This window comes from Vicugna pacos, chromosome 20, assembly GCF_048564905.1.
Source record: "Vicugna pacos chromosome 20, VicPac4, whole genome shotgun sequence".
Taxonomy (NCBI): domain Eukaryota; kingdom Metazoa; phylum Chordata; class Mammalia; order Artiodactyla; family Camelidae; genus Vicugna; species Vicugna pacos.
Window position 1 is genome coordinate 15,809,717 of NC_133006.1, and position 54,999 is coordinate 15,864,715.

The 54,999-nt window shown below is 53.2% G+C and overlaps 2 protein-coding genes and 1 long non-coding RNA gene across 4 annotated transcripts; 2 read left to right on the forward strand and 1 right to left on the reverse strand.

Moving 5' to 3' along the window:
* Nucleotides 1-2,933: 2,933 nt before the first annotated feature.
* On the reverse strand, nt 2,934-9,000 carry CIMIP3 (ciliary microtubule inner protein 3). Of its 2 annotated transcripts, none has more exons than XM_072945001.1 (2): nt 8,896-9,000; nt 2,934-3,451 (listed from the first exon to the last, which is right to left on the reverse strand). In XM_072945001.1, the coding sequence occupies exons 1-2, from the start codon at nt 8,902-8,904 to the stop codon at nt 3,122-3,124; spliced, it is 339 nt and encodes a 112-aa protein (XP_072801102.1). In that variant the 5' UTR covers nt 8,905-9,000; the 3' UTR covers nt 2,934-3,121. The 2 variants fall into 2 exon arrangements, with proteins under 2 accessions (XP_072801102.1, XP_072801103.1); XM_072945002.1 differs by lacking the exon at nt 8,896-9,000 and adding an exon at nt 4,223-4,348.
* A 121-nt stretch (nt 9,001-9,121) lies between these two features.
* On the forward strand, nt 9,122-12,657 carry LOC140687694 (uncharacterized). Its single transcript, XR_012062143.1, has 3 exons — nt 9,122-9,201; nt 10,610-10,717; nt 12,312-12,657. It is a non-coding gene; the product is annotated as an uncharacterized lncRNA (long non-coding RNA).
* A 6,666-nt stretch (nt 12,658-19,323) lies between these two features.
* Nucleotides 19,324-50,779, forward strand: C20H6orf132 (chromosome 20 C6orf132 homolog). Its single transcript, XM_072945000.1, has 5 exons — nt 19,324-19,659; nt 30,154-30,260; nt 43,369-43,438; nt 45,379-48,466; nt 49,107-50,779. Exons 1-5 carry the CDS (start codon nt 19,515-19,517, stop codon nt 49,222-49,224), a joined length of 3,528 nt encoding a protein of 1,175 aa, XP_072801101.1. The 5' UTR covers nt 19,324-19,514; the 3' UTR covers nt 49,225-50,779.
* Nucleotides 50,780-54,999: the final 4,220 nt, after the last annotated feature.

Consider the following 54,999-nt stretch of genomic DNA (forward strand, 5'->3'; position numbering starts at 1 on the left):
GAGAGAGGCTGGGTGTTTGTCCCCCTCCCTCCTGGCTGGGTCAACGATGGGCCCTGGGCCCTGGTTGCCTTCTTCGACCCTCAGCTGCAGCTCCTGCCAGAGCCCTCTCTAGGCTCCTGTGACAAAGCCCCTGCCTTCTACCCTCTGGGCACACCCTCAAGCCCCTTAAATACGCCCACTTCTCAGTGAACAGTCCTCTCATTAAACTCTCCTCAATTACCTTTTATTTTTAACTTTTTAAAACATTTATTTATTTATTTATTTGGGGAGAATGGTAATTAGGTTTAGTTATTTATTTATTTTTTTGGAGGAGGTTCTGGGGATTGAACCCAGGACCTTGTGCATGCTATGCATGCATTCTGCTACTTGAGCTATACCCTCCCGCCACTGCAATTACCTTTCTGAGAGTAACTGCCCCTGAGACTGACAGGGCCTTGAGCACAATAAAATATTACTGACTGAATGAATGTGTGCACGATTAAAGAAAGGATTAAAAAACCTAAAGTAGGATGGAGTTATCATCAAACATCCACGGTGTTCAAGGCCCCACGTTAAGCTTGGTGAATAGGCTCGCAACAGCCCTGGGGAGCGGACGTCATTATTTCCATGGGCAGAAAAATCACATTCTGAGGTTCACAAGAATTTTAAGGGATGGTGCCAACGTTTCTCCACCGCATCACCTTGCTTTTAGCCTGAGTCTTGACATCTCTGGGGAAAGCCTCGACGGAGCCAGAGGACCCTCTAAGCCCCTCAATCCAGTGCCTTCCCCTGTGGCCCTTCTGCCTGAACAGTCCCACTGACAGGGGGCTGGCTCCCATCGGTCGTGGGGCCCTAGCTCCGTCTCCAGCGCAGGTGGAAACGGAATCCCATGGCTTCCCAGTCCCAGAGCCCAGCCTCTCCATCTCTAGTGACCTCTGGCAGTCCTTCCATCCTTCCCCTAGAGACATGGATCCCAAGTCAGAGGGAACTGGGGACCATAACAAGGCGTCCAGGAAGAGGCGAATACACAGGAGGGCTACAGAGGGGTGGAGTGGGCAGCCCATGCAGTGGACACGTGAGAGAGGTCTGTGGGCTCCCCCACCACCACCGCTGCTCTGTCTGTAGGAGCCCATCCTGGGATAGATGCCAGGCCAGGCAGAGAGGATCCACTGGGCTGAATGATGCCTGGAAGAGGGAGCAGGTGGGGTGGGGCGCAGAGGTGGAAGCCATGCCCGGAAAGTCTCCTGGGACTCCCTGACCCAGACCCACGCAGCACCTGGGCCAGCTTCTCTAAAGGGTTTCTGGAAGCTTCCATGGAGGCTGCTCTACCAAGGTGAACCTCAAGGGGGAGGCCTTCTCCAGGAGAGAGGAGGAGGCGTCAGTCAGGGGAGTAAAGATGCTGCCGCACCCGACCCCAAGAGGCTGTCAGGTCTGGGAGGGCAGAGATGGTTCCTGTTCATCTTTGCAGCCCAGGGACCCAGCCCGCACTAGGTGTTCAACCAGTGTCTGCTGGATGGCTGGTTGGAGGTAGAACTTTGGGTCGTATGTAGACTGAAACCTGGCATTTATTGCTGCCTCTTTTCAAAAGCCCGCTAAAATGGCAATAAACTTTAAAGCTGCAAATCCACAGAGACCAAGAGAGAGAAGACAGCAGGTGAGAGGTTCTAATAAAATTCTGGACACAGAAAGCGGATGGATGAGTGATGTCTTATCAGAGAGCGGAAAGTTGAAACCTAAGTGCTTTCAAAGAGAGGGAGGATGTGAAGGTTGGGACACACACAAGGCCTATTCCTGCCACAGGACTCCGGAGGCTCAGGAGGTGGGTGCAGAGGGTGCCCTGAGAGCTGGGGTGCAGGACAGGGTGGGCAGAACAGACGCCTCCAGGTGTCTATCCCCTTCTGACCCTGGTGGAAGGTTGTTCTGGAGATTTGAACTGGAGAAGTCCTAGCCTCTAGGTATATCTCAGGAAGAGAGAAGGGCTTCTCTGGAAACTGGGAAGTTGGGGGAAAGTCTGAATATGAAGAGACCCTCCACTCTCCACCCCCCACCAACCCAGCTCCTTCGCACACTGGCTACGTAAACGCCAACATCCAGGCAGGACAGAACTTGTCCAGATGCTAAATGGCCTGCTTCCAGCCAAGGATCACCAGGCATATACTGCTCCTCCTAGAATGAGATGTGATTCCTAGAAATGAAACCAGGTGGATCCACCCAGTGGTGTGCTGGTAAATATTTAACCACTGGCTCTCTGGGGAAAAAAAAAAGAAAGCCTAATTTGTAGGCGTTTGCCAGTTTCCGTGGTGTAAATACTCTCACCGTGGCCAATTTCAAGCTACCAGGGTGAAGTCACTGATTGTGGAGTTAGGAGATGCTCACAGTCAGCTCTCACAGGCCAGACTGAGCTGGTGCCAGCCCACCATTGGATCCACCCCTGGGTGGCCATGACCAGGGACTCACTCAGACCGCTGCTATGAGTCAGGTGCCCTCTGCCTTCATCCCCCTTCTCTGTCAACCAGGGTCCAGGAGCCTAACTAACCTTAGCGTCAGCTCTGCTAGGCCAGAGGAGAGACTTAAGGTGAGAAATCCATCCCTCGCCAACAAACCACAAATCAGAAGAGGCAGTTTTACGCAAAACTAGGGCTGGAGAGGAAGCCCCCTGGAGACCAGGTCTGCTCCCTGAAATACTCTGCCAGTCTCTAGTGTCTGCTCCAACCCTACGTCATGGTCAGTTGTTGCTGGAGGGGTTGCCAAACCTGGACCGCTGGTGGTGTGGCCAGGATGGGTTTTGCTTGGGACTCAGGCTCTGGGGGCGCAGGGAGTTGGGGTTACTTTGGGGGGAAGGGGATGAGAATCAACTCCTTCCAAGTCTTCAGGCTCCTGGACATAACCTTGCTGTCCAACACCCCTGTGGCCTCAGTTTACCCCTCCACAGCCACCCATTCAGATGCTAGAGAAAGGAAGGACAAACTTTTAATTGTTGCTGAGAAGCAAGACCTCCTTTTGCCATTGCTGACGGTGGCCAGGGCATAGCCACCGGAGCCTGAGCACTTTCTGCTCCTCTGAGAGTGAGCAGCCCCTCCCCTTGGGGCCTGAGATCATCAGGGTGAGGGTGCAGGACAGAGGGCTTCCGACTGGCACAGGCCTATGAACGCCACAAGACCAGGTTGGCAGGAGGCACGTCGAGGCGCTTGCGGGTATGGTCAGTGTCCCGGCGGTACAGGTAGCCACAGGTGGGCTTCTGCAAGGTGTAGAAGGGGTTCAGGGAGTTGGAGTACTGGGAGGTGTAGAAATTGAACCTGAGCTTGTCCGGGTTCTGCCCCCTCGGGTCCACCACCACCGGCACATAGGCTGCTGCCAGAGTCTGCTCACGGTCCTGCTTCCATGACAGGGACAGGAGATGGTGTGGAGCTTTCACCTTTTGGCCTGATGGTGTCTTTGGCCCATGGCTGGGTCCTGACTGTTTCTGTGAGTCCTGGGATGAAAGAAAGATAGGGGAGAGCTACTGGGGCATCGAATACTGGGACTTTGACTGTGGGAACTGGGGAAGGAGGGAGGGGAAGGGGGCACTGGTCAGAATCCCGCAGAGCTACCTGGAGCCCAGCTCTGCTGGCCGTGGAGCCAGACACCTCCAGGCAGGGGAAGGCCTTCAAGGTCCACTGACTTGACATCTACTTCCGCAGACCTCGGTTTGCTTCTTGGAGACACCTGCCAGCCCAGAGGCTGGGACCTGGGGGTCATCTCAACACCCCCACTGCCCCTTCCCCCTACATCTGGTCCATCCATCAATGTCCTCCTCATCATCCGCTCCACCACTCCATCAGGCCCCCATCCTCTCTCCCCTACAGGTACTCCAGCTTTCTACCAAATCTTCCTGCCTAATCTCTTGCCTTTTCAGCCTGTGGCTCATACTCACACAGAATTAATCTTTCTATATTAAGGGCCAGATCATATGGCTGTCCTCAAAGCATCTTTTGCTCTCTGCTGCCCAGAAAATAAAGGCCATGGACCCCAACCTGGAAGGCAAACCTTTAAGGACAGGGTTTCCCCGTCCCTGTGTTCTAGCCATACGGTCTGCCTGTTACCTCCTGGTCACACCTGGTCTTTCCAGGCTTCCACTGCCTTTGTTTAGGCTGCTCCCCCAGCCCAGCCTGCCTTCCCTCCCTCCCTCCCTCCCTCCCATCAGGAAAACTGTCTTTCCCGTTCAGCCTTGAGCTCCTTAAGAGCAGTACTCTCCCACCCTTACCCTTGACATAACAGCCTCCAAACTCCTATTTCTTCTTTTACTCCAGACCAAAGCATTGAGTGAGTGAGTACTCAATAAATATTGGTTCAACAGAGCTGGATTCTACTAAGAGGTCGCTCGCCTTCCAACCAGCCAGCCCATTCTATTTTGGAACCTATGTCATTGTTCCAGAGTGTCTGCCACCCATCAGTGCCTGCCCTCCGTAAACACTCTTGGTTGATGGGTGTGGAGGTCCAGCCTCCTAGGGGTCCCCCATGCCCCTTTATCACATTGTACTGATGTTCATTTGCTCCTCTGTCACCATCCTCCTCCACCAACCTGTGACCAAATAGTCTTCCTCACCTGTGAACCCCCACGCTGCATCCCAGCTACTGGCTGTCCTTTCACTAGGGGGTCTTCATAGCCGTGATAGTACAACCCAAAGGGTGAGATGCCTGAGTGTCAGGTGGCTCTGTCCCACTCCCCCAGGCTATGACTGTCAGGGGGGCCCATTTTGTCTCTGCTGAGCCTCGCAGTCCCTGGGAAACTGGGAGGGAACCCCTTGCAGCAGAGTTACTGAGAGTTGAACCCCTGCCATCTTAAAAAAGAAATCCCCTGTTCTCAAGTCATAATGCTAGGCTCCTGTGCGTTTAATTTACAAACTCTTTGCCCATCTCAGACCTGCCTGGGGCTTTCCTCCAGGGCAGCCTCTGCTCCCATAGGCTCCTACCAACATACTTGTGCCCTCAGACCTGCACTTCAAAATTCTTCCTAGTCAGCAGCTCTCTTGACACCTCCTCCAGGAAGCCTCTGGTGCTGCAGCCTCTGCCCCCATCTCACCCTCCTCCGTGCCTTCAGTCACTCCTCCTGGGATGTGGTCCTTCCCTGGGCTCAGACTAGGGTAAGGCCAGGGTGTGCATTTTAAGGAGGTGCTCACACTCAGACTCGTGCAAGGGCACCTTGAGTGCTTCCTCAGAAGTATTTTGTGCCCTCAGTGCTGTGCTGGCCTCATCTTAATCCCAAATCATGGTCCTTCTGGGCTCTTGCTAATGTCCCAACAGCCCAAACGACTCCCAGAGGTCAGGACCACATCCTATTCACCTCTGTGTCCCTGGGGCTTAACCCAGTGTTGGCACACAGCCAAGCTGGAGACAGGGGTGAACGAGCGTTCAGCAGCCCTTCCAGACTCTTCCAGGCTCAGCCTTGGGTTGCAGATTACAAGCAGAGGGGCAAACACTGGAAACGAGGTCATGACAGAGAGTCAACGATCATTTTTCACCATGATTTCTGAGCACATCGCCAAACTCTAAGCGGATTATGTGCTGATCCTCACGTTAACCTTTTAAGGAAGGTGTTATTAGCCCCATTTATAATTGAGAAAACTGACGTAAGGAGGTTATTCCCACGTTTAGGCTGAGAGGGAGTCAGGCTGTGATTTGAACCCAGACCTGTGCTGGGTTCCACACCCTGTTTTCTGTGATATGTCCTGTGTCCACAGCACTGTGGAGACAGGGTCCGCCATTCATTTCTGTCACCTTGCTAAGCCCTTGCCAGGTGTGCTGGGCAGCAGGTGAGCAGCCAAGGCGGCCCCTCCCCAGGCCCCAGGCTCGCTGGTGAGAGAGGCAGCTCCACGTCCCAGTGTGACAGGGACGCTGTGGGGTTCTGAATGCTGGATTTGGGTTCTGGGTCTTTGGCCCCTGCACAGACGGGATGACACACTGGGAAGTGTGAGGTTTATTCTATGAATTACCTCTGAGCACAGCAGAGGATGTGACATTAGTGGCTCCATTCATTCATGCAAAGCTACTCCTGAGCGCCTCTTGTACACCAGGCTCTGGGTGTGCACATAACAAAGACACTGTGCTTCTGAACAAAGATACGAAGCCCGGCGGAGCAGGGCTCCTCGGCCTCGGCCCCTTTGACATCTTGGGCTGGATAATTCTTTGTTGTGGGGCTGTCCTGTGCATCGAAGGATGTTTAGCATCAGCCTTGACCTCTGCCCACTAGATACCAGGAGCACCCTGTCCCTCGCCCCCTGCAGCTGTGACAGCCGAGAACTTTTCTCGGCATTGCCTATGCTTTCCAAGGGCGGTGAGAATCACAGCTACAGAGTCCGTGACAATTTCTTTATTTTCAGTGTTGAGGCTGAAGCCTGGCCCTGAAGAATTTTCCTTTCCTGGGCCACAGAGCTGGCTCAGGTGTTTTTGTGTTAAGCATGATTCTGAGGATGTGGGGTTCTTGTCCTCCTGACACTGCTGGAGGGCTCAGTCTGTAGCCACAGAGATGAGGGAATTGCCGAGGCCCCACTCCCCACCCACCCCTGCTCCCCAGCCATCTTGGCCACCTGGACCCTGCACCTCAGGCTCAGGGGCTGGTGTGAGGGGGGACCGAGGCATGTGCTTTCAGGAGAGTTGGGGGCTCTGACCAGAGACCCCACTGAGGGAAGGGCAACACTCTTTGCATCTACCATGTGCCAGGCACCGGCCACTCAGCTTTGCAAAAGCCCCGAAGAGGCATTTTGAGATGTTACTCCCATCTTTTAAATGGGGAAGCTGAGACTCAGGGAATCTAAGTTCACACAGTTAGTGAGTGGCGTGCAGGAACCTTGCAGAAGCCGCATGACCAGTGACCAGTTAGTGCAGGGCTCCCCTCCCTGTCTGCCCCGGCCTAGGCCCTGGGTCCCCCGTCAGCCGTGCCCCAGCTGCTGCTGCTGCTACACTCAGGACCCTGGGTGGGGGACCCACGACCCCCAGCACATCCAGGGATGAGGCCTTCACAGTAACTGGGGCAGAGGGACAGCATGGGGAAGAGGAGAGGGAGGAGGAGCAGGAGGAGGAAGCGCAGGCAGCCCCAGCCTTGCCCTGCCCCTTCCAGGGGCCCAGCCAGGTTCCGGGTGACTAACCTCAAAGGGCTGAGAACACCCCATCCCCTCCTTGGCCCCAGCACCGGAGGGAGGGTGGGGCCCGATTGCATACTTTCCAAGTTAACATCTGGTTTCATTTAACCATCTCCTCCCCTCTCCAGTCTTCCCCCGTCAAATGCACAGCCTGCGTACGTGTGTGTGAGTTTTAGAGAACTGGCTCACAACCAGGGGCATGCCACCCCACACCAGGGGACATTTGGCAATGCCTGGAGGTAGTTTTGGTGGTCACAACTTGGCGGGGGATACTCCTGGTGCCTAGTGGGTAGACGCTAGAGATCGTGTTAAACATCCCGCACTGCACAGGACAGATCTCACGGCAAAGAATGATCAGCTCACAATGGCAAAAGTGCCGAGGTTGAGAAAACTAGTTCAGAGGTTTAAGGAAGACCCCTGTTTCCCCTATCAGCTTCCTGCGGCCCTAAGCTTCCCATTCCATGGAGGGCAATGATGCTTAAAGGGCAAGGAGAGGGTCCCACCAGCCCCTTCCCTCCCTTCTGAATCCAGCTATCCTATTTTCACTTGGGTTTTGAGTGAGACAAAACAAGGAACCGGACCCCCTCCCTCAGTGAGCCCCTCTTGCAGGCAGTGCCCTAAGGCCTTTTAGATATACATTGTACATGTCTGTCCTTTACATTGGGGTGTAGAATGGAGAAGCGGGTGACTGGAGGGCAGGACTTTCTGAGTAGGGCAAGAAGACCTCATATGTGACATTTCTTTCCCCGAAGGGGAAGACACTCTGTCCTCCCCAACACTTCAGGCCCCCTGCCTGTCTGCTGGCCGAGCCCCATGCCTGACAGTTCCACCATTAGCACCTCGTTTTTTCACAGAAGGCCCTGTGCCCTGTCAAAATGCAAAATGCACTGGGTGAGGCAGCTGGTTACGCCTCCTGGGGCACCTGGTACTGGAAACGTGCCCGGGCTTTGGAGTTTCAAGGTCTGAGCTCAGGGCCTGACTCTGCCCTTACAGGTCAGGCATCCCCGGGCAAGTCGCGGAGCCTCTCTGAGCTTCAGTTGCCTCATTTGCAAAATGGGGGCTAACAAGTCTGCCTACTGCAGCAGCTCATGGTGGGGGTGTGATGAGTCGTGGGAAATTTAACAGCCAAGAGTCATTATTATCAGTCTCGTCCAGCAGTTCCACCAAAGTTTCAAACATGCTGAACCTTTATGAGCGCATGTTCGCCTCCAATGGGGCAGGGGGTCTGCAGGGAGTCAGTGAGGCAGCCACCAGCGGGCCTTGGCTTCCTCTGGGGTCCATGTAGCAGGGGGCTGGAATTTAAGTTCCAGTTCTACCACCCACTGGGTAGCTGATCTTCCAGTAATTTATAATTCGCTGTCCCTGTTTTCCCATCTATGAAGTGGGAACAGCAAGAGAATCTCTTGGGTTACCATGATTGAAGGAGATACTCCCCATAAGGTGCCTGACCCTTCAGCACCGCATCAACGTTAGCTGTCATTATTACTTGTCACAAGTTTGCCTTGGAGATGGGCTTGTGCAAACTAACAGTCCAGGAAGTGTCTTGGGGAAGTGGAGAGACGGGAACCAGAGGAGATAGATGGTGGCCCACCTCCTGCCCTTCTCCCCCAGGAGACAATGATGGCTCCACAGTAGGAACAAGAGCTGGGCAGTGTCACTGGTGCCTAAGCCTTTTGTAAGAGAACCCCAGTTTCCAGCCACACAGGAGGGCGGGGCTGGGGCCTTCATTCTCCTTCCTGCCAATCAAACTTCTTGTGACCTTGGGTTGCCCTGATCCAACATTGTGATGTCATCTCACCTGGGACATCCTTGACCAGGCCTTCCTTGGTGGTGAGATGGAACTTCTGGTGGCCAGGGGCTCCAGAGGTTTTCAGGGACTCTTGGGAGGGTACTGGGATGCTGAGGAGGGAGAACGTGTATAGGGCCGGGGGCATTGTGACACCTCTTTGACAACACAATTCCTTCTATCTTCCTAAGGAGATACAGGGACAGGGCTGAAGGCTGAAGTTTCAAGGTCTGGAAGGGTCTTTAAACCTTTTTAATGACTCACTCGGCAATTCCCTCTTCCCACGATTCCCAGGACCTCTGAGCTGCAGGTAGTGGGGTGAGTGGAGATAGGAGGAAGTCATACTAGTTATACAGGTACTTCTGGAAATCCTAGTGTGACCCCAGGCCCCCAATATGTCACCAGAAATGGTGCAGAAGAAATGTACCCAGCCAACTCTCCCTTCTCTTCCTTCCTCTCTTTCTTTCTATCTACCTTCCAAATTACAGAGATAATGGATGGATGCATGGGTGGACGGATAGATGGACACAGAAACCCATGAATGGGCACACAGATGGATAGACGCATGGCTGGGTGGATAGGCAGAGAGGTAGGGGAGCGGATGGGCAGATGGATGGGTGTGGGTAGGGGGATAGATGGTAGATGGGCAGACCCTCCTCATTTGACCCTGGTCACCCTAGTCTCATCTCTTCCTATCGTTTCCCTCACTTTGCAGCAGCTACTTTCTTAAACATATCCTGCTGCCTTTCCTCTGAGCCTTTGTATTTGCTATTCTCTTTCCTGGACCACTTGAAACAGAATGTTAGAAGATGAAGGGATGGATGGATAGATGAGTAGACAGGTGGCAGGGTGGGGTGGCCATGAGTGAGTGGATGGGCAGATGGTCCATGAGTGGGTATATGGCAGGTTGTTGTGGTATAGAGGATGACATTGCAGGCCCAGGAACCATACATTTTGAGCCTGAATCCTGGCTCTACCATTTTACTAGCTGTGTGACCTTGGGCGAGTAATTGACCTCTCTGTACTTCTGTTTGCTCCTCTGTAAAATGGGTGGACTAAAGGTGTCTAACTCATAGAGTTGGGCAAAGCACTTAGGACAGTGCCTGGCACAGGGTGAGCACTCAAAAAATATTAGCTATTATCATGCTTAGGTGGGTGATTGGACAGATGGTAAGGCAGCTGAATTGGCACCCTGTCCCCTTCCCCTGACCACACACACCTCCTTAGGGTCCCATCTTCCTGATGATGCCAACTTGGTGGGCACCTTCCAGGAATGTGTCAGAAATGCCACAGGCAGGAATGCCCTGGGCTGTTCCCTGGGATTGGTGGGGGAGGAGCGGTGAGGGAGGTGGAGCCAGCTGGTGACTTCCTGCCCTCGGCCACACTGGACCGGGCTGGGCCCAGGACTAGGTTCCTTCCTGGCACCGTGTCGGCGCTGACTGTTGGTTATTAGGTAGACTTTGGGGCCCATAGGCAGGTTGGCAGTTGGGGTGTTAATGACTTGGACGCTGTGCTCAGATCTCACACCCTGATGGTAATACCCCTAATTTCTGAGGAGGCTGGGAGGAATCAGGAGGGGAGGTAGGCCGGGAGGAGGGTGGAGGAGGGGCAGCAGCTGACCTGCAAGGCTCTGGGGCTGGTGATATCTTGCCTGAGAGAGGCAGGGAAAGAGGGAGCGGGAGCTGAGAGCAGAGCCGGCCAGCTGGGTGGTGGGAGCTGAGTTAAGCTCCAGACAACAGTGAATCAGTCCTGCCTCCTGGAAGCCCACCCTTTCTCTGACTCTGTCACACACCTAGCAAGACCTTGTGTTATTCCTCATCAAAATTCCTAGAAGGTAAGGACTGCGATCTGTACCCCACAGTGCTCAGTGGGTGTCTGGGAAGGATGGGCAGAGCTGGTGAGACTCAGAGCTGACTTTGGGAGCTCAGGCAGACCCAGTGTCCACTCCACCGAGGCCAGACACACAGCCTCTGCCCCACCTTCTCTGCCGTTGACCTGCAGGCACGTGGCTTTCGGGGTCCTGTTCCCGCCTTGCTCTAAGTAGACCCGGTTATTTGAACGTTCTCTCCACTCCTCATTACCTGCTGTATGATTTGGACAAATTACTTAACCTCTCTGACCTTTACTTGAGTCTTTGTTGGACTTCAGTTACAGGGAGCTGAGTTATTCCTACAGCTCACTTCATGGTGCATTATCCTCACTGGTCCATAAAGGCCTCCTCTCTGGTTGTAGTAATTTTCCCACTTTATCTCCAATCTCCAACCACATTCTCCACCCACCCCAGCCAGAGGCAACCATTCTAATGTGCTTAATGAGTATCTTGTTCACATGTGTTCCCGCAAAATAAATATTGTTTTGTGTGCAGGTAGTGTTCATGTGCATGAGTGGTTTTGTGTATTTTAGATCTCATCCTGTTGTTTACTTTGATCGCTACCTGCTGTTTTTAAGATCCATCCATATTATTCTACGAGCATCTAGTTCTCGGTTCCAGTTGCTCTGCATCCCCTCCCCACCCAGGTGTCTCTAACTCTCCATCCCCACAAACAACACTGCAGTAACATCACATCCAGGTCCCCTTATGCACCTGGGTGATGGTTTCTTTGGGGCCTATTCCTAAGAGAGAACTGACTGGTCCTGGGGTATGAGTAGATGTCGTTTGAAGTCTTCTTTTCTCCGTCCATAAAATGGGTGGCTTGCCCCATTTCTTGCAAGGCTGACTTGATGATAGTGGGTTAAGGCATGTAATCCACTCAGCCCAGGCCTGACACAGGAATGATGCTCAGTGAATGGAAGAGGCAGCTGCTGTTTCTTCCAGGTCTCAGGGAGAGAGAGACAGACAGAGACAAAGACAAGCTGGACTCAGGAGAGGTCGCATGAAAACACACCCAGGGCTCAAAGTCCCAGTTCAAGTGTTGGTCTCCAGACCCCGTGAGAAGTGTATGGGGCTGTGCTGATTCCCAGAGGGTAGGGATTGCTCTTGAAGGTTAGAACCTCTCACGTCAGAGCACAGGACTGTGCAGAGGATATGGCTGTGCCCAGGATATGCTTCCTGCCTCCCAGGGCTCGCCTCCCTTCCCTCCGAGCCTCCCCACGCAGGAGGCACCAGACAGCCTCATTTGATGTTCTGTCTCTGCTCTGCCAGCCAACATGCATTTTAACCAGAGGAGAAACTGAAATGGAGCAGGACCCTACAGGGCCGTCCCAGGACAGACCCCCTACCCTATCCCATCATGTCCTCTTGTGTGTAGAAAAACTATAGTCAAAGAATAGATTTAATCAGGGAAACAAGAAAATACAGAAACAAAGAGAAATAGTCAAGCAAAACAAACTAATAATAGTTCAGTCATTAAACAAAGTCAAGGACCTTTAGTTCCTCCTCAAGGGCTATAGATAATATTCTGAGCCATGTCCTTTGAGCTGTCTTGTAGGCACTGAAACCCCCACCAGGTGGAAGAAGTTAACTGTACGATGACCAGACTGTAGCCATGACATATGCTGCCACAATTCCGAGAACTGGCTTCACAGAAATGGAAATAAGCCAACCCTGGAACTGAAGGTTAACTGTACTTAATCAAGATGACGCTGATCAGACCCCTGCATGGCTTATCTGCAAGATGACTGTCAGAGAGCTGACTGTGCTGTTCCGCATGCAGCCCCCTTCCTTTGCTTGTACACCCCTGAAACTCCCCTTTAAAAGCTATCACCCACTGACTGTCGGGGGTGGGGGGTTTAGCCTTTGAACAAGAGTCCGCCCCCCACCCCATGTCCCCATGCCTCCGGAATAAAGCAAACTTTCCTTTCTACAAACATGTGCCTCTCTTTGTATTGGCTTTCGAGTGGTGAGCAGCTGGACCTGCGTTTCGGTAACAAAACCACACCTGAGTAGTGGATCCCACTATCCCATTTTACAGATGGAGAGAGTGAGTCTCAGGAAGACTCCATGGTCTCAAAGGAGGTTTGTGGCAGAAAGAGCACCAGACTCCACATCTCCAGGTTGGTCCCCACCCTCCACTGTGTTTTAAAAAAAGAAAATTGCATTCCATGCTAAATTATGTTCTTTGTTATTTGTAGAGTTTTAAGTTAAAACAAATAATCTACCAACAGAGCACATTACTGAAGAGTAAGGAACTGCACAAGTAGTCCCAGCACCCCCCTGAACCATCTCCGCCGTCCTGTTCCCTGCTAACCCCTGGCTGTTCACAAATACGCTTCATCTTCCTCTAGTCACAAACTATATGAAATTTTGTTTTTTGCCTTTGTACTTAACAATCTTCTTCTTCTTTTTTTTTAATACACACACGTGATTTCAGATTGTCAGATGTGTCTTACAATGGGATAGTTTTGCCTGGCCGTCAAGGTAAACTTGTAGACACCTGCCCTACTCGGTCTCCTGGGCACCGGTGGAATTTTCCGTCTTGAGGTTCTTTGTGGAATCAGTATGGCTCTCTTGTAGCCTCTCAGGGCTTCTGTTCCGTCTTTGCTGTTCTCTGTTTAGCATCTCCATGCCCACAGTCAGGGTAGGGAACAGGGGCGGGAGCACGCAGCTACTAAGTACCCGCATGAGTCAGACTCTCTGCCCGGTACCTTAACCCTCTATCTCGTCGCATCTCATCACAACCTGACATTAATAGCCCCTGTTTTACAGATGAACCAACTGAGGCTCAGAGAAGTGGAAACTCAGCCAAGGTCACACCCTTGCTAAACAGCAGAGTCGGAATTCAAACCTATTCCCCAGCAAGGATCTCTCCCACTCTGCCCACCAACAGAGCCCATGGTTACAAAGGGAAATGAGTCTCTCCCCAGCATCCCTGAACATACCACTCCCCACCCTAGGCTGGACCCTGGATCCTAACACTCTCAGGTTCCAGGCAATGACTTTGAGGCCTATCTCAGGATGTAGGAGTCCAACCTAGCCAGACTTCCTTTTAGCCTGACTGCACCTCCTGGCACCTGCCCAGCCCAGGAAAGCCGAGAGTCGGGGCACTGAAGCCCATGCTCCCTGCAGAATGAAGGAAAGAGTTTTAGGAGCTGGCTTGGTAGAAGGGTCTCTGGCCTGGAACAAGAGGCTGGCCCAGGGGCCCTGCAGCCCAGTAGCATGTGGGAGTTGGTGTGGCAGGAGTTCTGACTTCTGTCCCGTCCCCACTGGAGCGCTAGGTGCAGAGACCTAGGGTTGGGGGAGGTGACTCTCAGGGTCTCTCAGCCTGCCCTTGCCACACTCAGAGTGCACTCCCCCAGCCAGGAGTGTTTGGCTTTGTCGGAGGAAAGACCACAACTTTGCCAAAGGCCTGGCTGGGTCTCTGGGGAGAAGGCAACTGCCAGGCCCCAATCCCCCCCTTATTCCAGGATTGCCCAGTAAAGTCTTGGAAGTTACTAAGTAATTGTGGAGCTGAGGTTTAATTACAGGATTGAGCCTTCGGCTGTTTCGAGGGGAGCCTGTGATTTGGCTGCTTCTTTTACTGGGGGAGCAGGTGCTGTTATTAGATGGAGTGGGGCTCAGCAACAACAGTCTAGGGGCGCGGAGCTGGACAGTGAGGCAGGCCCCGAGCCTGCCCCAGGGAACCGCCAGACTCCCCACCGCACCGGCACTGGGATGGAACCTGGGTGAATGGGTGGCGCAGGAGCAGGGAGAGTCCTGACGTCCAGACTCTGCAGCCTCCAGACCTGGTGTTCATGGGCCACTCTGGTTCCCCCTTTCCCTCCATCCTCAACCAAAATTAACCCAAAATGCAAGGGGACCAGAAGGGGGAGAAATGAACAAACCGTGACGGAGTGGCCCCTGTGCGGGCACTTCACACCCATTATCTTATTTAATCTTCCTAACAACCCTCCCCACTGGTGCTGTTTTTATTCCTATGTTACAGATGAGGGAACCAGGCTCAGAGTTTTTTTGTTTGTTTGTTTTGTTTGTTTTTTGTAAACTTTCCTATATGCAAGCTGTTTGCCAAGCCCTTCCTTTCTTCCTAAGAAATATTCCACGGCAGGTGGGTATAGCTCAGTGGCAGAGCACATGCTTAGTATGAGCGAGGTCCCTGGTTCAATCCCCAGTACCCTCGTAAAAAAGAGAGAGAGAGAAAAGAAATGTCCCACAAACTAACAACTTTATTCTTTTACTACCTGGAGCACACATGTCCCCATCTTCCTTGCCTGCTTGTATCCATTAACCAACGGATTAACCAATTAACCAATCAATGAAGCAGCTGCCCGTAGCCCCTCAGCCTCCACGTTCTCCTTCCCCTAGCCCTTCATCCAGCTGTTAGATGATCCTTAAAATACAGCTGTTACCACCAGTCACCTTGCCTGCTCTGTCGCTAGTACCTGTTCCCCCTGGTAACCACTGATTCTAGGCCTGAGCTTCTCAAATCCTACCATGTTCCTGAATCACCCGGGGGTCTTATTACAATGCAGATCCTCTCTGGGTACCAGTAATGCAACAGCTCACTGGCTCTTCTAATGGCCTTAAATTAACAGCCTGTTTTACAAATGAACAAACTGAGACCCAGAGACATTGCCCAACATCCCGGATGGAGCCAGAGAGCCTCTATTTCTAGGAAGATCCCAGGTGATGCAGACACTGCCGGTTTGTGGCAGACCATACTGCTAGACTAAACTCTCCTGCCCAGTTATTTTTTCTTTAATTTTTAAACAGCAAATACATTTACCTGGTTGGAAAATTAGAAAGTGTGAAAAGGCAATTGGTGAAAATTCCCCCTTCCATTCCTCTCCCCACGATTGCCAAGCTCCCCGCACCTTCACCTCCAGTAACAACTTTGACTAGTTTCTTACCTGTTGTTCCAAAGTTTCTCTGTGCCAAAACAAGCAAATAAGATCATACTTATCCTGCCCCAAATGGTAGCATACACATGCACTGTTTTGTCAACAGTTTATCAGTTTATCTTGTAGATAATTGGATACAGTTGGCTGACTCATTCATTTTTAGAGTTGCATTTTTATTCTATTGTGTGAATGTGCCATAATTTATTTTACCAGTCACCTTGGGCTGGACAATCTGGGTTGTTTCCGATCTTACCAGATGACCTTTTTAAGCCCGTCCTACTCTGGCCAACCTTGCTGTGACCTCCCTCCCATCCTCCAATCCCCAGTTCCACCATCCCAAGTCTCTGCAGAGGTCTTCATTCCTCTGGCATGCCCTCCCCAGATCCTCCACCCCACCGATTGCTCCTCCTCTGAATTTCTGTCCCTTTGTTAGTCTCCTCCTCAGCAATTACCTCTCTTCTTGTGCTTTCCCCTGACTCCCCAAATAGATTAAAGCAACCTGAACTCAGGAACCAAGTCTTTGATTTCTCTGGATCCTTCCCAGCCGAGAGCTGGGCACAGAGCACTTCTCAAGAGTATTAGTTATTTGGTGGACGTTGTATATGAATGGAGCTGCTGGATGGTGGCTCTGCTGGGAACGGTTCAAGGTGTAACAGCCCAGGAGCTACCCAAGGTGGGAGGGACCTCAAGCCTCAGAGGTCTCCAAGAAAGAAGCCCCTATCTCATACCTGAGTGTCTAGACCCCTGGGATGGGTTGTGATGATGTCCAGGGCATGCTGGGTCATCTGGGGTCCCCTGGTGCCCTTCCTATGGGGATGGTGGGAGGAGCCAGGATGTGGAGATGGGGGTGGGTGGAGGGATGGATGTTATGTGAGCCCTAGAATGGGCTCTTTCCCTTCTCTGTTAACATCTTTGTCATCCTCCTGGGAGCTGCCATACACAGGCCAACTCAAGTCTCAGTTCTTCCAAGAAGCCCTTCCTCCAGCCCATGCAGACATTCCCTCCTCCGAATTCCTGCTGTGTGTATTAGTGACAGCAATCACTGTTCTGTACTTAGTCACAGTGGTCTGTCACCTTGAATTATGTAAACCTATCTCCCTGATGAGACCCTAAGATCCTCCATGGTAGAAATAAGAATTCTATAATTTTCTTCTATCCCCAGCTACCCCAAACCCTCAACATATCAGGCAACTGGGAGAGCTTCCACAAATACTCCTTGAATGAACAGGAATTGGTTCCTGGAGGACCATGGGAGCGGGTGGGGTAGGACACGGTGGACCACAGGCGTGTCATCAACCAAAAACATTTGGGGAGCACGAGTGTTTTTAAAGATACTCTGTCCCTCAATCCCTCCCCTCCTGGTGGAAAAACAATGACCTCACAGCCACAAGCCCTGAAGGCCTTTCTCATCCTGTCCCTTGACACTGGAGCAAGAAAAGGGGACTTTTTAAAACTGTCACTGTCATGAAAAACAAAAGCAGGGGACTGCACCAAACTAAGAGATTAAAGAGCCATGAAAAGCAAATGCAATGTGTGAATCTTGATTAAATTGGATTGGGGAAAAAAAACTAAAATGATATTTTTGAGGATAACTGATAAATTTTTAATATGGAGTATATTTTAGATGTTTATAGTGCATTGATATTAAATTTCTTGAGTGTGCTGTTTTGTGGTATTTAGGAGAATGTCCCTATTCTAAGGCAATGATACTGAGGCAGTGGTGGGGGTGGGGAGATGTGCCATGATATCTACACCTTTCAACCGTCAGCAAAATGAAAACAAAAAGTGTGTGTGTGCGCGCATGCGCGCGTGCGTGTGAATACAGATGGTCATTTTACTAGTCTTTCAAATTTTTCAAAATGAAAAGCTGAAGGGGAAGTGCCTGTGGTACAAAGAGTGGTGCCAATCTGAATATCTGGGACAGAGGAGGGAAAATGCAGCGGGAGGTTCTGATTGGGTGGCTCAGGGTAGACACTCCAACCACCTGTGACATGATCACCCCCCACCCAGCCTTCCATTCTTGCTGCCCAGTAAGCATCTAAATCTAACCCCATGGCCTGACTCCCCTCCACTCTGCACATCTTTCACACAATCTCCTTGGTCCACATCTGACGGGGCCTCGCCCAGTGGGCAGCCACCCCCGGCTTAGCTAGAACAGTACTTGAAGCAGCTTCAAGGTCCACAGCTCGTCTCCCTGGAGAGTGAACTAAACCCTCCATGGGCTCGACCTACCTTGAGTTTTTAAAAACTATATTCACTTAGAGGATGTGCAGAAAAGGGAACCCTTGTACACTGTTGGTGGGAATGTAAATTGGTGCAGCCACTATGGACAACAGTATGGAGGCTCCTCAAAAAACTAAAAATAGAACCACCACATGATCCAATGAATCCACTCCTAGGTATATATCCGAAGAAAATGAAAACACTAATTCAAAAAGAAGCATGCACCCCAATGTTCATAGCAGCACTATTTACGATAGCCAAGATATGGAGGCAACCCCAAAAAAGAATGAAATTCAGCCTTTGCAGCAACATGGATGGACCTAGAGGGTATCATGCTTAGCGAAATAAGACAAAGACAAATACCGTATGTTATCACTTAAATGTGGACTCCAAAAAATAAAATGAATGAATATAATAAAACAGAAACAGACTCACAAATACATAGAACAAACTAGTGGCTACCAGGAAGAGGGAAGGGGGAGGGAGGGATAAAATGGGGGCAGGGGATTAAGAGGCACAAACTACTATGTATAAAATAAATAAGCTACAAGGATATATCGTAGAGCACAGGGAATATAGCCAATATTTTATAATAACTTTATTTTTCTTCCTTTTTTATTGATATATAGTTGGTTTACAATGTTGTGCTAATTTCTGGTGTGCAGCGTGGTGGCTTAGTTATACATATATACAGATACATATTTTTCATAGGCATTACAAGATACTGAGTATAGTTCCCTGTGCTATACAGTAGGACTTTGCTGTTAATTTTATAATAGCTTTAAATGGAATACAATCTATAAAAATAGTGAATCACTATGCTGCACACCTGAAACTAATATGTCGTAGATCAACTATATTTCAGTTTTAAAATATTCACTTAACTCCACAAGAAAAAAAGAAAAAGAAAAAGAAGAATTTGATGTGGAAAAAAAAAGCCAAGATTCAGTCATCCAACCTTCTCTTTGGAGCTCTGTCAATGAGGGTATTTTCCACCCTAGTCGGGATACTGGCTTACTGCTTTTCCTCGTTTACCTTTTTTTCGTATGGGCATTTCCTGACCCACTTTTTCGAGGGCCCCTAGAACCCTGCAGTGTGCGAGCTTTGGCCAGCCACTTCTCCAGTGCTGGGCGCCGGAGCCGTTTCCGAAGTTCCGGACTGACCAGGTCGCGCACCTCCTTAGAAGCAGGGAAGTCGCCCGCCTCCTCCCTTCCCCCGGGAAAAGAGGGATGGAGGAGGAGGCCCAGGAGGCGACCTGGGGGAGGGGGGTGGATCGTCTTCCCGGCTAGGCGTGGGCTGGGCGAGGTCCCCAGCCCACTGGGCCCCGCCAACAATGGCCAGTTGTGGAAGGAAGCTGCAGGAATGCGGCCGGGGGAGTCGGGCGACGGGGCGGCGGCGGCGGCGGCCGCGGGGCGGGGCCGGGTCGCAGCAGCAGCCTCTTACCTGCCCAGGTAGCTCGCATTTCCAGGCGAGCGGCGGCTCCCGCAGCACCTGTCGCCCAGTACGCGGGCGGGGAGGACGGCGCGGGGCATGGCCTGGTAGGCTCTCCCGGAGAGACAGTACGGAGTCCCGTCCCGGGCAGTGCAGGCGAGGGAAGGACGGTCCTCCCCGGCGCCCGCGTGGCCGGCGGCAGCATGAAAAAGAACCCGACGGTGCAGGGCACCTTCAGCAAACTCTTTGGCAAGAAGCACGCCAACCCGTCCGCCACCTCCCTCTACGCCGCCAATCCCCCCTGGATTTTCACCCAGGAGGCCCCGGAGGTGGGGACCCGGAACTTGGGTGAGTGCGCCCCGGAGCGGGAGGGCGCAGGGCCGCCGGTGGTACCCCCGTCCCCGGGCCGCCCGCCGCGCGGCCTCCCTCCCGGGGCTCCAGGCTTTCGGCGGCCGGGAGAGCGGGCGACGCGCCAGCGCGGGGAGGAGGGAACGCGTTGGAACCTGTGCGCTGGCCGGGCTGGAGCCTCTGGCGAGGGAGGTGTCTCTGGGAAAGGGAAGGAGGGGACCCTCTCAACAGCGAGGTCAGAGATCTTTGTGGCTCCCGCATCTGACCCTAGTCCCTCTTCCGAGGTGTTTATCTGCCCTCCTCGGTGGAGGTTATGTTTGTGTTGTTCTCTCCAGAAAGGCTTCCCGGGGTTTGCGGTGCCCTCCCTCAGCCTTCCCCGGGCAGTACCGTGGAATCAGAAGTGTTCCCTCGATCTCAGGGCTTGGGGGCGGTCTCTGCAACCCCCACTCTTTCTGCTTCCTCTGGCCCCCCCACCCCCAGTTCCCAGCCCTGGCCTCTCCCGGCCCAGGGTCACAGGCAGAGAGGGAGCTGCTATCTGGGTGCCCACACACTTGGCTCTACCCAGGAAAAATCCACAGGAGCCGCTGCTAACAGGATACCAGCCTGCGCCAGACACCAAGTCATTTACTGGGGTCACAAGCTCTTGCCAGGTCAGCTTGGGGCCTGGGTTGCCTATGAGCTCAGAGGGAGGAGCTCCAGACCCGACATGGGAGGTGAGGGAAGCCCCTCCTGCCAGCCGCCTGACCCCAGAGTCAGGGTCGTGTACCAGCAGGCATCTGAAAACACTGTGCCCGCCCAGCCTTTGGGCTCTGCCTGTGGGTCACCTTATCACTGTGGCTTTCTGCAGTTTGTCCCCTCTATAAACAGAGCGGGGGGTGGGGGGGAACCAGCTGGGGCTGGGGACAGGAATTCACTTCTTGTGTATGATCTGAGTCTCTGGGCCCAAAGAGGGTCATCTATCACGAGTCAGGACACAAGGCACCCAGACAGGTGAGGGCAAACAAGACGTTGCCTCTCCCTTGCCTGAAGATCTCAGACCAGCCCTTGAGCAGAGCTGACCGTATGCTGTTTAGCCCTTTCTGAGCCTTTGCTATAAAAGAGTAAGCACATAAGGAACAGACAGATGACCTCTGATTGGAACTTGCATGTGAGCTGAGAGGGAAGGGCATTCAGCATTTTCAGAGCAAACAGCAGGAGCAAAGGCTAGGAGGGCCAGGGTGCTTTGGAGGCAGGGTTTAGGGAAACTAACAGATACATGCATGTTGCCAAGTAGAACTCTCTGAGGCCTGATCTTCTTGCCTGGGTCCCAAACATTTATTGGTCTCTTCTTAGGTGCAAGTTACCGTTCTAAAGTCCTTGTGTTGTTAACTTATTAAATTCCTCATCCAGCCTACAATGCAGGTGGCATTATTCCTGTTTGACAAATGAGGAGACTGAAGCACAGGGAGGTTAAGTAACGTGCTCAAGATCACAGAGCTTTAAATGGGCAAGCCAGGATTTTCTTAAGTGTACACGTCACTGAATTTTTTGTCGACCTACTGAGTTGTGCCACCATCACCACAGTTCAGTTTTAGAAATTTCCATTACCCCCAAATTTCCCTCATGAGGCAGAGAGGGCTCCAGAGACCACACTCTTAGCAGACTTGCTGAGTTGACACTGTGCAAGGTAATTCAAGGCTGTATTTGACTGCAGGGCATCTGCCTGAGAGCATCTCCTCCCAGCCCCCTCCACTCCTACCCCAAGGGAAATGCCTTACACATTTCTCTACATTTCTGCCTTAGACACTTTTCTACATTTTTGCCAGCACTGAACAGGCTGCTGGTGGGGTTCAGTCCTTCCAGTGAGAGAATAGAGGCATGGTGCCCTGTCACCTCCAGCCAGCTGCCACCTTTACCAGCAAGGCTGGAGCCCAGGGAGGCAGCTCCTCCCTTTCCCCTGGGCAGGGCTGGGCCTCCAGCTGACTCAGCCTGGCTGTACCACGTGGAGGGGTGGGAAACAACGTGCATCCATAAGGATGACTCTCCAGTGTTTCCAGGATGTTCCCCAGGGTGCCAGTTGGTGTGGCAGGGGTCTTCCTGCTGAACAGGACGTGTGCTTGGAGTTGGCGATGGGAGGGACCAGTGTTGGGGATTCTGGGATGTGATGGAGATCCCAGACCTGTTTTGGAGTCTGCCTCTGTCAATTGTATGGGGGCTAGCCACTATCTGGGCCTCAGTTGTTTCTTCTGTTAAGTGGGAATGGTGTCCAGACTGCTTACAGAATGACTGCTTGAGGTTTGTATATTGCAGTACTGTGAAGAGCATTAAAGAGAAAAGCACTAAAGCAAGGATTGGCAAGGCTCAAATCTGGCCCGTGGCCTGTTTTTGTAAATAAAGTTTTATTAGAACACAGCCAGCCACTCCCATCACTTGCAAATCATCTGTGTCTGCTTTCATGCTACTAAGGGCAGAGTTGTGTGGCTCACAGCAGAGACAGTGTGGCTCACAAAGCTGAAAATATTCACTAGCTGGTCTTTTACAGAACAAATTTGTCAGCTCCTGCATGATTTATTATCAGGTCATTGCCAACCTTGAGCACTTCCTGCCCACACCTGCTTCAGTTCCTCTTCCTAACATTGCTGTAGACCAGAGGAAGCCAGAGCCATGGAGAGGCTGTGATGAGGTCTCAAAGGGGTTGGGATTTGAGTTTCATGTTGTCCCTGAGTCTGTAACATTCTCTGAGATGCTGGAGAGCCTTTGGAGAACAGGCAGTGAGATGGAGGGAGGAAAAATCAGTGTGGGAGTTTGTAAGGAAATTAAGGAGTAAACGCCTACTCTGTGGCTGCAGCCGTGTAAAAATCTGTTTGCACAAGGGTAGGCTGGGTGCAGCAGGTAAAATGCAAACAGTCATGTGAAGGTGGTGACAGGTACATTTTTCCTTAAAGGATTTCCCTAACATTTATCCGGTAACTATTAGAAGGGCTTTGCTTAATGGAATGCAATCCTAATGAAGCCTCCTGCCTCCCTCCAGCCCACCCAAGGGTCTTAAAAGGCCACACAATTGTTCTTTAAATACATGAGAAAGCATAGGTGTGGATCTTTGCAAATCTCACGATAAGGGACTTGCAGGTGCTGGAGATGAGGCTACCAGTGGCTCTGGACTCCTCCCTTGCCTCTTGAATTAGTTGAGCCACGCTTCATTATCTACAGCCACTTCCATCCCACCCTAACAATAGGATGCCCTGCTTGCTTGGGCACACAAAGTCAGAATCGCTGGCCTAGGACCCAGGTTCTGGATTTTTCACCAGTTCCTGGGTAATTCTTTTATACACGAAGATTTGAGAATCCTGGGCTTTCCTTCCCCAGACGGAGCTGGGCCGCTCTCTTTCCCCTGAGGACTTCCTACAGTTCTATATAAATGTGTAGGGACTGTCCCAGCTCCTTATCAGGACAACCCCAATGCTCCCTAAGGTGGCTGCTGGCTCTGTTATCCCTGCTCCAGGGGTCCCCTGTCCTGTGTCTCAGGCCAGGCTAAGGGGTAGGAAGCCATGAGTCCCAGGGGCTGAGCATATGTTTCTGGCCAGGGGCAGGCTGGCTTCAGCCTCCTGAAAGCTGACCTATGCGTGGCAGGGGCGTGAAGGAGACTTTTGTTTACTCCTGTCCCCTGGAGGTGTGCAGTGGTGTGCTGGCAGCTCAGTACCTACATACACACCCTCTCTGCCGCCCCATTGTATTAGCTCCTTTTGTTCCTGTAGTTCAACTTGGAAAGCCAGGCCCTCTCTTGACCACTGCAAACTGGCTACAGGGTGCCCTTTCCCTCCCAGCCAATAAGTTAATGACAACAACAATAATAATATCATCATCATTGTTATCAGTTATTTGTTGAAATAGGCGCTTGCTAAAAACTACACATGTTTTCTCAATTGAGGAAACACACTCAGAGGTGATAGGTTAAATGACTCAAAGAAGGCCTTTCAGCTCAAGGCAGCTCAGATATTAAAGTGCATCGAGTCACCAGGACCTTGTTAAGATCTGGTCTGATGCGGTACTTGGGACAAGTTCCTGTGTGGAGTCCAGCAGGTCTGCAGACCACACTTGGAGCAGCGTGTCCTAGCCTGGAAGCAGGGCCCCTTGGCTGTGCTCCTGCCCCTCCAGTCCCCACCCGCAAGGCTCCTCCTGCTCTGCTCCCCCCTCCCCAACTCTGTCGCTCCCAGCTCAGCCCAGCCTTCAGCGTCCCCTCTGCCCTTGGACAAAGGCCTCTCTCCCGTGCCCCCGGTCAGGCCTGCTGGGGCTTGCTGGGGCTTGCTGGGACAGATCGGCCTTTTCAGGTTCCTGTCATGTGACCTTGTTAATTAGCCAGAAAGGGGCCCATCAGCCTTTTGTGGGTTACATTCACATGGGGCCCCCCTGCTGCTTCCTTGAGAGGCTGAGGCTCCCCTAGTGGCCTAGAATTAGACCTAGGCCCTCAGAGGGCTAGAGGTGGGGGTCTATTTTTGGGCCCTGGGTTACTCCAGTCAAGGAAACCAAATCTCCCAGCTACAACCCTGCCCCTTTTAAGTACCTGGAATTCGATGAGACCTATGGCCAGTGCTCCTGGGGCCATGTGGGACTCTTGGCAATTTGGGGCCCCACACCATCACCCCAGCCCTCCTCTCACCTCTGCTAGCTTTGTCCCTCCCTTGAATTTGGGAGACTTCTCCATATTATCCCCATTTGACAGGTGGGGAAACCGAGCCTGAGAAAGTGCTTGGAGCCCTCAGATGTTACATGGAGTGCTGGCAATGTGACCCCAGACCTGGTTCCTAGTGCATTTGCTTCCTCTAGGCTTCACCAAGTGTACAGTTTCACTCTGGAAAAAAAATGGGACGGAGGGGAGAGATGCTGAGTCCTGCATTATTTCCCAGCTGTGCGGGCTGTGACTAGAGGGCATGAGAGTCTGGAGTCAGGCTGCCTGGGCTTGAATCCTGGCCCCTTTGACTCACCAGCTGTGGGACCATGGGCAGCGGACTTGACCTCTCTGTGCCTCAGTCTCCTCATCTGCCAAACGAGAATAACAGAGGTGCGTGAAGAGGGTAGGAAGAGCACTTAGGATAGGGCCCAGCTCGGAATACTGCGCCTCCCAGGGCAGACACTTACATTTTATCACACATTTCCTCTCTAGTTGGAATTTGTCTAGGATTTGGGGAGTGAGCTAAGTGACTGCCCCAGACCTCAGCCTCCATGGAGACCTGTGGGCAGCTCTGGGGAAGGAGGGACACTTTACACACTCTCAGCCCTGTCCTCTGTGAGGGCAAAAAATGCCGGAGACCTGAGGAGATGTTCCTCCTTTGGGGAAGGAGGACAAAGGAAGGGGTGGGAGTGAGGCAGCTGCTTGTGCCCAGCCCTCAGCTCCCCAAAAGCGGGCCAGTACCCACTCCACTTAACACACACACACACACACAGTACACACCCCACCCCAGACCGAGAGAACCACGTCAGCCTGTTCGGGGAGGGGCAGTGAGCCACATGCCATGTGTAATGCACCCTATTATTTATGCCCAGAGTCCAACACTGCATGTAGAGGGCCCCGTTAGTGCCCTGGCACCACCGCTGCTCTGAGACCTTGGACCAGCCCCATGCATCCGGGCCTCAATCTCCCATCGGCAAAGAGGGCAGCCCCATGGGTCCAGACTCAGAATTCTCCCCGACAAGAGGAAAGGACCACCTGCCTCCTGGTGGCTCTCCCCCTTGGGTAGAGTTGTCCAGCCTCCTCTCTGTCACCCACTTCACCTCCTTACTGTCCCTTCCTTCCTCAAGAGGCAGCTGGGCTCTCCTTTATCTTCTCAATTGTGGAGGGGGCTGCTTCCCAGGAAGGCCAAATTATGATGTTCACCCATAATTTATCATGGATACAACCTGATTCAAGCTCAGAGCCCAGGTCCTTGGTGGAGCAAGGTAGGGTGGGCATAGAGTATGCAACGATGATGATGATGGTGGTGACAGTGGTGATGGTGATGATGTGATGGTGGTGGTGGTAGTGGTGACAGTGGTGATGGTGGTGATGGTGGTGGTGGTGGTAGTGGTGATGATTGTGGTGGTGATGGTGGTAGTGGTGACAGTGGTGGTGGTGACGGTGGTGGTGACGGTGACGGTGGTGGTAGTGGTGATGGTGATAGTGGTGATGATGATAAGTAGTCCTCCCAATTAATGACCGCAAATTATCTGCTTGATGCTACCTGCTGCCCACTTTATCTCATTCAGCTTCACACTATCCCACTCACTGGTGACATTTACAGCGATGAGGAAACCGCATCAGAGAGATGTGGTAACACACCCCAAGGCCCCACAGTTAATAAATGATGGAGCAGAAACTGGAACCCAAGTTCAGTTGGGCTCTAAACCTCTGCCTTGACCCCACACCATCCAGCCTTCCCTCCCAGCTAGGAGCTGCGACTGGCCTGCTGTCTCTGGCCACCAGGCCTTGCCCTTGGCCTCCTCCTAGTCCAGGCAGCCTCAGCCACAATGCAAATACACCTCAGGCCAATAGGGGGGTCAGGTTCTGAGGGAGCCATGGAGGAGGGGAGCTGTCATCCCAGGCTGAAATCTGAGGTGGACCTCTCCTGCTGAAACAGGTGTGGCACCAGGAATTATCTTCCAGCCAGGTTTTTGGATATTAGATGGCATTTATGTACATGAAAGCAAAGTTGCCTTCCTTGCCTGTCAATATATGAGGGAGAAATGTAAAGGAATCCTGTGCATAGTCCTGTCAAAAGGATTTCATTTGGGGGGAAACTGGGACTGTTTCAATGATGAGGTTTGGGTAAATGGAGACAGACCTAGATTTCCTCCTATTTTACTGCTGTTTTTTGTTTTGTTTTGTTTTTGATGAACTTGCCATGGTCTTGAGTTTGTATCTTGGTGGGACTGTGGTCCACCTGGGCCTCAGGCTCAGCTCAGAATCTGTTTCCAGTTCTCCCAAAGGTACCTCCTTTCTCTGGAAGCTTCTGGGTCCACAGTGGCTCTCTCCACTTTCCTGCCTTCTGAATCCCACCTGTATGTTCCTCAGCTGCCTCTCTGGTCTGTGTAATCGCTCAAGACCTCCCAGGTCTCCAGGGACTCTTGCAGTGGGAAAAGGCTCAAGCGAAAAGGCAGATACAAAGGGAGTGTCCGAATTTCAGGGGGACAAGTTGCTAGGATAGGGCCTGTATTCCGACTGAGTAGTCTCTTTGTGACCCCAGAGAGCAAGTTGTCCAGCCTCCTCTCTGTCTCCCGCTTCACCTCCTCACTGTCCCTTCCTTCCTCAAGAGGCAGCCGGGCCCTCCTATATCTCCTCACTTGAGGAGGGGGCTGCTTTCCAGGAAGGCCTGTTCTAGTGTCCCTGACACTGATCCAGCAGAGTTCATTTACTTCCATGGAAATATCCCCAAAGTTGGATTGTATTGTCTGTCTCTTTAGTTTTTGACCTTGAGCTTGAGAAGGTTGGAAAGCCCCAGCTTTCCTGACCTGAAACCTTTGGAGGACCTAGTTGATGGTGGTGGCCACACTCACCTCACCTGCTGGTATGCCTTGATGCCCTGGGAACTGAGCCTGGGTTCTGGCCACACCTCCTTTTTTTTTTTGCTTGAAGTAACATACATGTATGATCTTTTCAGCTCTGTAGGTCAGAAGTCTGACACTGATCTCACTGGGCTAAAATTAAAGTGTCAGCAGCAACACATTGTTCCTTTCTGGAGGTTCTAGGGGAGAACCTGTTCCCCCGCCTTTGCCAGCTTCGAGGGCTGCCTGCCCTCCCTGGCTGGGGCCTCGCCCATCTGCCCAGCCAGCCATGGCTGGGCGCATCTTTCTCCCATCACACCGCGTTGACTCTGTTTCCCTCGTCACATTTCCTTCCCTGACTCTCAGCCACACCTCTTTGAACTAGGAACTCAAACTGGATTTCCAAGAGGTGCTCCCGTGGGGAAGGAGCCACCTGAGCCTTCCACCCCTGCCTCAGCCGCAGCCACTCCCCTTCCATAGGGTTCCAGAGAATGATCGCATTCTTAGAATGGGCTGCCCTGCTCAAAATCACCACAGACCAAAAGAGAACAGTGCCTCAGAATCAGGGCTGAGGCATGGAATCCAGGAGGTATGAAGAGTGTCTGCGCTGGGGTTAGATGGCCCCCGGCTCCAATCTGGCCCTGCCCTACCCCGCGGGGGCCTCGGGTGTGTGCTTCACCGCCCCCCCGCCTCTCCAGCGCTGCTTCTTGGCTCCAGCCAAGCTGCCCTTACCCTCAAATAGCACCCCTCACATCCCCATCTCCCATTCCCATCCTTAAATGGTGAGATTAGAATTCCCCACTTTGGGAGCAGGGCACAGAGTGGTTCAGAGGTCAGCCCTAGAATGGAGACTCCAGCTTTGCCGCTTACTTTAAGGCTTTGGGCAGGTTATTAGACCTCTCCCTGTGCCTCAGTTTGCTCATCTGTAAAACAGGATGATGGTCGTACAATGGCATGGGGCTATTAATGAAATGAATTAATAGTGTAGAAGATGCTCAGACTGGTGCCTGGCATGTTACAACTGTCCAAGACATCTTGCCTCTTATTACATTATTGTTACTATTATAATGATCAACTTGCCAGATTGCTTCTAAAACTCCTAGCATAACAATAGTAGTGGCCATTAATAGTGTGATAACTCAGCTGCAGAAAAGATGCTCCCTAGACCCCAACACTGGAGCAGAGAGTAAATGGAGTAATGAGAGGGAGGGCCAGCCTAGGGGCGTGCCTGTGTTAACCCCCTACCCACCCCCAGTCTTATTCAGGGCCTGGCTGCCATATCATGTCAGATCTAGGACCTTGGTGTCAACACAGCACTATCTAGGGAATGTCCCAGGAAATCCTGGTGTCAACACACAGACTCTTAGAAGCCAGTGAGAATTGGGTGGGCTGTTGGGAGTGTCTGGTTATCTCTACTTTTGTTGTTTCTGACTGGGTTAAGTCTGCGCCCTCTCCTTGCCCCACCTACCCCCTGGCACCTCCAGCTTCAGGCCTGGAGCCTGGCAGCCAGGACTGAGGAATCACGTTTGCCCAGAGTGTATGGGACAGGGAAGTGCTGGGAACTGGGATTTCCAGGGACGTGTGGAGCGCGGAAAACTTGCCATTTTTCCTCTTTGAGAGTTGGAGAGTCTTGAATGGACCAGCTAACTCTGGTGGTAGGGCAGCACACAAAGGACTCTGTGTCCTATTTCTGGGGTGCCCCCAGGAGCCTCCATGTCACATTCAAGACCCAGATTCTCACATAGAGGGCCACGGCTGGAGGGCTAGGAATTGGGGGGTGAATGTGTTCTGATCCCAGGACCTCTCTGACAAGCCCGGTCTCTTTTGACTGAATGGATCATTGGCTTTCTTGCAATTTTCTCCCAAAGTCACGTGCAAGAGGAAAGGTCATAATGATTCATTCCCTGTTTCAGGTAGTAGGATTCTGCTTAGTTGGAATTTTGACCTTTCTCTTCTTTTCCCTCTGGCTACAGAGGAAGAGGGAGTCCCTCGGGCCCCAATAGATGACAAAAGCCCTTCTTGCTCCTGACCTGCATAGTAGGAAGTCAGCAGTGACCCCTGCCCCTAGGAGGTGACAGTGTGAACTTGTGAAATTCTCATCATGTGTATGTTAAGGGTTGTGAGACAGATGGGTTGATAAAATGTGAGTGGCTCCTCACACCCTCCCTCTATGGTAGAAACTCCCAGAGCACAAGCCCATCTGCTGGAGGAAGAGAAAGATTGTGTGTCATCTTCCTACAGGGGACGGGGGCCATATCTGCTGCCTACTTAGCTATGTGCAGGCCGCACTTAACTCTTCACAAGCGTCCTAGAAGGCTGGCATCACTTCCATTGTACAGATGGGAAAACTGAGGCTCAGAGAGGTTAAGTGACCCAGCCAGTCAGTGGCAGAGCTGGGACATGTACTAAGTCAGGGGACCCTACTGTCCTATTCTTTCTGTTCTGTCCTCAAGGATGCATCAAATGGAGCCCTGGTCCCAGCCATTGATGGTTTAGGGGCTAAGGAAATCTCAGGTTAGGGGAGTCCAGGAGTTGGTGCTGGACACTGGGCAGCCTCATGGCTCTGCTTGTTCCAGATTAGAAATTTAAACACTTGAGAGAAAAGCCACCCTGTTTTCCTCCCTCTCTCAGAGATAAGCTCTAGCTGGGGCCTTGGCTCGGCTCTCAGGGCCCCCAAAGGAGGGACTTGTAGGAGCGAAGGCTCAGGACCTGAAGGGGGTGGATCAGGAGAGAGAGGGCTGTGAGGGTCTGAAAGCCCCAGGAACACTGCAGGAGACCCCAAGAAACCACCCTGGAGCCCTTCCCACTCCGGCTTCAGTTGGCCCCATTAGCACACACTCTTCCTGTAGGAAATTGTCACTTAAGAGGCACTGGCCTGACTCAAACAGGCTACAGCAGGGTCTGGGTTTACTTACTGGGAACTGCAGGGCAGATTAAACTCAGTTGGCCCCCATGTCTTTGATCTCCAGCTCATGGTCTCCCCTCACTTTTCCCCTCTAGATGGGATCTATTTTGGCGACAACCGATTTGACACAGTGAGTGAGTCAGGAACCGCCACGCTGAAAGCTCGGCCCAGAGTCCGACCCCTACTGACTTTTCTTCCCTTGGTGAGTACGGTTCTGCCCTGAGGTCTGAGGGTCTGCTCTGGACGGGTCACCTCAGCTGCCACAGAGGAGGCAGTCCCACCTGCCCTGGCCCGAGTGGACATCAGCCTCACCCTCTGTCCGTTCCCCTACTTTCTGATGCCAACCCAAGGTGGCTACTGGGAGGAGGCGGGGCTGAAGCTCACGGTAGGAAGGCTGGGATTAGGAGTGTACCTCCTCCAAGTTGAAACTTAAGGAGAGATTGTGGGGAACTTGTGCGCAGAGGCAACCAGCGGCGGGTACCTCCAGCTCAGCAGAATTCACACTCCACAATCTTTGATGGCTGTCTGCTCCATGCCAGGCCCTGTGTTGGATTGTGGGATTCAGGGATGACTGAGCCAGCATTGCTCAAGGAACTCCCTGTCTAGTGTAGAGGATGAATCAGTAAATAGACTGTTAGAACATAGGACAGAGTAGGGACAGCCGATCCAGCCACAGGGTGTGGTCAAGGAGGGCTTCCTGGAAGAGGTGACACCTGAACTGTCTCGAAGGACAAACAGCAGTGACCATTAGGAGAAGGTCATTTCGGACCAATTTGCTCCCTTCTGGCGCCTGTGGTTGGGTTTTTGTTCTCTGACAAGGGAAAGAGACTCAAAGACAACTGCTGTGCGTGTGACTGGTTCTATTTACCGTGATGAGGGTTCCTGGGTTTTCTGGGACAGTCTAGACCAGTGCCGTCCAACAGAAATATAATGCACGCCTGGTGTAATTTTAAAATTTCCAGTAGCTACATTAAAAAGCAATGGTAAAATTAGTCCAAAGATGATCATTTTGACATTTAATCAGTGTAGAATATACTAGTGACATGTTTTACATTCTTTCTTTCATACTAAGTCTTCAAAATCCAGTGTGCTACACTTAGAGCACGCACGTCCCACTTCTGACTAGTGACATTTCAAGGTTTCAGTAGCCAGTGTGGCCAGTGGTTACTGTATGAGATGGCTCAGATTTAGAGCTTGAACAGTCAGCCCCATAAATTCTAGACTCACTACTATCTGTGAGACCTGGATCCTGGTTGGGACAATACTGTCACTGAGGTCATAGCATCCCATGCCTCCATGAGGATCTGTTCCGCCTTGACTGACAAGACACCTAACCCGGCTCTGCATTCTCAGCAGCCCACTAGACCTCATGGCACCCCACGCCTTGGCCCTAGGCACCTGCAGGTTCTGCCCGGCCCTGGTTGGCACAGCCACCTCTCTCTCTCCATCACCAATTTTTTCTGGTTTGTCCAACCTCACCAACCAGACCCCAAGATTCTGGATGGAGGGACTGAGTCCTAACTCTCCCTGCTGCATCCCCAAGGTCTGTGCGTGAAGGGCTGAGCACACAGACCTCTGAGAATATCACTTCAAGTAATTCCTTTTCTGCTTACAAAAGCAATTCATGAACATCACAGACAAATAGAGAAAGTACAACAGCAACAACAAAAAAGGTAGAAAGCGAGTGGGTCAACCGCCAGCCTTATTTCCAGAGACGCATAAACTGTTACAGGGTTGCTGCACCCATACACGCAGGTGAAAAAATTTTGAGATTTTTTTTCATCGTTGGAGGTGAATTTGATTCTCTCCCTTCATCCACCCCCAACACACATGCTCAGAATTACAGTGGTGGGCGCCCTGGGCCGACACACCTGTACCTGTTCTGGCTGTTAAAATATTGAAGTAAGTGGCTGTTGCCCCTTGTGGGACTCTGTCCTGGCTCCTCCTTCAGATCTACACCAACAACGAAAGGGTTAACACAAGGGCTAATGAGGCAGAGCTGAGTTTGTTCTGATTGGCCCGCATCCTGTATCCCTGCCTCCACCCACTTTGGGCCCCTTCAGTATTCGGTGTGGGTCCAGTCTTTCCACCCTCCTCTCCAGAAGTTTGAGCCCTCTGGTTTGATCTGGTCTGGGCCACAGCACGACCTGGGGCTGCGCAGACCCCAGGCAGGCTCCACAGAAGACTCAGGGGCCCCTGGAGTGGGCTTGGCTGGCTGGTACTGGATTGGGAGCAGACCCTCCGAGCAAGCCTCACACTCAGTCCCAGGAGATGGGGTCTTCCCCCAAGGAAGTGAACTCACCTTGAACCCACAAATGAAAGGGGCCTCGCTGGGTCCACACCAGTCTCGTTTGACATTGGCAGGAACTGAATCCAGAAAGGGAAAGTCACTCTATGAACAGGCAAAGGCGGGTGGGGCAGCTTGCGTGGCCCTAGCCAGCGGCACCGCCGTGTGATCATGGCTAACGCTGTGGGGCACTTACTGTGTGTCAGGCACCATCCCAAGTGCCCCGCGTGTTAACAGAGTTAGTGGAGCTGCCCTCTTGGGAAGATGCTGCTGTGAAGCCCCATTTCACAGGAGGAGAAACTGAAGCACGGGATGGGGACATAACTTGCTTAATGACAGGCAGCTCGTAAGAGGCAGAGCTGGGATTTGTAGCCAGGCTCTGGGGTCCACGTTGTATTCATGCCGTCCTACCTTCCCCCCAACTCATGACCCAGAAGCTTTTTCCTTCCCTCCTAGCACCAGCCTGCAGAACCACCTGCATCTCCCGGGTCTGCCTCTCTGACCCCTGTCCAGCCAGCGCTTGCTGGGCACCAGGTCTCTTGCCTCTTTTGGCTCATAGACCCCTTTGAGACCATAATGAAGCTATGGGCCACATACACACAGTTTTGTTTATAAGGGATCTCAGGCCCCTGGAAGCCCACGTATGATGCACCTGAAGATTAAGAACTCTGGACCTCATGGCCCGTATCCCAGTCACATGTTTTGCTTCTGACTCAGGTGATAAGATACAGAGTAGCCCCAGCATCCTTCGTCACCTGCTCCTGGGTTGAGGGGAATCTGCCTCCTCTCCTTTAGGCTCTGGGCTGGGCCTTTATTTCTTTGAGCTGGAGCAGGAGGCCGGGAGAATAAGAGGCAGGACAGAACCGTGTGTGGGTGCGGGTTCACACACAGACACACATGTGCACACCCTGCCCCACAGCCCCACCGAGTCAGGGTAGGAGAGGAGCCGGGGCGGCGGCCCAGGCCCTGCCCGACACTGTCCTAACCAGCTGGGCCTCGCCCCTCCCCGTCCTCCCTTCCCACACTCAGAGGGCACCTCCCAGGCCAGGCCACCCTGGAGCAGGGGAGGCTCAAGTCAGCGATGCCCAAGAAGCCAGTGACAGGTCCATGCTCTTCCTTGAGCTTTGCCTGGGCCTGAGCTGTCTTCTGAGGGCAGCGTTGTTGCAGGCAGTGCTCACAGGAGCCTGCAGAGGGACAGCTGGGAGAGGGGAGGGCAAGATGAAGCTGAGGAGGGCAGCGCCCCCTTCCTGGAGCTTCCTCACTCTGGGGTGAAAATACAGAGGACGAAGAAATACTTTCTCAGGCAGCCAGCAGCCAAAGGCCAATTATGAAAAGGACCTTGGGGTCCCTCAGTGACCAGGATGGGATCTTGATTGGTCTTCAGGTAACTGGCACCAGTCCTGACTGCCGCTGAGGGCCAGGCCCTTCCTCTCTGGGGGCCTCTGGCTCCTTACCCATCAGTGGGGGTCACACAGGATGGTTCCCTAGGGTCTCCCCGGCTGCGACTTTCTGTGTTAAAATAACACAGAGGTGGGGTTAGCTCCCTAGAGGCCTCCAGAAAGGCCAGACCCCCCCCCGAAAAGGATGGAGCTCCAACCAGCCACCAGGGCCACCCCACTTTCTGCACCGAGAGCTCTGAGGAACTGGATCAGAATTTCAAACTTCAGAGCCAAAGGGACCTCATGCTCATCAGGATGAGAAAACGGAGGCCCAGGGAGGGGATGGTCCAGCCCAGGCCACATGGCTCAATACCAGTGGAGATAGGACGCAAGCCCAGGTCTCCTCCCAATCCAGTCCTGTCTACACCTCTGTGGGCCTGGGCTGAGTGGGGAAAAGATCCTTTCTCCCCACTTCCTTCTGCCTCCAAGGGGAAGCCCGACCCACAGCTCCAGCTCCAGCCTGTCCCTGGCTTTCTAGCTGAGCTGATGGAACAGCTGCCGGTGGGAAGATTTATTTCTCTCTGGGGCTGCCTCTTGCCCTACCTAGTCTGAATCAAACCATCTCCAGGGTGATGCATATGAGGAATTAAAAATTAAATGCCAATGTGGCAAATATGGGGAAACTGGCCAGACAGGTCCCCAGTGGTGCCCCGGGCGGTGAGAGCTCCCCGGGTCACTCCACCCTCTGAGTCAGGCGGGCCTGGCTGTGCCTGGGGAGGTGTCAGGCTGGGCTCCGGGAAGGAAGCCTGCCTGTTCTGGGCCCCGCTGTCAAATTCCTCAGCCCCCTGGAAGCTCCAAGATGCAGCCGAGTCAGCTGGATTTCTCCTTTCCACTTTTCCACTCCACCCTCCACCGCAGGAGCTCATCTCTGAGCTCAAGGCCCAGGCTCCCTTTGGGGTTGGGGTTTGAGCTCCTTAGGCTGAGCCGGGAAGGGTAGTCGTTATTGGCTATTTTTTTTTATGGGACTAGAAAGGAGTTTATTAGGGGTACTCGGTCATAGCCAACAGCGGGCCACACAGGTGAGAGATGCCTGAGTGAGCACCAGGGTGAAGAACAAGGGAAAAGTTCAACGTTATTGGCTTTTGATTGATTCATGTGGCTGACTGCCATTAGCTGGAAGGGCTGTCGGGTGGCGGTGGGTGGGGGTCAGAAGCCTGCATACAGCTGTTGAGGTGATTGGTCCTGATTCAAGCCTAGGTCTGTCCGCTGTCCAGGGTTTTGGTGTTTTTTTCTCCCTGCTGTGCTGTGCTGTCTCTGTTGAAGGTTCCCAGGGGTCAGCAGATCCCATGTCCCTCGTTGAGTCTCTGACTCCTCCAGTGGACAGATGGAGCCCCCATCCCCACTGTGGCCACCCCTCCTCTACCTGCCTGGCTCCTTCCCTCACAGTGAGGGCCTCAGCCTGAACCTCCAAAGCTCCATCCACACCCCCATCCTTACGAACAAATAGCCACCCCTTGTCCACCCCGTGGACTCAGGAATGTGCGCCCCCTGCCCTTAGATGGACTGATTGGGAAAGAAACTCTTGAAATGGACTCAAGGTCATTTAAGTGGGGGATTCTAGAGGTCTTGGTGTCTGGAGCGGGGTGACGAAGAGAGGTGGGTGGGTTCTGAGGGCATGTTCCCTTGACCCCATGGACTCCTTGCCTTGCACAGAACCAGAGCAGGGACCTCTGTAGCTCAGTCTAGGCAGGGCCTTGGTAGCCCAGGTCTAAGAACGGTTCTGGGATGGCAGGCAGGTCCAGAGGAGGGCGGCCTCATTGGTGGAATTCTCTGTTCTCCAGGAAGGGCTATGAACTGTAGCAGAGGGTGGAGGCCAGGGTGGGGAAGTAATTAAGCCCTTTTTTAAATGCTCACTGGTTCCCAACTTCAGAGAAGCTGCTTTGTGGGGAACCCTCTTCCCTCCCCCGCCCGCTGCCCTCCAGAGCCAGGAAACAACTGGCCGGGCTTCACCCAGCTGGGGACTTGGGTGCCTGGAGGGTTTTCCCTGTGGCTCTCACTCTGGGGGCCCATGCCCCTGCTCCCCCAGCCTCCAGCAGTACCCCCAACCGTGCCCGGCTCTAACTCTGACTCAGGGTCACCTCCCTCACCCCCTGCAGCTCCACACCCCACCCTGAGGTGCCCCAGCCAGGCTCCCAGAGGAATCTGGTGAGGAAGTTTGCATTCCACACTGTGTAGCTAAGACTCAGAGCTGGCCCAAGCCCAAGGTCAACCGCCATGGCCCATTAGCCCAGCCCCTGGTGACCCACCCTTGGGGTTTGCCTGGGTTCTGAGGAATCCCAGGCATGAGGAGGTGTGTGTCCCAGGCATGAGGAGGCTACAGAGGCAGGGCTGGGCCATCGGTGGGGTGTGCCCTGTACCCCTGAGTCCTTGGTGGTGCAGTAGGGGGCTAGCGGTGGGCATTGACCTCTGTGGGTCCAGCCCACTGCACCCCACTCCTCGGCCACGGCCACTCCCCTGCATGGCTACTGCAGAGCAGCCCTTGCTCAATGCCTGGGGCAGATTCCAGCCCTATAACTTTAAGGGGGACATAACCTCATCCTCGAAGAGTGAGGGTTTCCCTCCCTTTCTCCCTTCCTCCTTACTTCTTTCCTTTCTCCTTCTCTGAAATATTCATGTCCAAAAGGGGAGGAGGGGATTCCCAGTGACCTGACTCTGACCACGGGGAAGCACCCTTCATCTCTTCCCATCCGACCAGACACACACATCCCCGGGGCCATGCCCGGAGCAGAGTGTCCACGGACTCAGGCCACTGTTCACCCACTGAGCTTTGTTAGGACCTGAGGGATGAGAGCCCGGGGAACTGCCCTCCCTTGAGTGCTTCTCAGCAGGATCTCTTTAGGCGTGCCCTGGCCCCGGTGGCACGACCAGCACAAGGGAGGTGGGATCAATCCACCTCATCCTACAGATGCGAAAACTAAGCCTCAAGAGGGGAGAGAGGGGCACGCTCCCTGACCACGCACTGTGTATCAGATACTGTCTTTGAGACGATGGAGTTAAATTAACATTGCCAACCTGGTCTGCCTGCTTACCAAGTTCATGCTCTTTCTGCTTGATTACAAGAATTAAAAAGAAAATAACAATTGCATTGGGTGTTTTTTTTTAATTATGAAGGAAACAGAGGTTTATTGTTAGGAACTAAATATAGAGCCAAGTATAAGGAAGAAAATATATATAAATAGCCTTGGAAGGGCGCCCCACCCCCAGCCTCGCTGCCCAAGAGTCATCGTTGGGTGACTTTTCCTTATACTAAGCTGTGATGGGTTTTAAAGGGCTGCTTGACTGAGCTGAGAACCTGGTCTGCACCGCTCTGGGAGGTGGGTGAGGTGACCAGTGATCTTTAATTCTGGGTGTCATCCAGGTGTGGGGACAGGGAAGGGCTGAGGCCCAGTTTCACATGAAGGGCCCCAGCTGGCAGGGCCAGGGCTGGACTCTGCCCCAGGCGTTGAGCAAGGGCTGCTCTGCAGTAGCCGTGCAGGGAGTGGCCGTGGCCGAGGAGCGGGGTGCGGTGGGCCAGCCCCGCAGAGGTGCTCAGATGCTCACTTGCATGTTCTCTGTTGTTTCCATTGGGCTCCAAGGGCCACACACCCTTCTCTCCTGAGCATGTTTGAGGCACATACCAACCCCTGGGCAGCACCCTGGGGCACTGGGTCTGTCATTTCCCCAGAGCCAGCACGCTGCGGGGGACGGGGGGACGTGTAGAGGGTGGGGCCCAGTCAGCTCCTGGCCGATGGCAGCAGTCCCAGGCCCATCTGAAGCCAGCCGTGACCTCAGGCCCAGCCCTGCCTGTTTGGCCTCACCCTATGGCTTCTGGAAAAGCAGCTTCACAGACTCCACCTCCCTGCCCCACTTGTCCCTTCCCCTCTCTTGTGTTCTCTGGCAGAGAACACCCCGAGGCAGTGGCGGAGGTCTGTCCCAACACCCTGCCTTGGAGGGGTGGCCCCAAGTGCCCAGGCCACTGCCCACATGGCATAGATGAGCTGAGTACAGACTTTGTGGGCCTGGACTCCCAGAACACCATGGCTGAGGTGATCCTTAAAGAGCATCCACAGAGAGGCAGGGAGGCCCAGCGACGCGGTGACTTTCCTCCAAGTTAATTGATTGGGGGCTTAGGTTTTACACCTCTCTGTCCTGTGTTCTTCCTACCACTCATTCACTCACTCAGGAATTTGTCCACTCAACAAACATTGAGTTGCTCAGTCTGCCCCAGGGATGTATAAAGGATCAACTGTCCCCCTGCCCACAGGTAGGCTGGGCTGGTGCAGCAGCGATTAGTCATCTGCTGTAGGCTCAATATGTCCTGGAGGAAAAGTGAGGGCGACTACTGTCGTGGGAAAAAGGGCAGGCTCTGAGGTTCCAGTATGGGCCCTGCCACTTCCTAGCTGTGTGACCTTGGGGGAGTACTTAGCCTCTCTGTGCCTCAGTTTCCTCTTCTATAAAATAAAAACAATAACCTGGCCTCTCAGGGTTACTGTGAGGATTAACTAGGTTGCTACATGTGAAGTGCTCAGAACGGTGTCCAGCACACAGTAGGGCACCTAATAAATGTCAACTGTAATAATAATGCACCCAGGGTGAGGAACACACTGGGAAGAGAAATTAACTTGGGCTGAGTTTGCCAAAGAGGGCTTCATGGAGGGGCATTTAATCTGGGGTTTAAAGGATAACTAGGAGTTTGCTGGATAAAGAAGGGCATCCTAGGCAGAGTAAGAGCAAGAGCAAGGCTGGGGAGGCCTGATGAGATGTGGGAATGAATCCCAAGTAGCTGTAGTTCCCAATGGGGGTGTGTATGTGTGTGTGTGTGTGTGGCCAAATCATCTAGGGTTTTTTTCAAGCTATTTACCCACCCCCCGAACCTCCAAATACTCTCTCCAAGGGGTGGTCTCTCTGCCAGCCTGAAGATCCCTGTTGCAAAGAGCCTATTTGCTTGTGAGTGAATTAGGTCTCCAGGGACACCGGTGGGAAAAAGACAAGAACCACTAGCTGCAGCCCAGAGTTTGTTGGAGTGGGTGGGGAGAAGGTGGCAGGAGCTGCAGACAAGACAGCTTATAAAAGGTCACGTAAAAGTCTTTGAATTTTATCCTCTGGGCCAATGGAAATATTCTGAGCAGGGAAAGGACCTGCTCTGAGATGCATTTTAGAATGAACATCCTGGCATGAGGTCTGAAGAATGGGGTGAGACAGAGGCCAGGGAGATGATGGCAGTAGTCTGTCTGTCTGTGTCTGTCTGGGTAAAACACAGGGAGGATTGAAATAGGGCTGAGCTTTTGGGGTGGTTGGAAGGGAGGGACTCAGGAAGTGCAGGCAGAGCTGGGTGATGAGCTGGGTATATGAGTAATGACCAGATGCCTGGAAAGACAGTGATATATAATTAGCTGTGGGTCCTTGGGTACGTCACTTAACCTCTCTGTGCCTCAATTTCCTCATCTGTAAAATGGAGGGAGAAATAACACCTATCTCGTCTCATTTGTGAAAAGTGAATGAGTTCAGTGATGGAAAACCGCAGGAAGAGCACGTGGTACAGAGGACATGCTAAGTGAGCAGCAGCCGTTGTTACTATTATTGTAAAAGTTGGGAGTACTGGGGGTGAGAGAGAGAGGTGACTGAGATGCTGACATCTGGCCAGTGGACGGAGAAGCTCTATCTTCCTCGACATTTTCTCTTTTGATGTTCTTGTCTTTTGTTTGCTATGTTTTGCATAACTTAAAAAATTTTGGGGGGGGAGGGAGGATATAATTAGGTTTTGTTTTATTAATTAATTAATTAATGTATTTATTTAATGGTGGTACTGGGCATTGAACCTAGGACCTTGTGCACGCTAAGCACGTGCTCTGCCACTGAACTATACACTCTCCCCTTGTTTAACTTTTTTTTTTTTTAACTTTTTTTAAAACTTTTTCATTGTAAGATACATATAGCATTAAATTGACCATTTTAACCATTTTAAAATGGGCCATTCAGTGGCATTAAGCAGACTTTCCTAACCAATCCTAATGTGCAGAGAAGTTGTAGGAACAGTAGAAAGATCTCCCTAGAAGCTCCGCCCAGATTCACCGCATTTTCCCTTTTTACTTTATTTTCTCCCTCCCTCCCTCCCTTGATATACCCACATTGTTTCTCCCTAAATTGTTAAAGAATACGTTGAGACAGTTGGGGCCCTTTACTCCTGAATGCTTCAGTGTGCGTTTCCTAAAACCGAGACGTCCTCTGCAGTTAGCAAATTCAGGAATTTAATATTGATATGACAGTATATCTAACAGACCTTTTATATTCAATGATTGCCAATTGTCCATTAAGGCCCCTCACAGCACACCCTTCCCCTATCCCAGGATTCAACCCAGGGTCATCCATTGCATTTAGATGTCACCTCCAAGCCCTCTTCCTAAGGAGGCTTTGCCTCAGTTCTCTGAGCCTCAGGGAGGCAGGTGAGGAAACTCTGCTCCCATGGAGAGTTATTACTCACACCTGTGCATTTGCACACTACGCTCTGTCACCATCCAAGCCAGGGCACTCGATGCCAGCTGCCTGGGTCCCCGTGGTGAGAGAGGAGAGTGATGTACCTTCCGGGTCTGTTTTTCTAAGACTAGCATTAGAATGAGTTTGTATTTGCCTTCCCTGAATCCTCACCTGTGGAAGAGACAGCTCGGGGAGACACCGAGCCCAGGTGGGTGTGAGGGAAAGGACCAGGACCAGCTGGGGCCTGGGGATGCGGGGCTGTGTTTAGTTCAGTACTGGGGGCTTCTGAAGGGGTGAGGCCAGATTTGGGGACCTGCCCCAAGGGTGGTGCTGGCCCACAGTAGGTGCATAAGTGATAGTTTAACATCCCCTTCACCCCCTGCTCATCCACGGTCACACATGCACTGGTGAGGTCACACATGCCCTGCTGAGGTCACACGTGCCCTGCTGAGGTCACACATGCACTGGCAAAATCTAGAGCATGAATGGAATCCAAAGACTTTTGATGAGGAGTCCCCCAGGTCTTTCTACTTTACAACTACGTGCAAAAGAGTAATCCAAGATCTTAACCCTGGCTTTTGAAGGCCTGGCCTTTATCTCATCAAAATCAGAGTGTACATACTTGATGGGGGTTATCAGACAATCAGTGGGGGGGGGGGTGTGTGCACTGCATCTCAGAATATCTTGGGAGACACTCCTTGAACAAGCTGGCCCCTGTCCCTGCCCCTGTTTCAGGATGACTAGGTTTGAGAGATGTTAAGAGCAGGTGCGTGGCCATGTGAATCAGGCGGGCATAGGCAGGGAAAAAAGACTGCTGATGGAGCAAGGCCGTTCCAGCTTCTTTTAAGAACGAGATCAGTTGTTTGTTGCCCTCAAATGACCAGAGAGTAATTCTGAGATGGCCCTTAGTAACCCAGGGTCTTGTGGATATTCCTGAAACATCTACCTCGAATCTCCCTTCTTATAAAACTGTTATCTTATTAAACCATTATAGCACGTATTAAGCCATTAAGTCCGTCAGCGAGGAACAACTTGGCTTACTACATGTCCAGCTTTGTGGAATTCACATAAGGCATGTCCCTTGGCTCCAAGGAGCAACCAGGTCTTGTTGGAGAAACTGGGGGAATATCTTGAAAGCAAATACGGGTCCCCTTGTGGGGCCGGGCTGAGGGTTGCTCTGAACAGCAACAGGTCAGTGTGGGCTGATGCAGACAAGGGATGATAGCTCCTTAGGAATGAAAACAAGAGCTAACGTTTATTGAGCTTTCACTACATGCCAGGAGCTAAGCGTTTTTGGTGTACTGCATCATTTAATCCTCACCACTTCCCTAGAATAGGTAAATTCTAGTTTTATCACAATTTCGTAGACAGGGAAACAGAGAAAGCTTACGTATCTGGCACAGTCACACAGTTAGTAGGTGGCAGAGCTGGCATTCGCATCCAATCTGACCCCAGCGCCTTCCCCTTCTCCACTCCCGCCCTCCTAGAGCGGCTCCGCTAATCCTTGTGGGATGAGAGACTTTAGGGAAGCAGAATACCAAGGGGTGGGAGCTCCACAGACCTGGCTTTGGCATCACCGGTTGATTGACTGTAGACAACTTATCAAATGTTTCTAAGCCTCAGCGTCCTTCCCCGGCGAGTGGGGGTGTAGCATCTTCCCGGAGTGGTGTGATTGTGATCATGTGTTTAGAGCACAGAGCAAGGGGTATAATGATTAGAAATGGAAGGCAGGAAGAGGGGCACAGCCTGACCAACACCCAACATCAAGGATGACTGTAAACCAGAAGTGTGGGCTGGAAGGGTCCTGGAGAGGGAGTCGGTCCAGCCGGAACGCGGGATGGCTGTAACAGGTGAGTGGGAAATAAAAGCTGGCTGGGAAGGACGAGGCCAGGGTGTTAAGGACCTTGAAAGCTACCATAAAATGCTCCACAGCTCTTCCAAACAACAGGTGTGTGGATGTTGTTGACATATGGAAATGCGTGTTTGGGAAAAAAAAACAGAATGCAAAATAGTGTGTACAAACTGACAGCTGTGTAAACACATTCTGGTCCAAGCCTGGGGGTCAGAGGGCACCGGCAGTGCTGTCCGTACTCCAGTTCACTGCTTTTCACCTTATTTATTTTTCTGTAAATGCCTAATAAAAACTAAGACTGAACAGGAGGCCAGGCTGAGGGGTTTGATTTTTAACTTCTGGACATCCATAGGGAGTTGTGGCAGATTTCTGTTTGTTCTGTTTTGTTTTTGAATGAGATAAAATTCATGCACAGCCAATTCTCATTATTTACAGTGTATTTGCAAATTCACCTGCGCACTAAAATTTACTCGTAACCCCCCAAATCAATATTCCTGATACTTTGGACATGCACAGAGCAGTGAAAAATTTGAGTCACCTGGTGCCAGCTGAGGTTGAACAAGACACTTTGTTTTAGCTCATACTGTAAATAAGCGTTCTCTTCAGTGCCGTGTTATTCATATTTCTTTGCTTTTTGCTGGTGGTTTTGCTGTTTAAATGGCCCCCAAGCATAGTGCTGGTGTGCTGTCTGACATCCCTAAGTGGAGGAGGCTAGGGGGTGCCTTACAGAGAAAATACGTGCCTTAGGTAAGCTTCGAAGATGTGAGTTATGGTGCTGATGGATGAGTTCAATGTCAGTGAGTCAACAGTAGGTTATTAAGTAAGGTGTCTTTAAACAGAAACACGCATAAAGCAGTTATGTACTGATCAGCTGATGGAAGTGCTGTAAACAAGTTTTACAGGAACCTAACGCTGTATTTCCCTTGGGCATTGATTCAGTTTTTGCAAAATCTGTTCACGGCAACTTTACAGACCCTAACTACCACGAATAACAAGACTCGACTGTGTCATAAAATTCACCCTTTTAAATGAGCCCTTTTATGGCTGAGAGGTATAGTTCAGTGGTAGGGTATGTGTTTAGCATGTGCAGGATCCTAGGTTTAACCCCCAGCACCTTCATGAAAAACAAAAATGAAAAAAAGTAGCCCTTTTATATTTTAGTATAAAATGCAATCATCACCACCACTGCAGATTCTCCAGGAGTAAAACGGCTTCATGGGGCAGCGATTTATGAACGGTCTGTCTTTCCCGGTCCCCTAATTGTTCTGCTCTCTTTCAGGACGCCCAGGAGAACCATGGACTGGCTGTGCCCACCCCCTCTGTCCCAGACAGCTTTGCAGACAAACAAGGTAAGAGGACGCCAGGCTTGGTGCTTGTCTTTCTTTTCTTCCTCCTTAAGCCCAAGCATCTGGCCCCCTCCACGGCTGGTGGTCAGGTGGGAGTCCTCTGGCCTCCTGGCTGCTGGCTGCAGCCGGTGGGAGTTGAGAGCCAGGGTGGAGGCCCAGTGGAGGAGGGACTGTGAGGGCCTGGGGCCAGAGCAGGAACAAGGGTGGCGGGATTGGTAGAAAGAACCCCAGAGTCAGGCAGACCTGGCTTTGAATCCCAGCTCCCTGCACTTAGCTTTGCTCCCTGGGGCAAATCACTTAACCCCCTTTACCTGCGTATCTTCAAACGCACCAAGGGCAAGACAATCTCAGTTCTGGAGAAGTGAATGAAGTACTGGATGGGATGTAAGTCACTTCTTGTCATACAGCTTCTCAAAACCCGCCAATGACTTCCCCTGTCCCCCAATGAGAAGGTTCTTGCCAGGACCGCCAGAATCTGGCCTCACCTGGCCTCATTACCCGCTCACCATTCTGGCCATCCAGTCTCCTTCAACCTCCCACAGGTTTCCACCCCTGCATCTGCCCAGACTGCTGTCCCCTGCCCGTGTGCACGGCTCTCTTCCTCCCTCCCTCACTCAGCCGGGGCTCCCCTGACCACCCTATTCAAATCGCACCCCCAGCACCTCTCCTGGGTTTTCCCCCATATTACTCATCAGCCAATGTGGTAATAATTTACTCAATGTATTATGTTCTTGTCCGTCTCATTGTCCCATTAAAACACAACCTCTAGGAGGGCCAATATTTTGACTATTTTTTGGTTTGTTATTTACCGCTGTATCTCAGCTCCTAATGCGTGGGTGCTCAATGGATGTTGGTTTCCCCCTCCGTCTCCCTACCCTTTGGTCTTTGTTTTGAAGTCAGCTGGCAGAAGCCCTTCAGAGCTGCATAGTCCCGGGTTTGTTCTGCTCTGGGCTAGAAACTGAGAGGAGGGGAGGCGATGGAGGGCACCCCTGAGAGAGAAGGGCCCAGTACATCCTGGCACTCTGCAGACTCTAGGGAGGGGGACTGGGACTGGGGCCAAGCAGGGGGATGTGAGCTGCTGGGGTCCGGGTCATCCAGGACCTCTTTCTACACTGCCTTGTCCATCCCATAGTCCAGAATCTGTTCCAGAAGTTCTTTGTGAGGCAGAAAGCTGGGTTGTTGGTAGATTCAGGCCCTTTGGAAAGCAGGAGTTGCTCATGCAAATTTCTCCCTCCCAAACTTTTACCCAAACTTCCTCACTCAGCAGGCCTCCAGACCTCTGCCCACAACAGTCCATAACTTTCTGTCTCCCTCCCACTTTCTGTCTGTCTTACACAGTCTGAAAAGTTAAGTCAAAGTGGTTACCACTCATTAAGTGCTTAATATGGGCCTAGTACCGTGATAAGCTCTTTGAATTCTCTTCCTTAATCCTCACAACAGGTTTATGAGGTAAGTACTGACGTTACTCCCATTTAACAGATGATGAAACTGAAGCTCAGCAAGGTTAAATTAATTAAATGTCCAACGTCACACATCTAGTAAGTGGCAGAGCTAGGATTTGAACCCTGGCCTTTCTGGCTTTGTAGCAGCCAAGGTGCTTGTAAGGAACAAACAGTGCACTCAAGGGGTAACTGAAGAGACTTAGCAAAGGGATTATATGCAGGGCTGTGAACAGAGCAGAGAAGGGTGGGCGTGACCCTCGGGAGCAGATGGAGGAGATTCAGTCCAGTCTCAGAGGCTGTGCCATGGACAGGCAGGGCCCCCTCCCTAGAAGGAATAGGGTCCTTCTCATGACTGCTCCTCACTCGGTGTTCAAAAGGAAAGGCAGGAAACCAGCTGGCTACTCTCTCAGGAGCCCACCTCGCCCTGCCCTGGGCACTCAGAGATCCTCAAGCCTGTTCTGCCTACTCGCCCTCCTCATCTCTGCCTCTCCCTTCTTCCAGGCGCCAGCATACTTGTCAACGGCAACCTCCGACTCTACAGCTCTGTGGGGGACCTAAGGCCTGGGCACTATGGCCAGGATGCCTTCATCCCTCCACCTCCCCCAGGCCCTGCCCCACCACCACCCCTATACACATCACAACCTCAGGGGGAGTCCTCACCACCACCCCCACCTTCTGTAGCTCCCCCACCCCCGCCCAGCACAGCCCCACCTCTGTCCCCAGTATTGGGGGCCCTGTCCCCTCCAACCACCCTTTCCCCCCCCTCCACACCCACCCCTCCTGACTTCATTCCCCCTGCCCCACCCTTGGCTGTTCAAGCCCCACCACCGCCCCTTTTCCCAGCCCCAGTGCCCCCAGCTCCCGTGTCTCCTCATACACTGGGGACACACCTCTTTCCCACTGGGGGTGTCACCAAGTGGAAATCAGAGGTTGCGCTAAATGGCAGGCAGCCTGAGGTCCCCAGAAGCAGCCCCCCCAGGAGCCCGGCTGAGCCAAAGGGGAGCCTCCTGGGACCTCAACCGGAGTCCCACCTCACCTTCCCCCGCTCACTCAAGGTGCCTCCCCCGACCCCAGTCAGGACTTCGTCCATCTCCACTCAGGAAGCGCAAGGGGCTCTTCCCAAGGAAGAGGGGGCCACCAAGAAGCCCCCCAGTCGACTCCCACTGCCTCCCAGCTTTCACATCCGCCCCGTGTCCCAGGTCTACCTGGACAGGGCTGCTGAGCCAGACCACCCCGAGGGGCCTGGGGCTGCGGCACCAGCCAGCCCCAGGCTGGGCCAGTCCCAGGCTGGGACAAATGTACAAGCTGAGACCCCACCTCCAGCCCCTCCCCTGCCCCCTCCTCCACCCCCACTCCCTCCCCCAGCACCCCCTCTCCCCCCTGCTGCCCCTCTTTTGCCACCTGCTGAGAAGGCAGCCCCTCCACCTGCTGGGTTGATGAAAAGCCCCAAGTCCAGCTCTCCTGCTCCCAAACCCAAACCTGACCCCCCAAGTCTGGAGGACACAGCCTCTTCAGAGTCTGTGGACTGGCGGGATCCCAGCCAGATGGAAAAGCTGCGGAATGAGCTGTCAGCCTATCTCTCTGGCTGCAGGAGAGAGGACCGATGCGTCAGTCACAGACCAGGCCCAACCACAGCCTCTCAGGGAAAGGAAAGCAAGAAGGGCCTCAGACTGCCAGAGAAGGAGGCCCCCACAAGCCTACCAGAGAAGGTGACCCCCCCAAGCCTGCCACAGAAGGTGACCCCCCCAGGCCTGCCACGGAAGGAGGCCCCCGCAAGCCTGCCACAGAAGGTGACCCCCCCAAGCCTGCCACAGAAGGTGACCCCCCCAGGCCTGCCACGGAAGGAGGCCCCCCCAAGCCTGCCACAGAAGGAGGTTCCCCTAAGTGTTCCTCAGGAGAGTCCCTGCAGCCTGCCAGAGAGAGAGGCTGCCACTGGCCTGAGCCTCCCCCCTGTGGACTACATCCCCCAAGACTCGCCAACTCCCAGCGTCCGGCAGATCAGGAATAAGCTGGAGGCCAGGTTTTCCTTATCCGCAGAGAAGGAAGCCAAGCCCAGCACAGGGTCGCTGCCTCCCAAGCCACGGCTAGAAGGGGTAAGAATCTTTGAAAACAGGGCTGAAAATGGCAAATTCTCCAAGCCTATAGCCCAGAATCCGCCAGCTCCATCCACCACTCCTCTGCCAACCACGCCACGCCAATCCAAGGCCATGCCTGGACCAGCCACACCACCCAAGGCCACACCTGAGCCCGTCATACCATCCTTGGCCACAACTATGCCCACCACATCATCCCAACTGACAGCAGAGAAGAACTTAGTCCCAGCTGGGCAGGGGGAGAAGCCAGAAGGCCAAGGACTTGCAGTGCCCTCCAAACCAGAGACAGAAGGGCGCTCCTCAGAGGCCAGTAAGCCTCCTACACAGGAAGCCCTCTCATCTCCAGCCCTCCCCACAAAGGTATCTCCTAGCCGAGAAGAGGTGACATTTCTCTACAAGCCCCATCGCAGCCAGAACAGCCCTGGCAGAGAGGTGGCCGTGGTGATGCCCACCCTGTCCAGAGGAGAGGCTGCAGGCTCAGGGGAGCCTGTGGAGGTGAAGGAGCCCCAGGGGCTGCCAGCCAAACCCCAAGCCTCAGCCCAGCCTGCTGATCAACTCCTCAGGCACCCCGTGACAGGGGAGGTGGTGGAGCAGGGCTCCCCGATGGCCCTACTCCTTGCAGCCCGGCAGAGGGCACAGAAGGGGAGGCCCAGACGAATTGCCCTGGGCCGGTCCTCCCTGCCAGGGAGTCTCCGAGTCCATAGCCAGCCCGAGGCAGGCTCTGAAGTCATCTACAGCCATGGCCAGCCCAACTCCTTCACTGTGGTCCCCAAGATCTCCAAGGAGACTGAGGACCCCCAGCTAACCTCGCCAGGACAGCCCAAGGTACCCAGTCAGTGGAAGCCCCAGCCCAGCAGAGACCCAGAGGGCACTGCGCCCAGCCGCGGGCACAGCTGGACAAAGGCGGAGCCCCAGGCCCCTGCAGCCTGCGAAAGACCAGCGCTCTCCAACCTCCCCCAGGGCCGCCAGCCTCCCAAGTCCTTCTCTTCCCCTCCTTCTCCTTCCCGCAAGAGGGAGGAGGAGGAGGAGTTCAACTTCGAGGTCATCCCACCGCCGCCAGAGTTCAGCAATGACCCCGAGCCCCAGGCCCTCCAATATGTGGGGCGCCGGGGCTCCCCTCCCCGGAACAACTTCCCAGACTCGGGGCCGCCCCTAGACGCGGGCCCTCCTCGCGGCTTCTCGCGCTTTCCCGCGGGTGCGGACCCCGGCGGCGGGGGCCTGGAGCGCTTCTCGCACGGGGGCCGTTCGCTCATCAAGAAGCGCCTGTACGTCGGGGAGCCCCACCGCAGCTCCGGGCTGCCCCGCGGCGGTACCGGCTCCCCCAACTGCTTCGGGCCGCCTCCCGGATGCCCGGAGACGCGGCGCGTCACCTCGGCGGGCCGCACGCCCCTCGGCGGCCTGCACCCGCGGAATATGCCCCTGGAGGGCGCCGTCCGCGGGGAGGCCAAGTTCAAAGCGCCCGGCGGCGACTGCGGCTGCGCACCGGCTACCGGCAGGTGAGCTGCGGGCGGGGACGATGGCGGAAGCCTGGGCGGGGAAGCCAGGTGAGATAGGGGCCCTGCCCTGGAACACAGGGGAGCTGGCCAGGCCGCGGCCGTCAGGTGGGGACATTTGGTTATCTCCCCTCTGGCTAAGGGCAGAGAGAAGGGGGAGGGAGGCGCATGTCACCTGGAGAGGGCGCTGTTGGCGATTCCTTTACCTGCTTCCTTCCTTAACTCCCCTTATCGCCTTTGTTTTCTCTTTCCCCCACCTCCCGCTTTCCCCACCAGCTCCCTCTTCTCTCTTCTCTCTCCCTCCGCCTGGAATCCCAGTGTTTTCAAGCTAAGTGTGGGGTGGGGGGAGATCTGAGTGGTCCTTGGGTGCTGGGATTTCCCAACACAGAGATGTGTCGAGAGCCACGCTAGGAGTTCTGAGCAGAAGGCAAGTTCTCCGTGGCTAGCAGGGCCTAGACAGGAAGGAAGCCGTGTGTCTGATGACAGTACTGGTGGACTGGGGTCCCACTCGGGTTGATAAGCCCCGGGCTTGTGGGGCAGACCCACAGCACTGAACCACATCCTTCCTCTTGTGCCCAGGGGGAGATGGAGAGGTGTTGGTTAACCAGCTGCAGATATTAATTTCATCTCCCCCCTCACCCAGGTCTCCCCACGGCAACGCCCACTACGGAAGCTCTATCAACACATTCACCGTGAGGCCTGGGACCCGCCATCCCATCTCCTATGCCTACTCGGGGGCCCATCGGAAGGCCCCATCCTGAGCCCAGGGTTTTCTTGGTTCTACTCTGAAGGGTTGGATCTGGGCACTTGTTTTTGTGGGGGTGGGAGGGACACAGCAGGTGTTAGGTAGCCTCACTCACAGAGGAGTCTTTGTTTCCCAAAGACAGACAGACGACGAGTGAAGTTGTGGCCCAGGAAGATCAAGGTTGGACTACTGTTTCCCAAAGCACTAGTGTGGCTGTGGACTGTGCAGATGGGGGTGAGAGAGGGAAAGAAGGAAGAGAGGAGGAACCTTTAAGGACCCGGGGCCCAAATTTTCGCTGTCTGGTACTATTTGCTTTAGCAAGGCTTATTTAAAGCAGTTTTCCAAGCAGACCTACTGAGCAGGTTCTAAAAGCAAGGGCTGGGGCACTTACTGAATGGGAGCCCATCAGGATGGCTGTGATCGCCACTCAGGCCCTCATGAAGGGCCGAGGCCCAGCCCAGTCCTGGCGAGGGTGTAGGGTGCTACAGGTTCATCTCCTTATCCTCTGTCCACCAGCTGCCACTCTAAGAATGGCACCTGGAATTCCTAGCATAGCCACATTGAGGTGGGACCAGGAATCTGCATGCATAACACATAGTGAAGGTACTGGAGCAAAGTGCTTTGTATTGACCAAGGGTGGGGATGGGAGGCTTTTTGGTTCATTTCTCTCTGGCCCTTAGCTACAGGAAGGCCTAGAGAGAGAAGGCTTTGGCAAGTTTAGGATGGAAGACAGGATTAAAGCTTGCTTTTCTACTCAGACCCAGGCAGCCATGATTTGGGGGATGGGCCCAAGGAGCCAGGAAGCCTGGGGCTTAACACCAAAGGCCTCACATGGTCAGGTGGCATATGGGATTTGGAGGGGCACTGTTCCTAGTCACCCCTCCCAATCCCAATACTACAGGCCCCCAACATTATCAAGGCCTTAAAATGTGTCACCAAGATGCTGGAAGGCCTTGGAGAGTGGGAGGTGACAGAGATCGAACAGGTCTGAGAGGACTTTGCTGTCAGTGGGGAACGTGACTTGGAAAGTGAAGAGTGGCAAGACTGGGCCAGTTCGGAGCGGGGGAGCCCTAGCAGTAGGGTGACCATTTCATACTTTGCTTAGGAAGTCTGGGTTTCTACCTATTTTCCAGTGAATTGGAACCCCTTCCACTTTCAGAAGTCTTGGTTTGAATGATGTATTGTCACCAAACATATCAAGATTGGTTGATCTTCCGTCTTCAGGTCTTGGGCTGAATTCCTGGGATCAGGCCAAGGCAGGCTGCCTGGGTAAGGAGGAAGGGGGGTGCCCAGCTCAGAGGAGCAGGCCAGGAGCGGCAGCCAGGAAGCAGTTCCCTTTGGGGGCGTGATGTTGGACCTTTGTGACCTGTGCTGACCAGCCAAGGTACTGGGGTGCAGGGACAGTGGATGAGCCACTTGAGGGAAAGAGTGAGGGGGTGGGCAGGTGCCCTGACGGGGCAGGATCTGGTTACTGGTGTTTGAGGCAAACCTCACCCCAGTGCCAGCACTGGCTCTATATATATGTATGTATTTTCCCTGTACAATGTTTTATAAAAGAGTTCACTAATTTATCTGCTGTGTTATGGCTGGAAGGGTGGGTTGTGGATTCCCGGCTGCATTTTGCTCTGGGGTGGGCGGGGAAGGACCGATTCTCCCTTGGCTTGGGAAATAAATAGGCCACTTTGGAACTGGCCTCCAGCTCTGTGGCTATGGATTGCTGATTGGGAGCTACTGGGGTGTGATGAGAGGTGGGAGAGCTCAGCTGGGGAGGGCTGAGCGCAGGGTGCTGGCTGAACTGGTGAGCCATTATACTGGGCCCAACTCTCTTTTCTGACACTTAAGTTTTCTCATTCTCCAAATCCTTCAAGGGGAAGGAGCAGAGCTGAAGTGGGGTGATAAACTGTGCCCTTAAGCAAGTCTCTGACTCTCTGAATCTCAGTTTCTTCTGTACATTGGCCCGATAACCTACCTCATAAGGCTGTTGTGAAGACGAGAGACAGTCATGCATTCATTTAACAAGGATTCGAGTGGCTACCAGATGGCAGGCACTGTGCTTAGCATGGATATCCAGTGATCAGCACACTACACAACCCCTGCCCATGGAAGACTGTGGGCTAGTGGAGGAGAGAAGATGAAAGAACACACGGAAACATCCTGTATTATAATAAGTGGTAGGAAGGGAAGGAACAGGAAGCATGAAAGTAACTGGAGGGCTGGGGAGAGGAGTGGATTCACTTTGACTGGCTGGTCAAGGAGCACCTCTTGAAGTGGTGACATTTAGGCCAATTGAGTCCAGACATCCAACACATGTCTGGTACTCAGTAGCTGCTCAAGAAACTGCATCTTTGGGTGATGACTACTTTACATTTGCATGTGGCCCTTCCTGGTTTTCCATAAAGCTTTGCCATGGTATCTTTAACTTTTCCAGAAGAGGACACTGAAGGCCAGAGGTCATCTCAAGACAGTGTCAGAGGGAGTGCTGTGTTTCCTCCTGTGTCTGCGCCTTTTGTGGGGGGGTTGTTGGAAAAGGGAGGTGACTCATTCATTCAGCAACCTGTGCTCCCAGGAAGGGCCTCCCCTCTCCCATCATGGGGCTCCCTTGTTCTCCTGTCTCTCGCCGTTCCCCGCCCTCTATTGCAAGGCCCTCATCTGGTAACAGTGAGGACAGGACTCCGACTCCCAGTAGGACGTGGGGCCCTGCCTCTGGCTGCTCTCGCCTCGCCTGACATGGAGGGGGGCAGTGGGGATAGTGGAGGGTTGGGGGATCAGGGCCCCATGTCTGGCTCTGCCTCTGGCAAGCTCTGTGACCTTGGGTCTCGGCTAGCTCACCTCAAAAGTGACAAGGATGGACTTGTGCTGTATGTGGGTCTTAAACTTTGTGGGTCCCAGACTTCTAAAAGCTGCTGAGAGCTGTGGCTCCTAACCCCAGAAAGATGCCCCCTGCTGCGTTTTTACACATAATTTCAGGCACTCCGCAGATCCCCCCAGACTGGGCTCCGTGGACTCCACACTGAGCGCTCCTGATGCAACGGTGGTCAGGGGAACCATCCACCCACACTTGCTTAACTTTAACAGTTTTGAAAGTGCATTCCTTCCCTCGTTGACTCACAGGAGTCCTCTCGTGTGTTGGCCTCGTAATACAATTCCACGTTGTTGAGACAGGGAAGGCTCCAGGAGGAAAACTGAATTGCTCTGAAGAGCCCACCTGATTCCAAATGGTTTATCTGCGTTCTCACAGCTGCTCCCTTCTGGCTGTATCCATTCTCGCCCACTCACCCCTCTCCAATCATACCGCCCCCAAACTTTCTACCGTCCTGTCAGAGGAGGGATGGGGGAGTGCCTGGGGAGGGAAAAGCTGATAGAAAAAGTTTGTGGATGCAGGTGGCACAGGTGTTCCTGAATCAGGCTAGTCCCACCTTGGTTTCTGGCACCACCTCACTGCTCCCTGGACGCAACCCAAACCCCTGTGGCCAGAGCCCCACCTCTCTGGTGAGGCCCAGTCCAGCCTAAAGCAGCAGCAGGGGCCAGGCTTGAGGGCCTGCAGTCAGCAATGCTGGCAGAGCCCTGTTCTCCCCATCCGAGAGGCTTCCTCCTGCTCCTGCTGCAGGAAACTGCCAGCTAGAGGGACCTTCCACCTGGGAGATGTGAGAGAGAGGCTTCCTCCGTGCTGAGCTGTCAGGCAGGCCTGCCCCTGCCTGCTTGCCCCACCACCTGTCTACCCCTGGCAGCCCTGGCCGCTTTCATCCCTGCAGCTCAAAGGCGATGCTGGCTTCCCATCATTAGTCAGCTGCCCCGGATTGGTGGCCAGTGATTCCGCACAGAGGAGCTGGGCCTCCTCCCTCCGCAGCCCCAGGGAAGGCGGGCTGCTGCAGACTTTCTGCTGGGGCCTCTGGGGATGTTTCTGGCCAGGAAGGTGAGAGAAGGGGCGCTTCTGGAAGGCGGTGGAGGCCAAGGCAATGCACTGGATTTACCTGGATGATCCTGAGTCCTCTGCCCGATTCTCAGAGCCCTGGATGCTTGGTTAACACTTGGCACAGATGAGCGACTCCTCCCTCCCTCCCCTCCTTGAGAGCTGGGCTCAGCTTCTCCAGAACGTGCTCTGATCGCCTCCTGTCTTCCAGGCTGGCTCTCTCCATACGGGTGTCCCGGCACCCTGTCCTCGCCCCCAGTCTGACTCCTCTCTAGTTTCCTTTTCAGGAGACAGTTTCACCCCCACCTCACCTGCACTGAGTTCCCCATTTCTAAGTTGAATGTGCCCCCAGCCATGGCCATGTGGGTGCCCGGCCCACCACTTCAATTCCGCCTCTCCAAGGGGGGTTACTCTTCCCTTACTTCCTTCTCACACCATTATGAGACGAGAGCAGCCAGACCCAGGGCCTCACTACTTCTGCCCCACTGCTTCAAGCTGACTCACTCTGCAAGGGCTGGCCTTAAGTCAGAGCTCCTGCAGGCAGCCTTCCCCAGCCCTGTACTGCTCCGAGACCCCTCCATCCTCCACAGCTCTGCACCCGCTTCCCGTGGCTGGCTCTTCCTCATCCTTTAGGCCCAGCCGTACATCTCCCATCCCCTTGGCCATACCAGCTCCTGTGAAAGCCCCCTGGTCCCCCTCACATGTGTTACTTGCTCCACATCTCCCTCCCCCAGCAGCTTGGAAGCTCCACAATGCAAGGATGGCCTGTCCTATGCATCACACTCTCCCCACTATCTAGTGCTGCTCCTGACACCAGAAGAAACGAACCTGTGTTTGTTGAATGACTACATGTCAGTATTTAATCAAATTCTGTCAAGCACTATTTAGGTTCCTTCATGGCAAAAGCCGCATCTCCCATGGACTCGTGGCCACATAACCCTCTTGTTTCTAATGCTGAGATTCCTTTGCTGCACAGTTATGGTTTTTGGGATGGGCCTCTCGGGTTTCATCATCAAGGTGTCAGGATGCCTTGAAGCAGCTCCTGCCTGGTAGGCTGAGACACAAGGCCCTCTAGGTGGAAGCACGAAGAGCCGGGAAGTGATGGTGCCGGGTGAGGTCGATCTGGTCTTTAAAAAGGGCTAGGGCGTGGGGGCCTTGGGCAGCCCGCATATCGGGTCAGGGCTGCCTGGAGCTGCCAGTGCCAACCTGCCCAACAACTCTGCGTTTGCTCCCCTTCTGACCTCCTTCCACCCTCTGTACCGTGACTGGGTGCTCCAGGACCGCGGGGAATGTTTCTGCCAAACGTGGAGAAGACAATGAGAAGAAACAGCACCCCCGGGGGCCAGGGTGGCAGAAGCCAGTCAGGACCAACCTGTCCTGTCCTGATCACTGTCCTCCCCCCACCTGGAGAGCCCTTCCCTCAGGAAGAAGGCTTACAGCTCTCAGGTTTGGGGTTTTTTTCCCATTAAACAGTGAGCATCCCGCATAGGGACCTACGCGGGGAGTGGGGGGGGGGGGACCCAACATCATTATCCCTGGTGCTGCATGGGACGCTCCCTTCTCATTCTTTTTTTTTTTAAGAACATTTCAATCTTTTCTTAAAAAAATTTTTAATGTCTATCTTCTTTTTTTTTCTTCCTTTTTTTGGGGGGAGGAGGTAATCTATTTAATTAATTAATTTATTTTTAGAGGTGGTGCCGGGGTCAAACCCAGGACCTTGTGCATGCTAAGCACGGCTCTACCCCTTGAGCTATACCCTACCCCACCTCCCTTCTCATTCTTGAAAGCTGTCTTTCTAAAATCTTGTCTTCCACAGGTGAGTCTTTGGACTCCTTTCATTTTCTCACTGCAGAGGGCTATCCCCCGCCACTTCTTGTCACT

Excerpts from the sequence above, each read along its gene's own strand:
- C20H6orf132 (XM_072945000.1), top strand. The coding sequence starts at position 19,515 with ATGAAAAAGAACCCGACGGTGCAGGGCACCTTCAGCAAACTCTTTGGC. Across the intron at positions 19,660-30,153 it reads GGTGGGGACCCGGAACTTGG|ATGGGATCTATTTTGGCGAC; the intron begins GTGAGTGCGCCC and ends TTTCCCCTCTAG. Across the intron at positions 48,467-49,106 it reads TGCGCACCGGCTACCGGCAG|GTCTCCCCACGGCAACGCCC; the intron begins GTGAGCTGCGGG and ends CCCCTCACCCAG.